The 72089-nt window shown below is 46.6% G+C and overlaps 3 protein-coding genes and 1 pseudogene across 4 annotated transcripts; 2 read left to right on the forward strand and 2 right to left on the reverse strand.

The window, feature by feature from the left end:
• Positions 1–11992: 11992 nt before the first annotated feature.
• LOC124677709 (stem-specific protein TSJT1-like) lies at positions 11993–13156 on the forward strand. The gene is made up of 2 exons (XM_047213668.1): positions 11993–12328; positions 12431–13156. Exons 1-2 carry the CDS (start codon positions 12120–12122, stop codon positions 12999–13001), a joined length of 780 nt encoding a protein of 259 aa, XP_047069624.1. The 5' UTR covers positions 11993–12119; the 3' UTR covers positions 13002–13156.
• A 2053-nt stretch (positions 13157–15209) lies between these two features.
• LOC124676364 lies at positions 15210–18427 on the forward strand. The gene is made up of 7 exons (XM_047212440.1): positions 15210–15428; positions 16350–16439; positions 16580–16660; positions 16791–16922; positions 17413–17631; positions 17830–17922; positions 18007–18427. The coding sequence occupies exons 1-7, from the start codon at positions 15210–15212 to the stop codon at positions 18187–18189; spliced, it is 1017 nt and encodes a 338-aa protein (XP_047068396.1). The 3' UTR covers positions 18190–18427.
• Positions 18428–19701: 1274 nt separating this feature from the next.
• Positions 19702–23018, reverse strand: LOC124671185 (annotated as a pseudogene).
• Positions 23019–24336: 1318 nt separating this feature from the next.
• On the reverse strand, positions 24337–29528 carry LOC124678698 (ankyrin repeat, PH and SEC7 domain containing protein secG-like). Of its 2 annotated transcripts, none has more exons than XM_047214570.1 (9): positions 29408–29528; positions 28519–28569; positions 28338–28438; positions 26578–26664; positions 26338–26463; positions 25174–25278; positions 24983–25084; positions 24528–24698; positions 24337–24441 (listed from the first exon to the last, which is right to left on the reverse strand). In XM_047214570.1, exons 1-9 carry the CDS (start codon positions 29412–29414, stop codon positions 24370–24372), a joined length of 822 nt encoding a protein of 273 aa, XP_047070526.1. In that variant the 5' UTR covers positions 29415–29528; the 3' UTR covers positions 24337–24369. The 2 variants fall into 2 exon arrangements, with proteins under 2 accessions (XP_047070526.1, XP_047070525.1); XM_047214569.1 differs by having other exon boundaries at positions 28299–28438.
• Between the last annotated feature and the right edge of the window lie 42561 nt (positions 29529–72089).

A 72089-nucleotide genomic window follows, 5' to 3' on the forward strand; every position in this document is an offset into this window, starting at 1 on the left:
GTCCATGGGTTGGGCAATTTTTAACCAGAGATTTCATTCTTTCCCAAGCTTGAGCAACATGTTCATTATCTAATTGTTTAAAATTCATTATGCTACTCCTCAAAGATATAATTTTAGCAGGGGGATAATATCTACCAATAAAAGCATCCTTGCATTTAGTCCAGGAATCAATACTATTCTTAGGCAGAGATAGCAACCAATCTTTAGCTCTTCCTCTTAATGAGAAAGGGAACAATTTTAATTTTATAATGTCACCATCTACATCTTTATATTTTTGCATTTCACATAGCTCAACAAAATTATTGAGATGGGCAGCAGCATCATCAGAACTAACACCAGAAAATTGCTCTCTCATGACAAGATTAAGTAAAGCAGGTTTAATTTCAAAGAATTCTGCTGTAGTAGCAGGTGGAGCAATAGGTGTGCATAAGAAATCATTATTATTTGTGCTAGTGAAGTCACACAACTTAGTATTTTCAGGGGTGGCCATTTTAACAGTAGTAAATAAAGCAAACTAGATAAAGTAAATGCAAGTAAACTAATTTTTTTGTGTTTTCGATATAGCAAACAAGATAGCAAATAAAGTAAAGCTAGCAACTAATTTTTTTGTGTTTTGATATATTGCAGCAAACAAAGTAGTAAATAAAATAAAGCAAGACAAAAACAAAGTAAAGAGATTGAGAAGTGGAGACTCCCCTTGCAGCGTGTCTTGATCTCCCCGGCAACGGCGCCAGAAAATATGCTTGATGGCGTGTATTTCACACGTTCGTTGGGCAACCCCAAGAGGAAGGTATGATGCGCACAGCAGCAAGTTTTCCCTCGGAAAGAAACCAAGGTTTATCGAACCAGGAGGAGCCAAGAAGCACGTTGAAGGTTGATGGCGGCGGGATGTAATGCGGCGCAACACCGGAGATTCCGGCGCCAACGTGGAACCCGCACAACACAACCAAAGTACTTTGCCCCAACGAAACAGATGAGGTTGTCAATCTCACCGGCTTGCTGTAACAAAGGATTAACCGTATTGTGTGGAAGATGATTGTTTGCAGAGAAAATAGTAAAAACAAGTATTGCAAGCAGATTTGTATTTCAGTATTAAAGAATGGACCGGGGTCCACAGTTCACTAGAGGTGTCTCTCCCATAAGATAAAAGCATGTTGGGTGAACAAATTACAGTCGGGCAATTGACAAATAGAGAGGGCATAACAATGCACATACATGACATGATAAGTATAGTGAGATTTAATTGGGCATTACGACAAAGTACATAGACCGCCATCCAACCGCATCTATGCCTAAAAAGTCCACCTTCGGGTTATCATCCGAACCCCTCCAGTATTAAGTTGCTAAACAACGGACAATTGCATTAAGTATGGTGCGTAATGTAATCAACAACTACATCCTCGGACATAGCGCCAATGTTTTATCCCTAGTGGCAACAAGCACAACACAACCTTAGAACTTTCTCGTCATCGTCCCGAGTGTCAATGCAGGCATGAACCCACTATCGAGCATAAGTACTCCCTCTTGGAGTTAAAAGTAAAAACTTGGCCGAGCCTCTACTAGAAACGGAGAGCATGCAAGATCATAAACAACACATGTATAATAACTTGATAATTAACATGACATGGTATTCTCTATCCATCGGATCCCGACAAACACAACATATAGAATTACGGATAGATGATCTTGATCATGTTAGGCAGCTCACAAGATCCAACAATGAAGCACAATGAGGAGAAGACAACCATCTAGCTACTGCTATGGACCCATAGTCCAGGGGTGAACTACTCACTCATCACTCCGGAGGCGACCATGGCGGTGTAGAGTCCTCCGGGAGATGAATCCCTCTCCGGCAGGGGTGCCGGAGGAGATCTCCGTAATCACCCGAGATGGGATCGGCGGCGGCGGCGTCTCGGCAAGGTTTTCCGTATCGTGGTTTTTCGCATCGGGGTTTCGCGACGGAGGCTTTAAGTAGGCGGAAGGGCGCAGTCGGGAGGCGGACGAGGGGCCACACCATAGGGCGGCGCGGGCCCCCCTGGGCCGCGCCGCCTTGTGGTGTCGCCACCTCGTGGCCCCACTTCGTGTGTTCTTCGGTCTTAGGCACCTGGGTCTTCGTTTCGTCCAATTCCGAGAATATTTCGTTACTAGGATTTCTGAAACCAAAAACAGCCGAAAACAGGAACTGGCACTTCGGCATCTTGTTAATAGGTTAGTTCCAGAAAATGCACGAATATGACATAAAGTGTGCATAAAACATGTAGGTATCATCAATAATATGGCATAGAACATAAGAAATTATCGATACGTCGGAGACGTATCATGCCGCCACACCCTGCAGTCGTTGGTGGTGTGGGCGAACGTGTTATGCCACTTGCAGTATGGCTTTCCGTTCAGCTCTTGCACCGTGGGGATTTTGTGGCCTTCGGGTACCTTTATATGCTTCTCCGTGAGTCAGAGATCAAAAATCTGCTCGCTTTGGTCACGTCGAAGTCGAACCCTTTTGGAGGGCCTTGTGGCTTCACCCATTTGCAGGACACGGGGCCCGCCGCTCGAGTCCATTCAGCCACTCGCTACCTCTCGATCTCCCGCAAGCACCTTCATCCTCGTCTCGCCTCAACCAGGGTCACCGCACGCTTGAATTTGTCCCGGTAGACATCCGGGTGGCGCTGCTCATATGCCGACAGCCTTCGCACCATGTGCGCCAATGAAGGGTAGTCTCGCTTGGGAGGCCACGTCCTTAATCGATGATGAGAGACCCAGCACCGCCAACTCGATCGCTTCTTTTTCACTTACATGAGCCGAAAAGCATCGGTTCCTAATGGTCCCGAAGCGCTGGACGTATTCTCGACACTCGTCTCCCCGGCTTCGTCGTACTTGTGCTAGATCGGCAATACCAACCTCGGAAGCTTCCGAGTGATACTCGCTCATGGAACTGCTCTTCCAATCGCTTCCAAGTCCGGATGGAGTTCGGTGGCAGCGATGTGTACCACCCGAAAGCCGATCCTGTGAGGGATCGTGCGAAGAACCTCACACGCAACTCGTCCGATGCTGAGATCGTGCCCAGCTGTGCCAAATATCGGCTCACATGCTCGATGGAGCCGGAACCATCCGATCCACTAAACTTTGTGAAGTCCGGGAGCCGATATTTGGGTGGTAGCGGGATCAGTTCGTAGTCGTTGGGGTACGGCTTGGTATAGCCGAACGTCTTCCTTTTCGGCATCATGCCGAACTGATCTTTCAGGATTGCACAAATCTGATCCGCGGTGATGGCTGAAGGTGTCGAACCCTGAAGATTCGCCGGGGTGGCATACTTAACCAGCCATGCTTGCTTTTCCGGTTCTAAGCCAACCGCAGGAGCTGGCTTCGGAGGTTTGTCGGAGTGGCGTACTTAGCTAGCCACGTTTGCTTCTCAAGATCCGCTCCCGACGTTCCTCCTGCTCGTTCCGGAGGCCCCTCGCTGTCGCAACCTGGTTCGAGAGTGCCCGGGTATTGCGGCCTGGGTACGTATGCGCACGCGTATCCGTGCGGGATCTTCTTGGGTGCCTCAAGTAGGAATTGGTAGTCACTAGGATCACCACCAATCTTGTAGACGACGTATGCCGATGAGTTCGGCAGTTCCGGTGCTGCCCATGCGAACGGCATCGGAGGATGGGACTGGAGTGGCAACTCTCCTTTGAAAGTCCCCGCAGCTGGTCCCGACGGAGAATACCGGTGGCTCATGATTTCCTCGGACCACGCGCAGAGCGACACGCTCCAAAGTGTTCACCGAGGCTCTCGAGTGGCGGTGCAGCGAATGAGCCACCATGTAGTTGATCTCCTGACGCAGCGACCTGGTGCGTTCTTCTGACGGGGCGGACAGGTCCACTCCATCGAGTGCGCCTTCAGGTGTGAACCCCTTCCACCTGACGCCATGGGAGCGGGTTCGGTGGAACGAGCCGATGAGTTCGGCTTCGAGGGTTGCCTTGATCTCGTCATGTTTCTTCTTGAGTTCGTCAGGCAGATCCTCGTACTTGACCGGAGTGCTTTCCGCCATCTCGGATGTAGATGGCGATGTGGTGGATGTCGAAGGTCGTCCCACCGGGCGTGCCAGAATGTGTTGACGTCAGAAACCCACGCGGCGGGCAGAGACGGGCAACACAAGTAGAGCCGGGAACAACTAGGGCTGCGGCTGGCCCCGGTCCCTCGGAGCGACGGCCCGCAAAGCCTCCTGGTCACACGTCCGATGCTATCGCAAGGGCGTGCCACCCGACCTATACCTGGTCGGGAAGGTGTTGGATGATGCCTCGCTTAGTTTCCTGCATGGCATACACGTAAACATTAAATACGAGCCTCGATCGGCTCTCGAGTTATCCCGTGAATCGGCTCAAAGAGCCGATCCACCCATGATTCGAACAAGGTGTCCGAATATATGGTGGTCCCGCTTGATCAAGATAAAGCTAATGAGATCTACGACGATTTAGGGTTTTCACCGCATAATCGGATCATCCTACTCACGATTGGGCCTCGCGCTCGCGCACGGTGACCGTAAGCCGATCCTAGACAGGGCCTAAAAACCAACACGAGGTTGATCCCCGGAACATCCTTTCTAGGGCTAGCAAACGTCACCCTACACGCCGCTGGATCCTCCAACCCTTTGTAGGGCCTAACTAATGCGGATGTTAAACTAATCCTTGCAGAACAAGGAGCAACCGTAACGGATCAGATCTACTGAACTATGATCAAGCGGGGTGCCGCCCCTACTCCTAAGATAGGTGTAAGGGCGGCTAGATGCATGAGGGTTGCACTACGACAGCATATGATACGAAGAACAATACAAACCCTAACACATCTAAGATAACTACGTTGCTCGCCATCAAAAAGGCTTCAGCACGAGCAACGCATGAACAACGTGGGCAGGCTTGTGCTGCCTAGATCGCAAGATGCGATCTAGGCAGCATGGTGCTTACCGGAGAAACCCTCGAGACGAAGGAGTTGGCGATGCGCCGAGATTTGTTTGTGTTGAACGTTGGTTGTTATTTATTCCATAAACCCTAGATACATATTTATAGTCCAGGGGACTTTCTAACTCAAGCGTGCACCTAACCGTGCACGGGTAAAACTCTAACTCCTAATCGACACGTAACCTAATATGTTACAGATACAAGGGCAAACTAGCCCAAACTTTGCATGTAAGGCCGATTCACGTATTTCTTCTATATATATTCTTCAAGTCTATCTTGATCGCGGCCCACCCCTGACTCGGTCAAATTCTGGTGATAACAGAAAGAAGAAAAATATCGCATGTACTCGTAACAGACACCCTCCATACAACGCAAAAGATGCCGTTGGTAAGCAGCGATTTTGACGGGATTAGACCGTCTGTATCTTAACAGACAGACTATGCGGTTATTCGTTTTATCTCTCTTCCACGTCATGTGATTTCCTACGTGGTATGTGTTACAGACGGCTGACTGGATACCATTGTACATGCCTTTAGAGAGTTCCTCTTCCAAGTTCCAACTTCCTCGCGGTTGAGAACCAACTTAAGATTGGGTGGTTGTACCCCCAGCCCACCAGAGTTGAACCCCAGGTTTGATATTTGTGTGTCTCATAAAGGCGGAATATTTATTTAGTGGGACGTGAAGTTCCCATCGATAGCGAGGCACCTGTGGTGACTTTGTCAATTTCAATATCCAATCTGCTGGTTCGGTTTTTCGGAGGTGCTAGGTAGAGTGTGTGTATGCGTTCATAGGGATAAGTGTATACGCGTGTTTATGAGCATCTACGTCTATACTATGTTTCTCAAAAAATAAACTTCCTCGCGGGGAAAAGCCCCAGTTGAACCTGGGTGCACGTGAACCCGGGTTGAAAATGCATTTTCGAAATGTGAAAAAATTCTGAAATAAAAATATCGGGGTACGTATGCATGTTTCATGTGTGCGTAGAAAGTTTTCGCGGAGAAACCACTTTTTTATTTCAGAATCTAAAAAAGACAAAATATGTCACATATATACTGCTATATAGCCGTGTAAAAGTTCACTTTTTTGCCGCGGCAAAATAAAATATTTTTTCAGAACGAAACTTATGTCCAGGACACATGTTTGAGATCATCTTTGCAATCATTTTATGTTTCGATTTTTGAAACATGTTTTGACATCACAAACCCACTTTTAAAAAAGTTGGTTTACATACACCCGGGTTCACAAAAGCCGGTCGCCGGTCTCTTCCTCGCGGTCACAAAGAACGCGTGAACAGATCATACTCGTGACAAGATTGGAGCCGCCGACATGCATGCTGAGTCACCGTTTGGTGATCCAATCCAGTGGCACCACCTTTAAAAAAAATGCGACTTGGGGGGTAAGAAGCCCTCCAAGCAATTCAATAGATGATATTTGGTGTGTACAGCGAGAGAGCGGGCGCTAGCACTCGAACTCAGGATCTCGCGGGTCACTGCAGGTATCAGCACCCGGTAACCATCCGTGCTATTTCAGAATCTAAAAAAGACAAAATATGTCACATATATACTGCTATATAGCCGTGTAAAAGTTCACTTTTTTGCCGCGGCAAAATAAAATATTTTTTCAGAACGAAACTTATGTCCAGGACACATGTTTGAGATCATCTTTGCAATCATTTTATGTTTCGATTTTTGAAACATGTTTTGACATCACAAACCCACTTTTAAAAAAGTTGGTTTACATACACCAGAGTTCACAAAAGCCGGTCGCCGGTCTCTTCCTCGCGGTCACAAAGAACGCGTGAACGGATCATACTCGTGACAAGATTGGAGCCGCCGACATGCATGCCTGAGTCACCGTTTGGTGATCCAATCCAGTGGCACCACCTTTAAAAAATGCGACTTGGGGGGTAAGAAGCCCTCCAAGCAATTCAATAGATGATATTTGGTGTGTACAGCGAGAGAGCGGGCGCTAGCACTCGAACTCAGGATCTCGCGGGTCACTGCAGGTATCAGCACCCGGTAACCATCCGTGCTATGCCTCGGTTCACAGTGGCACCACCTTTGACTTGATGTTTACCTGTACATGTAATTAATTAACTTGCGTTGTCGTACTACTCTAACGTCGTAAGATAAAATAAGGCAAAAGCTGACTCGTTGTCGAGCCGGACACGTGACCACGTTGCGGCAACGGCCACAGATGGAAGCTCCTACGCAGCTACGCTACCTTATCCTTCGATTTCCCTTTGTCGCGTTCGATCGCGCGAGCGATCGATTCTTTGCCGCGAGAGCGCTACTCCCTCCGTCCACAAATAAGTGTACCTGCGGGGTTTTCAAGATAAATTATGAGGTAGAGTGAAAAGTACATTGGGAACATGCATCTCTCTTCTTTAATTCTTTCACCTCCAATAAGCTAATTGCATGTAAAAAGCAAGAAAAATATGTGCTCAATATTATTGGGTTTGATTTCCGTGCGATGAGAGAGAAGCAATTAAATTGCATTGGGAAGATAGGAGTACACTCTTTTGTGGACAAAGTTTAGAGGCTAGATGTCCACTTATTTGAGGACGGAGGGAGTAGCTAATAACGTGATTTTTATCGCGACATGCGCACGCTAATCATACGCGTTCCCACTTACCGCTTGGCCTGGCCCAAATTTAATTCTACCCTCCATGTGCCCACTTGGTCCAGCATTAAATGCATGCATGTGATCGGATAATTGCTCGCGAGGCTTCCCTTTCTTGTTTCTTTACTATTTTTCATTTCCCTGCTACGTAGCGTTAGTACTCCTGCTGATTTGCTTTTTTTTTTTAAGTTCCCTTTTTTGGTAGTTGTAAAAATAAAATAGGGGAGCGGGGACAACGTGATGGATTTTTTTTTTGCAATTCCCTTTTATCAATTCCCTTTATTTTTTTGTTTTTATTACTCTGTATCAAAATTTATATTAGTTGGACTATTTTTTTCAATTCCCTTTAACTTTTGTTTTTATTACTTTGTATCAAAATTTATATTAGTTGGACTATTTTTTTCAATTCCCTTTTTCGGGCCAATGATTTTTAAAGGGGATTTAACGGGTGGGAAAACCACTTGCAACTCAAATAAACTACCACTTGCAACTCACATTAATGATTATTTCACTATAATGAACCAACTCTTTTAAAATTTCTTTTATTTGAATTACCTTGTGGCCTACAAATTTATTGCTAAATTATTCTAATTGAAATTTTCATTTTTTGATTGGTAGTTTTTTGTATTTACCATTGATAAATATTGGGGCAGGGGGTTGATAAATTATGAGCCAAAAAAGTCCCCAAAATATTCTAAATAAAAACAACTTTTTTGGGTCGATAGTTTTTTAGGTTTACCGTTCATAAATAATGGGGCAGGGGGTTGATAAAGTGTGACACAAAAAAGTCCCTCAGATATTCTAAATAAAATTAGCATTTTGGGAGGATAATTTTTCATATTTACCGTTGATAAAAAACGGGATAGGGGGTTGATAAATTGTAAGCCAAAATTGTTTCCAAAATATTCTAAATAAAAATTGCATTTTTTATCGCTATTTTTTTGCATTTACCGTTGATAAATATTGGGTCAGGGGGTTGATATATTATGAGCCAAAAAGTTTCCAAAATATTTTAAATAAAATTAGCTTTTTGGGTCGATAGGTTTTCGACGTGATGGATTTTTTTTCGCAATTCCCTTTTATCAATTCCCTTTAACTTTTTCTTTTATTACTTTGTATCAAAATTTATATTAGTTGGACTATTTTTTTCAATTCCCTTTTTTCGGGCCAATGATTTTTAAAGGGGAAATAACGGGTGGGAAAACCACTCGCAACTCAAATAAACTACCACTTGCAACTCACATTAATGATTATTTCACTATAATGAACCAACACTTTTAAAATTTCTTTTATTTGAATTACCTTGTGGCCTACAAATTTATTGCTAAATTATTCAAATTGAAATTTTCATTTTTCGATCGGTAGTTTTTTGCATTTACCATTGGTAAATATTGGGGCAGGGGGTTGATAAATTGTGAGCCAAAAAAGTCCCCAAAATATTCTAAATAAAAACAGCTTTTTTGGGTCGATAGTTTTTTAGGTTTACTGTTGATAAATAATGGGGCAGGGGGTTGATAAATTGTGAGCCAAAAAAGTCCCCAAGATATTCTAAACAAAATTATATTTTTTGGGTTGATAATTTTTCATATTTACCTTCGATAAATAATAGACAGAGCGGTTGATAAATTGTGAGCCAAAAATGTTGCCAATATATTCTAAATTACATTAACTTTTCGGATCGATAATTTTTCACATTTACCATTGATAAATAACGGACGGAGGGGTTGATAAATTTGAGGGCTAAAAATGTTTTTAAAATATTATAAAATAAATTAGCTTTTCGGGTTGATAACTCTTCACATTTGCCATTGCTAAACAACGAACATAGGGGTTGATAAATTATAAGCTAAAAATATTCACAAAAGTATTCAAAATAAAATTAGCTTTTCGGATCGATAACTTTTCACATTTACCGTTGATAAATAATAGGCATAGTGGTTGATAAATTGTGAGCTAAAAATATTCCCATAATATTCTAAATTAAATTAGTTTTTCGGATAGATAATTTTTCACATTTACCGTTGATAAATAACGGATAGAGGGGTTGATAAATTTTGAACTAATAAAAAGTTTTTCAAGATATATCAACATGGATGTTAGTTTTATAGGTTCGCTTCGATAATAATTTATTGATGAAAATAAATCTTAAGTCGAAGTTACGTTTTGAGAATGAATTTTAGAATTAGAATAGATTGTCACTGACGTCTAATAGTTCGTGCATCATACTTCTTTTCTTAAGTGCATGCAAAGTTTGTCCATTATACATTTTACTATATAGATTAGATAGTATAAAACAAATTCGGCTCATCTATTAGACGTGAAGTGGTACTAGCTCAGTTGGTCAGCGTGCTGTTGCGCGGGTCGATCGTCAGATCGGCTGCATCTCACAGGATTCACCTGGTCGGAAATCGATCGCTGGCAGGCTGGCGCGCGGTCGAGCGCCAGGTAGGGTTGCCCCTTATCCTTGGACGAAGGTCCGACATACGGTGACGTGTTCTACCACAATTGGAAAACAGTTAATATCCATTTTGCTATTTTTTCTTAAAAAACTGCCAAATCTACTAATTCAGGTTTAATTGTGTTTTGACATCACCCTGATTGATATGGCCATTTACTCGAAACAGTCTTTCTTCCCGCTATATTTAATATAGCAACAAACCATACAACCAACAATAAAAGCAAAAAGAAGAAAACACTCAGGCAACAGCAAAGAAATGCCCAAAAGCAAAGAAAAGAAGAAACAAAATGAAAACTCAGGAGGATCCACTAAGCGATAGTGACCCGCAATCGTTGCGTCATTCGAAGAAGTTCCACCTCGCTCCTAACATCGAAACATCAAGTACCAAGCAGCACCTTCAAGAAGGGATGCGACGTCGACGTCGCTGATGCCCAGAGACTGGTCTTAGGGTTTCCCCCCAGCACACCGAAGGACATGGACCAAGGGTAGCCACAATGTCCTGCAGGCGACACCGCTTCGGTGTCGGATGAGCCGACAAGGATTTCTCCAAAAAAAAAAACCATGCCCACTACCCTCTGACTGTCTGCTACATAGGAGCCCTGCGAGGACGAAGCCTCACGACCACTGGACTCGCCACCCAACAACACGCGCCACCACAGTCAAGAAGTCACCATCGCCGTCTTCCTGATGCAATTGTCACGAAGCCTGAAGGCGGGGAAAATGCACAGCTTGAAGCATATAGCCAACAACACCACGGTCACGCGGGAGGAAACAACCTCCACCGCCAAAGGCGGTACCTGACTAACGCGACAACAAGCATACCAATCCCAAATGGGTCCAGCTAGGCCTAGCGGGCCCGTAAAGCCCCCGCGGAGGCACACCAATCCCAAGAGGTTCCGACGGGGACCCAAGCGGGCCTATAAAGCCCACCTCCACGCTGCAACAGGTCGACCGCCGGCACCGTCAAGCTCACCCTCGCCACGGCCAACCTCCATGGCCGGTGCACGCTCTGCTAGAGCGGTTTATGCTCCCGGCTCGCTGTTGGATGGCTTGGTGAGGCTTCGAATTAGATTGTTTGTGTCGATGTGAGGTTAGGTCACTCCATCGTCACCAAAAAAGTGATTTTGGGTTGATAGATGTATTTATTTTAACAACCTTTGTTGAATGATATACTCTCTCCATCTTAAAATGATATGGTTAAATTTTTCTAGATACAGATTAAATGATGCATACAACATTTTTATTATTCCTCCTGTTCCATAAGAACTTGGTTAACTTTATCTATATAGATACAATTTAGTTAACTCGCTTTTCAAGAAAGGAGATAAACCGGAGTGTGTCTTGTCCAAGATTAGCAAACCGAAAAGCACTACCAGCTATACCTGGCCATGGGAAGCCCAGCCCGGTCAGCCCGCCCCGACCCGACCCAAAATTCTTAGGCTTGGGCCAGCCCGAGCATGCCCATGGGCCAAGCCTGGGCCGAAGGTTTAGGCCCAATGATTGCGCTGGGCTAAACCTAGGCTTGAGAAATGTGCCAAACAAGGAAGAGGCCTGGCCCGAGACGCAAAGCCCGATGGGTATTTGTTGTGATGGGTCGGGCTTAGGTCAAAATTCTAGGCCTGACGATCGGGCTAGGCCAGGCCTGGACCTGGGTTTTTTTGCGTCGGGCTTTGTTAGGCCCGGCCCGAACTATGCCCGTGTAACCCCACCTCGGCACCTCCACCCACCGGATTGTGGAAATTAAGCAGTCTGTCACATCACGGTTAGCTGCCGGTCTGGGTAAAATAAACTACCTACGTGATGATCTTATCCCCGTCGTCTAGCTATCTTTATCCAGAGCCAAGCCATCTCTCCCTCGAAGCATCTCATCAGCAGGAGCACCGCTGACTCGAAATCCACGGGTGAAAACCGGCGAGCTCCACCCCTATAAAAGGCGTCCCCCATCTCCATCCCAAAACCTCCATTCCATTCCCCATCGCCCATTGGTCTTCGAGCTCTCATCAGTTCGCCACAGCAGCTCGAGCAAAGATTCTTGCTAGCTAGCTCTGCATCCGTCCGGTGCAAGGAAGAAGAGAAAGCTTTGTGCATTCGACTCGAGGATGTTGGCCATCTTCCAGAAGCAAGTGGCGCACGCGCCCCAGGAGCTCAACAGCCCCCGGAGCGGCGCCGCCAAGCCCAAGAACCCCGACCAGATCCTGCGCGACTTCCACGCAGCACACCCCGAAGACGCATTCTCCACATCCTTCGGCGGCGGCGCCGCCCTCGCCTGCGTCGCCGCGCAGCCACGCTCCCTCTACGGCTACCAGAGGTAAGCTCAGACCGCAGCAACGGAAAAAAAATTCTGCACTTCTGCAGACGGAATGACGGCGATCAAAGTTCAAAGATGTGATTCTTTTCACTGTCGTAGCAGGATGTTCTGCGGGCTGGACGACATCTACTGCGTCTTCATGGGCACCCTGAACAATCTGAGCAGCCTGATGCGGCAGTACGGCCTGACGGGCCGCTCCACCAACGAAGCGCTCCTGGTCATCGAGGCCTACCGCACCCTCCGCGACCGGGGCCCCTACCCGGCCGACCAGGTCGTCAAGGACCTCTCCGGCTCCTTCGCCTTCGTCGTCTTCGACAGCCGCAAGTCCAGCGGCGCCGTCTTCGCCGCGCAGAGCACCGACGGCGGCGTGCCGCTCCACTGGGGCGTGGCCGCCGACGGCTCCGTCGTGATCTGCGACGACCGCGCCGCCGTCAAGGCCGGCTGCGGGAAGTCGCATGCGCCGTTCCCGGCCGGGTGCATGTTCCACAGCGAGGGCGGGCTCAAGAGCTTCGAGCACCCCATGAACCGGATCAAGGCCATGCCCCGCGTCGACAGCGATGGCGTCATGTGCGGCGCCAACTTCAGGGTCGACGCCTTCACCAAGATCAACTCCATGCCGCGGGTCGGGAGCGCCACCAACTGGGCCGCCACATGGGACGACGCCGCAATCTAGTTCATCATGGGCTTCTCGATCGAGCTTCTGAATTTGGTCTTACACTTCTTTTCCTTGTTTTTTTTTCTTTTAGCTTGGCAATGTACATTCCGATCTTGGACGGTTGGGCCTGCGGACTGACTCGCCCGTGTGTTTGATACGGTGAAGGAATAAAAGACATCATCTGGCTTTGCGGGAGTGATGTTTTGGCAGGGAGTAATGCTACACCTACAAAAATATTTTATAAAAAAATCTTACGGACTCACATAGTAGGGCCAGAAATCCAAAGTCAGCCCCGGTTATTTAGGAGGGGGTCAAATTTGAACCAACCAAGGTAGTCCACGTTAGCCCGTATGGTTTCCGTAAGCCACTTTGTCCGTACGTCCAGGATTACCGTTTGGCACGTGAGGCGTATGCTCCCTTTATTTTGAAATGTATGTTGGATATATTTTAAAATATTAAAAAAAATTGAAACAAAAATTTCGCACGTACATCTTTATGTGCTACGCTCACAAAATCGTTTGATGAAAAATCGACTTGTTATGTGACGTGTGTAAAAAAGACAAAATTCGGTATTAAAACAAAGACTTGTAGGAACCCTTTTCACGTTAACTACAAAAAATATAATTTTTTCGTGAAACTTGACGAACATACATATATTATGGAGATGTACATGTAAATTTTTTTCTCAAAACTTTTTAACACTTAAAAACATGTTATTATGGTAATGTATCATAATTGAGTTTCAGGTTGCGCCCTACCTACAAAGCCACGAAGTCCTTGGCTCACTACTATTTTTTCGAGGCTGTGCAAAGGAACACTATGAATCATGCAGTGTCAGTGTCAGAGAAGGGACGGGAGGGAGTGTGTCTGATGAATCTGAAGAGATTTCTGGCCAGTGGAGAGTGCATCTCACCCAATGGAGTTATGGAGCTGAATTTCCTTCAGCAAAGACAATGTGTCAAACCAATTCAGTAGTTCGCGTGATGCAGATTGCCTTCTTCTGTAACTATAAAAGCATCTCTAACAATTACTGTAAATTTGGGCCATTGAACTCGTGTTTATAGGTCGAAAATTTGGTGACGCAGAACAGAGCCCCCAAAATGAACCTGTAAAAGCTATGTTCTGCGCCAGCAACATCCGAACCCGTAAACCAGAGTTTTTCACAGATTTCATATGCAAAATGATAAAACACAAACATAAAATACATACAACAACCCAGCATAAATAATCATATTATAGTTTTGAACACACAATAGTCATCCAAATTATTAGTACAATAATGTCTCAACCAAATTGCAATAATAGTTTCCGAATAATTTCAAAAATAAACAAATATTTTCTAAATGGTTCATCTCACACATACATGAATAGGATTGAGCATAAAAAGAAGTGAAGATCATGAGCGACGACCATGCAGCTATATGTATCGGTGTAATCCGCAGGGACACCATATGCAATCACCGTCATAGCAGCAGAGATTTTTTGATAGGCGCTAAAACCCATCTTGTCGGCACCGTTTCTACGTTGCTACAAGTACGTTGAGTTTGCTTCCCAAGCCTCGACAACTTCAGGTTAGGCATCCCAGTTCGTCTCACCCATCCCCGCCGGGCCGGCTGAACCACGCGGCCATGGCGAGCACCAGGAGAGGGCCGATTGCAGAACAGCGGTGAGGTACCCACGAAGGCCGTCCGTTCCAGAGCAGGGCTCAAGGGGGGAGATGAGAAACGGCGGCACGCGCCTTGCATCCCTGCAGGAGGTGAAGGCGGAGTCAACAGTTGTGGGCTTGTGGCGCCCTCGCGTCCGTGCGGGTGGTCTCCGCCCGGCTGCCAGCGAATAAAAGAGATAAATTAGGGTAGGAAGATGAATATGACACCTCAACCCCACTGTCAGTGAGGGTCATCTAAAATCCTGGTCGGGATCTTTCCTTTCCCGGTGCATCAAACGATCTCTAGGGTTTGATTTAGACCGGGACTGATTAATTTAGGGTATAAACGACAGGAATTTCGAGTTTAGGGTTTGATTCGCTGAACCTTTACCAATTCAAGGTTTAGAATAAACTTTCTTTTTTTTTGGGACAGGCCGGCGTAGAGCTAAGCTAGCCACCCACAATGACGCGGATTCATCTCTGCCGTCCACCAGTGGAACTCGGCGTGGATCTTGATGCCGATGGTTTGAGTAGTGTAGCGTTATCCACCATCGGCCATCGCCCTCTTCACTTGGCCGGAGATGTCGCCGTCGCCGTCCCTCCTGCTTGCCTCCACTACCAGGTCCTCCCGCTCGCCGGCGCCTCCTCCCCAGCCGCGCCGGTTCGCGCCCCCGCTCGTCTCCTTCCCCGCGGCCCGCACCCGCCTCGTCGGCCTCCGTCTCGCGCGCGCGGCCGGCCCCAACGGCGCCAACGGCGCCGCCTCTGCCTCTCCTGGGGATGGCGGCGCCGGCAACGGTCTGGTAAGCAACCTAACTCGCTCCTCCTCCGACCGTACTGATCTATCCCCTTCCCTTCAACTCACTTCGTTTCACCATATGTAATTTCGAATCCGGTAGAGGAAAACGAAGGGATTATCGATGTTTTGCTCTTTTGTGGGAATCATTCAGCAAGACTAGCTACGTGCCACGCTCCCTGGATGCATCATCATCATGATCGTAGAATAATTTTCACTCTGTTTTGCTCTTATGTGGGAATCATTCAGCACCCTGTTTGCTGCACCAGATCCACCAATCTTGTACAGTATTATTTATATATTCTTCCCCTAAGAAAGCGTTGCCTAATGGGGTTTACTAGGCTACCTAGTGTGAATAATGAACTATCGATTACCACTTCACGGAGACTAGGAGTGGTTCTAAGGTGACTCAAGTCTGCAGTCCAGATTTACTGTAAACTGTCCCCGAGACTAGTCTCTGCGCTACGCAGAACCAAATCCTACAAAAGGCTTCTATAATCGTTTGCCCTTATCCGGCGACAAATAACTTACTGCAGGCGTTTTTATTTGTCAGAATTTAGCAAAGAATTGGATGGCTGCGCTTCATTAGACCTGGGCACTTCTACTTCTTTATCTTCCCTATACTGCTGTCTACTGGTGGTGTTAACTAGTATGTCTAGTCACCGTGTAGGGGCTCATTAGAACCAAGGATATCCGCGTTAGCTTAGCTGCATTGGACTCTGTTAATTCTGTCAAATGAATTGTGTTAACCAACTGAATAATAACTTCGCCCTCTCTACCCCGTGTCTCTTGTAACATGTTCTGTTATGAAAGAACAGAAATCGTGCTTGTCGCTAACGCCTTCCTCTCAAACCATATAGATACAGTTATGTTTTAGCATCTAGCCGTGTTTCAAACCTATCCTTATGTGTTATTTTGATTCTTACAGCCGAAGAACCGGAGGGATATTCTCCTGGAATACGTACGAAGTGTCCAACCAGAGTTTATGGAGCTCTTTGTGAAAAGAGCCCCAACACAGGTTATTTCATTTATCCTTTCTTTTACTTGCCCTTGCACCCAGGTATTCGCAACCTATCTGCTTTCAGTCCATGAATCACTGGCTCTTGCTAAAAAGCATATTTATACACTGCCATCACCTCTCTATCTTTCTCCTCAAAGGTTGTCGATGCCATGCGCCATACGGTGACTAATATGGTTGGGACTCTTCCGCCTCAGTTTTTTGCTGTAACTGTCACAACGGTAATGGAACGTCAACTGTAAAATTCCCGATGTTAGTTTTTCTTTTATATCATACTATTTTTTGCACTGAACATGTGTACATTTCTACCATGAACTCGTGACATGTTTCTTTATGTTTTCATCAACACAGGTTGCTGAAAATCTGGCTCAGCTTATGTACAGTGTTTTGATGACTGGATACATGTTCAGGAATGCGCAGTACCGTCTGGAGTTGCAACAGAGTTTGGAGCAGATTGCTCTTCCTGAACCGAAAGAAGAAAAGGTTCTTGTTGACCAGTGTTTAGCATACTTCTCACATGGATATTAATTAAGTAGTTGTGCTTACATTTCAGTCTCTAAATGATTTGGTTTGCTTCTGGGAGATGAGGTTATTAAGAAAATCTAGACATACTCTTAGATGCTGAGATGGACCTGTCTAGGCACCTCACTACATATGGTTGCCTAACCTGTATCTCTGTTTACAGAGCAAACTGCATCCAAGTTCTTCTGTACTAGCTTGGTTATTGCCTTTTAACATTGCAAACATTTGGTTGATTGACTGGTGTATTTGCACTTATTACTCGACTGTTGTCGTTTCCAGAACCACATTCATTAACTCGGCAACAATGTACCTGTGGCACTTGACCATCCTGAAAGAGTGTTGCTGTTTTGGTTCTCACTAATAGTAAATCTCATGAAAAATACATGGTGAAATTAGTTGTTTGGTTTCACAGCACAGCTGTGTAATTAATATTCATGCCTGGCATTTGTAGGGTTCAGAAGATTACGCTCCTGGAACCCAGAAAAAGGTAAGCGGGGAAGTGATCCGATGGAACAAGGCGACAGGACCAGAAAAAATCGATGCTGTGAAATATATTGAGTTGCTCGAAGCGGAAATCGATGAACTGAGCCGTCAAGTCGCTAGGAAATCGTCTCAAGGGAGCAATGAAATCTTGGAATATCTAAAAACTCTAGAACCACAGAATTTGAAGGTATATCATATATATTTCTCTGTCTACTTCTAGGAATCCATTGCTATTTATGTTATCTTTGAATACCCATCTTAAAATGCCGGGAGTATATGTAATTTTTGAGCCTCACTTTTGATTGGCTTATCGTAGACAGTTTGATCAATGTAATACTGCTTGGCGGTGTTGGTTTTGCTAATTAATGGTGATCTGATTTGTTAGGAACTTGCGAGCAGTGCAGGCGAGGACGTCGTATTTGCCATGAACGCGTTCATAAAGCGCCTTTTGGCTGTCTCAGACCCCAAGCAGATGAAGGTAAACCGATTCTAGCAGTACTAGCAGTACCAGAAACATATGTGCTTTGGTTGCTGACTTGTTTGTGTGGGGTGGTGCATGCAGACAGCGGTCACGGAGACGAGCGGCAGCCAGCTGGCGAACCTGCTGTTCTGGCTGATGATTGTCGGGTACAGCATGCGCAACATCGAGGTCCGGTTCGACATGGAGAGGGTGCTAGGCGCTGCCCCGAAGATCGGCGGTGAGCTGCCACCTCCACCCAGTGGAGACGGCACACCAACGCAATAGCAAGCTAGAGCCCGCAGAGTCTGGGTGGAGATATGAGTAGGTTGAGAGCTTTTTTTGGTGTATTGATGGAGATTCCTTGCTTTGTTTTAGAGATTGACACTGGCCCGAGGACAGAAAGTTTACTACTCCACATATTTTTGGGGTATGCACACATTAGTGGAAACAACAAATGTTGTCCAATTGTATTTTACAACTAGAATATTTGTCTTTAATAAAGTTGAAATTTGGAACCAACAAACTTTCTGGAGTTTGCACTTAGCTCTTATTGGATTTATTTGAATTTATTGCTTCTATTAAATATTGTTAAGTTTATTTGAAAACAAAATGGGGTTCAAACAAAGTGGTGATCCAACTCACCTAAAATGCTCCATGTAAGACATCCGTTCAAAGATATTAAGATACACATAGACTACATGAGATCGTACTCAACGAGGTGGATTATATTGCACATGTATTAGCTAGTCACGGAAGATCGTATCGCGCCTGAATCAATATCAACCTGCCCTACAGCATCTCGCACCATCGAAGTACAATTGCTGGCGTACATCGTACATGTGACTACACATGCTTTGTATTCTTCACTTGAAATGTTACGTCTGTGCCTCATAGATATGCGGTCGATCTGAAACATATACTGCAGGACAGATCGCCTGATGTAGTGATGCTAATACTGATCCTATCTGAATGAAAATTTCTCCAGTTGATCTGCAAGACTGAAACCCTGTAAGGTCTAAACACATCGTTTTCACAATTGATCTGCAAGACTGAACCCTGTAAGGTCTTCACACATCTTTTTCACAATTCAATTCCGAGCAACATGGAGAAACTGGCTACAACGCAAGTCCATTCTGACAATCCAAAGCTCAGCCAACCACCAGAGGGGAGTGGCACTAATAGCAGTGGCAAATATTATGGGATGCCCAATTCAATTTGAATGTCACTGGGTGAATCTGAAGTATCCGTAAATGTTTTGAATAAATGCAAAACGAAACTCCAGGTTTGGATTCCAGTGAGAAGGTACCATGTAGTATGAATTCCACATGTGTCTGTGTGCTGCACGCGTCTCCGCATGAAAGGAGGTGTATGCCCCTGTCATCACCATTGGTTTATTCTTCCTGAAACAATCATATATTCAGTACAGGAAATAGACTATTGTTAAGGCCTTAAGGGGATTAGCCCTGTCGGTGAAAAAACAGGCAATTGGAAGAAAAATAATGGAACACACTGTTTTAACGCTTAGGCGTACAGTTCTATCCTCGGCAGTTAGAGAAGTTAGTACACGGGACATAAGGATTGGTAGTACAAGGCATATCACCGAACCAATGAAAATTCTTAAGTAACTTAAGAAGTTACACATTTCAGCAAAGACAAAGTATCCACTCTACTTGCATCTTTTCAAGCTTTTGCACAAGAATCAACCATGCATCAATTTGAAAGTCCTTAATTAGCGCAATACAAAGTTACAAACCGTGTTCAGTGAACAAATAGAAAACTAGACAATTAACTAGGTTGCTACTCTTCTGGAAGCGCTTGTATCCCACAGTGAAACATGTAACTGCAGTGAGGCGGCAGGTGAGATGTCCATGCATGGACCTTGAAATTTCCTCGAGGTCTAACCCTTCCAAAGTAAAGGTCCTGCACGCTCACCATCTCTGGACCTTCAGGTTCAGTTTCAGGAGAATATGTTTGGTAATCAGCGTGAGTTACATAACATTCAGAAGAAGTTTTATTTGCTCTCCTAAGATATACCGGCTCCTCAAACTCCCAAGTATCAGAAAATCAGTGGTGGGGCGTGGAAGATGGTAAAAAGAAACTACACTGGCGATCTTGGGAGTGGCTCTCTTCTCCTAAATACCTCGGTGGCATGGGCTTCCGTGATTTGGAACTGTTTAACCAAGCTATGCTTGGCCGACAGGGATGGAGATTGCTAACGGAGCCAACTTCGTTGTGTGCCAGAGTGCTTAAAGGTAGATACTTCCCCTTCACGGATTTCTGGCATGCCCCAAAACCCAGATCATCCTCCTATACTTGGAGAAGTATTATGTTCGGCCGCGAGCTTCTTCTTAGCGGTATCCAGTGGGGTATCGGCGATGGAAGGGCGGTGAAAATCAAGTCTGATCATTGGATACCTGATCGACCGCCATACATGCTGAAGCCGACTAAACCTATTCCCGATGTTGCTACAGTCAGCTGTTTAATCGATGAACTAACAGGGACTTGGATTCCTGAGACCGTTTATGCGTTCTTTGATAAAGAAACTGCTGATTTGATTATGCAAGTTCAGATTGGTAGGCATGGGGGAGCTGATTTTGTGCGTTGGCCACACACAAGGAATGGCACCTATTCCGTAAGGTCAGCTTACAACCTTTCCAGATCTTCAAAGTTCTTTGCTGCTCGAAGTAAAAGGGGCAGAGGTATGTCGTCTGCCATGGTTAATGAGGAGAAGGAGTGGAAGTCCCTCTGGAAGATCAAGGCGCCTGGTAAAATGAAGATTAACCTATGGCGTTTCGCACATGACTGCTTGCCGAGCGGGGCTCAGCTTCGCCGCCGCCAAATTCCTGCCAATGATGCTTGTGTGTTTTGCGGCAAAGATGAAGATGTCGAGCATGTTTTCTTGCAGTGTACCTTTGCGAGAGAAGTTTGGCACAAAGTTAAAGAAACCTTCAGTTTTCGACTTGCTAGACGTGATTTCATGTCACCCAAGACGTGGCTGTTTGCATATCTATCAAGAGCAACCGATCTGGAGGCAACTGTCTTAGCTGTGGGATGCTGGCATATCTGGAATGCAAGGAATGATGCAAGAAACAACCAGGAAAACCCAGATCCAACACGCACAAGTTTGAGGATTACTGCCTATGTTGACATGATCGTGCAGAATTGTTACACTTCTAAAACCGGTACTAGGCGTGAGACCAATAAGCCCCAAAAATGGTCTCCGCCGCCACCGGGGGAGGTGTTGGTGAATGTGGATGCAGCGTTGTTTCCTGATCGAGGTCGCATGGCAATGGGGGCAGTATTCCGTGATCATGGTGGTCACTGTCTTGCGGCAGCCAGCGAACCCTTGTTGGGCTTCACTACTCCTGAATTGGCGGAGGCACTAGCGCTTCAGCGAGCTGTGTCCCTTGCACATGATAGGGGCTACGACAAGGTGATCTTTGCTTCTGATTGTCTATCGTTGGTTCAGTGTCTTAAGTCTTCGACCCCGGACCGTTCTCAGGTGGGTTCGGTAGTGATGGACATCAAACACTGGGTACCAAGGTTCAGTTCAGGTTCAGCTACCTTTCGTCATGTCAATCGTTCTCTTAATGGAGCGGCACACATTCTAGCTAGAACCTGTGATGTAACTAGCACAGGCTTTATTTCAGATTTTGCTCCGGATTGCATCCGGGAGACTCTTTGTATTGATGTTATGTGATCAATAAAGTGCCGTTACCTCAAAAAAAAAAGTATCAGAAAAACGTTCTCCATACAACAAGATGTTCTTCCGCTTGATATTCCTGAGGGTTGCAAGGGCCATGCTCCAGAAACGGGGGCTAAAGTTTGCTTTCAGTAATCCACTGAAGATGGCTGCACCCATGAAGCACCTATCCATCAGCCTGGCCATCTCCATGGCCATGGCTGTGAGCTTCGGGTGGTCTTCCACCCTCGTGCTCCCAAAAGTACGCACCTTGAAGAAATACCAGTATGCTTCTTCTGTAAAGAAGTGTAATCTGATGGGCTGTGTGGTTCCAAAACTTGCGATCTTGTCGGATCGGCTCGCGACTATGATCTTACTGCCACTCACGATGCAGCTTTTCGCGGCCGAATACAACCTTTTCCATACAGACTCGTCAATATCCAGAACTAGCTCAATGATGATCAGTGTCCTTCCATTCCCCATACCACAGTTTTGATGCTTGATTCTACCTCCATCTCTTAGGGTCTCTAAACTTGCATCTTTAAGGTCATCGCCATTGAAACACAAAATCTGGGAGAAATGGCTGCGCACCCTTTCATCATTGCAAGCATGCTCGATCAGGGTGCTCTTTCCAACTCTCATGGGACCGATGATCGGCAGGACAGATAGATTTTCAGCGGCACCGGGAGCCCTTTCCGCTTGCAACAGGAAGTTCATGATATGTTCCATCTCCATCTGGCGTCCAAACATGCATTTGTCCAGCAGCAGATACATATTATATGGTTGACGGTGCAAACGTGGGCATCTGCATAGAAACATTACAAACTCACTCACATCTTCAATGGTATCCCTTACGCAGTTACGCTGCCAAGAACTTGCTCCAGCAGCTCAGCCTGCGCTGCATCTTCACTGTTGCCACTGCAGAAACGTACACGCTTGGCAGGGTTGAACACAGAGAGGGCAAAGGAGTTACTGACTGTACGAGCTTTTGTCTTGTCTTCTCCATGGACTCGGCAACTGAATACGTCGAGGATGTAGTATCCCCTGTACATCTCCTTTTTCAGTATGCTGAGCTGATGCAGCATGGACTGGTTTGTGATGAGCCGACCATCTGCCTCATCGATGATGATGTGCAGCCGCAGTAGCAGTCGTTGCAGGCTGGGGAGCCGCTCCTCCTCGGTTGGTGCTACCTTCTGCCTCAGGCATCTATCCACGAGGAAAGACATGGATCTACTGGCAAGCTCACCCATAGCAGCAGAAAATATTACCTCCGTGTAATTGTGTTTGAGAAGCCCCACCCCAGTCCTTGGGGCTTCTTGAGCAATGTGGTAGGCTGGTAGCGCAACGGGTCAATATGGAGATGGGAGAAGCTATGTATATTTGGAACTTGTCTGAGGACTCACACGTTCTGAGTCATCGTCTTACTGTCCATTGGAGCCATGCTATTCTTTTCTCTTAACTTGCGTGGCTGCAAAGATATTTGGAATGGTTCTGCATTGACTTTGGCTAGTCAAAATGAGCATAATAAGAAAACAAAAGGCCGATGTGACTGATCTGAAGCTTGCAATCCCTTCCATGTCTGTAGTTTCAACATTCAACTCAGCATGCCACTGAACAATTAATGCATATCCTTTTCCTCCATGAAAGTGACCCTGCAATTTTGAAGCTAGCTAGTGTGACCCTGCAATGACCTTGCAGCAGAGAAAATTGGGCGTTGAAAAACCGTTTCCGGTTGCCTACCTAAGACGCTATTACTTGCATCCATGAACCTCTTGCTGAAGACGCTATTACTTGCGGCGCAGACGGTGAGTCGGGGATGGGGACGGGGAGGCCGACAGGGTCCATGGCGAGGACGACCAGGATGCCGACCGCGGCGCCAGATGGAGATCCTCCGCGGCGCACGAGCGGCGGCGGCGGCGGAACGTCGCAGCAATGTCGTGGAAGAACGAGGAATCCCCACCCGCTGTGGGCCAGAGCAGTCTACTGGGCTGGGCTCGTCTAATGGAGTAATGGGTCGGGCATGTTTAATTTTCTTTTACTGAGGTGCGAAAATTTCCAGAGGTAGAGGTATGAACATACCTCTCAAGTTTTAGATTGTGGTAGTATGAAACTATTTGGACATTGGATGGACGAAAATTAATGGCTGTTATTCATTTGGGGTACCACAGAACAACCGTCCAAATTTCAATATGCACCATGTGAGGGTCCAGCCAAGATGGTTCAAGAAGAAGAAAAAAGAGCGCTACGATGACCCTCGGGTATCACCACGAGCAGGAGAAATCAATTCGAAACCAGGATACCCACATTATGTGGGGCTTCGTGAAAAGAGAGACCCAGTCTCGATTTTCCTTTCCGTCTAACTTCTTTATAAACAAAAATGTTTGGAGCATCAATAAACCAGACAAAAGTCATAATCCAGCAGTACGTCTCCAGCTACTTATCTATGTTAGGCGATAGATATACATCTTCAGCTACTTATCTATGTTAGGTATTACTACTACATCTCAGGCCGCTCTGGTTTCTTCCTTCGTGGAACATGGGCAAGCTCCAATGAAAGAAAATGCAGGTCCGAAGACGACAGCCTAGCCCCCCAAAATCTCAGTAGATGCAACAGTACCTGCAAGTTTAACCTGACCCACATAAGAGATATACACTACCCAGAAGCAACATACTAGAACAACACTTGCCATGAGCAACCCAAGTAAGCAAACACTGGGAAGATAGGAACTAAAGCGAAGAGAAGAGGTTACCAAGTTCCTACACCAGCCTACTGAAGTCCAATTTCAATCCAGATCGTCGCTTCTCAAGTCCAATTTTAATGCCGATACGAGTGCTCTACATGCTCGGGCATACTCCTAGACAAACACATCAGTGCATGGCCAGGGAATACAACAGAGATGGGAAACAAAATGCCAATGTAACTCTTCCTGCCACAGCTCACCTTCACTAGTATCAGAGCTGCTGTTTGCTCATAGCAGGAATTTGATAGATCCATCCTCATAGTTCTGTAGGTATAGGCATCATCCAAAGCCTTGTCTTCTTCACTCATATGCAGCCAGCAAAGGCTTCTCTTTGCATACAAGGTTGAATCATCAGGGTCAATCTCCATTGCCTGCAGGCATCAAATGACACCCCATTCACACCAAAAATCGAATTAGCTGTGCAAAACAAACTAGGAGCACTTGTCTTGAGAAAACATATGTAAGCATTGACTGAATAGGATAGACATTTGGTTTACAATTGGATACAAGGCATAAACAGCCTGTACATGGAGCTGTTTGTTAGGCAAGTGTTTTATAATTCGAAGCATTTTAACCCTTTAGGCCAGAAAGGGGTTCATCAGCAAGTGAAGTGCACATCAGAACTTGTGAAGAAGTATATGATGCAAGACTATACCTTGGTATAGAGAGCCAACGCATCAGCATAATCATTTTCCTCGAATGCAGCATCCCCTTGCTTTTTCAAGGCACATCCATCATTTGCATTGAGGAGAGAATCCTAAATCAAATGAACAAATGAAAGTCAAACAGGATACAAAATGCAAATTTACTCTTTGAATTCACATATTTCGCATGTCGAATTATTACATCAGTGCCTGCAGATATAGCTACAGGGTATGTGAGAGGGGAAAGAATCTCAACGCAGTCCATCCATCCTTGGACTGAAGCAATTTCTGCTGCTGTTCTGCCAAACTGTTCAGGAGGATATCAAGGGTAAATCTCACAAATAAACAAGGGAGAGCTTATGGAATGAAAAAAAGGTTATCCATTACGCAAACAGAAGAATGTGGCAAAGGCATCTATGCTCATATCACTGCAAGATTCAAAATATGGCTAATTATAGGGGATTGTGCAGGTGGACGCGAATTTTTGGCACATGGGTCATGGGTGCTATGCACCCCATAAATTCCAAAGTTCATGGTAATTTCAAATACTGAAAAGAAATTCGAATTCTCCTGGAAACAAAAGATTATTAAGTATTGTACTCGTATAAAAATGTTTGGGCTCGAAATGACACCCATATCCTAGGCAAAAAAGACAAATTTATGACGAATATAGCGTGAATAGTACATGGAAATGGGGCTTGTTCGATTTTGTCTTTTTTACCCAGGACACCATAGAAATCATTTCGAGCCCAAATATTTTTGTACGAGTACAACACTTGATAATCTTTGGTTTCCAAAAAGACTCGAATTTTTTTGCCCCTTTTTGAATTACTATTTTTTCTTTAGAATGTCATGGGTGCTTGGCACCCATGAGCATGGATGTATTTTCCATTGTGCAGGCATGTATTACCTATTAATGCACAGAAGAATATGGATGTCTAGATGAGTGTATGTGTAGCCAGATTGCCACTATATTCTGGACATGTCTAAAGAGTGAACAGGTGCATGAATGCTTAAACAAGACTCTTTCGATCATTTTGCTATTTAATTTTCTGTGGTAAGAGATCGTGTAGTGCCGTCTTCAGTATTAGCTGGATGGAACATTCAGTGAGATCAGATATATGCCTTCACTATGGGGCATTTTACCCCAAAGTTCACCGAGTTATGAAAGAACTCCACTGATTAAGACAAGAGCTTCACAATACCTTAGTTCGTCAATGCAACATCAATTTTATTTTAATATAACCACTCTCTTATAACATTCTAAAAATCTACAGATCTGCAGCTATATTAAGCCATCCGTAAGCCAGCACAGAATATCACAATAGTGACAACTAACAACGTAAGTAGCAGTGCAAAAACTCACTTCATCAGGAATATTTGTATCAGCGCCAGCTTCCAACAAACATTTGATGCAGCTAGCGAAGCCATAGGACGCAGCTACTAGTAATGGCGTTGTTACAGGCCTACCAGCATTGACATCAGCACCAGCCTGAAACATGGAATATATAATATAAAATGAAAAAAATAGTGCTTCAAAAAAGGCAACAGCTTCCCTCCCGAAAAATTTATACGGTAGGAGCTCTAAAGGGATAAGTCACTGTACCTTAATAAGTAGTTCCATGCATTTCACTGAAGAAGCGGAGATAGCATATGAAAGTGGTGTATAGACTAAATGCACAACTGTGTTAGGCTGGAGAGAAGGCAAAGAAAAGATTACTTGCAGATAAACAACAACAAGAAGGGTACTGGAGGAAATAAAATATCAAAGTTTATGATTTTTTTTAGCAAAACAAGGAAAAAGTTATCGAAATAGTTTGCATACCAAAAAGGCAAAAAGGAAACAATAATCCATATCATCTTTAATAATCTTTCATTGTATCATCCTATGTATACTCCTAACTCCTAAGTCCTAATTAGTAATTACAGGCTAGTATGCTGATTATATTTCACAGGCTCCTTTCAATCCAGCTCAGTAATCCGATGATAAATCCCCACATTAATCTCAAAAGGAAAATATTCTCACATTCTGCTAGGTCATCAAAATTATCTGGATGCTTAGATCTTAATTTTGCAATATAATCAACACATACGAAACTCTAATGGGGAAAATGCAGCTGGCATGTTGAGTCCAGCTGATTCAAGGTAATAAAATTTCCCTTTTGCCATATAGATGAAGCCAGAAGGCTGAGTGTTCAATATTAGAGTCCAACCGTCTACATAATATAAAAAAGGAAATTTCCATCTAGCAGGACACAGGAGGCTGATTGTTCTCAGTCTAAGCGAACTGGCAGCTTAAAAAAGGAAATTTCCAAGGCATAAATAACATTAAATGTTGATCAGAGAAATTTAGTAAGGACGGGATTCTATCACTAATGGATTAATGAAAGCATAGTGAGTCAGATTTATAGTTTGGATTTCATATAGAAAGGAATATGCACATAATATGATAGTGTGTGTGCCAATCCTGGCAGACTCAATTTACCTGCTAATAATAGAAACTTAAAAGGCTAGAAATGTAAATCTATTATAATATGTCAAATCAAAGGCTAGAAACTTAAAAGTCGAGTTTCACTAACAAGATGCATCATGCAACCACTTTCAGTGTTGAGAGAAGATGAGACATGCAGATCTCCAACATTTTTCAGCTCCATGTTGTACAATAGAGATCCTTGTGCAACTATCCAGCACATGGACAAAATAAACAAACAAGGCACAGCACAGCACATCACTTAAGCTCCATAGTTGCCAATGTGACAACGTCAGAGTAAACGCGAGCATAACCTACCCAGTATCAACATTATGAGTGGCCAGTAAGTACGCGGTTGTTTGGATAAGGTGGCAAGAAACAGGGAGGACAGGTGAGCACCATCACGCAGGTACAGTTGATTAAGCTCTAATTCGGTCTCACCACGACTTACCTTAATGTGAATAATCAAAAGGACCATGGTTTAACCATGTTAGTACACAGTTATCAAGAACTGAATACATGTTGAGCAAGGAAAGATCTACAGATAAATGAATAAGTAATACATGATAAAAGAAGTAAAAAACACAAAGAGTTGTAAGATTACAGCCAGCCAGTAAAACAGAAGTCCTGGCTCAGACGAGTAAAGGAAGTAAAATAGCACCCGTTCCACCTTGGTAGAACCAAATCTTTTGACTAGGCAGGGTTGGGAAAGGGGGAAAATATATAAGTTAAGAACACTGCTAGGCCCAGCCATGACAATATGACATCTCAGCTATATTGAAGAGAATATTTACCATACGCAAGACAGATAATATTGATCAGAAATAGCAAACCAAAGATGGGATTTTTTTTATTACATTTGCCTGATGCCTCAACAACAATTCCAACATTCTCACATTTCCGTTTCGAGCAGCAATGATTAATGGTGTTCCTTCTTCGCATATAGGGTCAACATAAGCTCCCCTGGACAATAATAACTCTGCTATTTCACAGGTATCTGGATGAAATAAATGAAAATGATCCCGTCACATTACCATCAAGGATACACTAAAAAGAATATAAAAGACGGCTTATCACCTCGGGTGTTAGCTGCCCATAACCTGGCTGCCTCTGAGTTTTCTTGTGGGCCTGAATGAGCAATTTATTTGCTTACTAATGCGTCAATATGTGTAGGACTGCTAACGAAACTGGAAAAACTTCAAAAGTACTGCCTTTTTTTTGTTACGTTGAATTTATGGCTAGATTCCTATTTTGCCTTGTGATCTTTTTTGATTGAAGCCACAGTGTGCTTTTTATTTTTATTATTTATATGTTTAGTAAGTAAAATATAACCATGGTGAAGCACCAAATATTTGAAATATATATCTACAGGGCTACAGGACATTTCTACAAACCTATAAGCTAAAGTATCTATGAAACATATGTAAGTGGCTGTTACAAGCAGTAAGCAGACTGGGAAAATTATCATAACATAGGTTTTTCAGCAGCTGCACAACAAACCTGATCCAGAGCAATAGTTAACCATAGCAAACTCAGAAAACGAAAAAAAAAGTACCTGACAGCACCCAATCAGCCAGACAAAAATTGTTTTTCCAAGTCAACAATTGGCATTTTAAGCCCTACTTTGAGTCTTGTTTGACTGTGCTTACGTGTTTTATCCTTGGGAAAAGTTAATGCACGTCACATACTCTTGAACTAGCTATCTGGATAATAAAACATCAAATGACAATGGTTTCTACTGCCTCTAGATTGACGACACTACTATTAGCCAAAAAAATGCATCGTTCATTAAACATTATTGTCACAACCTTTAGTTAATCGATACAAAAGTGCAATGTACAAGACAAAAATAACTGAAGAGCTGAAATTTACTGCAGGACAGACATTGCAACCAGTCTTGGGTTAAATATGAAGCAGGACAGATGATGCAAAACAGAAACGAAGATACGCGAGGGCAAAAACAAACCTGCCATTGTAGCAAAATGCAGCGCAGTAAACCCATCTGTGCTTGTTTTGTTTGGTTTAGCACCACGATCAAGAAGATACCTTACAACTGATGTAGATCCACAACCAAATATTGCATATGATAGAGGCGTCACACCTAGCAAGAGAAGCAGAATGGCAAGCATTTGATCAGAATGATCGACAATTCGTGCTTCCAACCAACAAAAGGCAATGGATAATCAAGAGCGCCTGCACATGTGAGATGTGTACTACATTACTACAACATCACACAAGTAGGCGCTCCAGATAAGTTAAAATGAAGAGTTTTTTTTTTTTTGCTTGCAATGCCACCATTGATGTCCATGCTACCACGGAAGATTGTATTCTGTAGATCCATGATTCAGCATGGATTCCACAGAAACAAACTATCCGAAAACAAAAATAGCTCCCTGTTTTACTGCAAAAAGTGTAAAATCACAAAAGGAATAAAAGATCTAGGGGCATCCCACCCATCCAGACCAAAATAAAGGAAAGTGATTATTGCTTATCGTAGGCGCCACTAAGCCACCGCCTGGAACATCAGTAGTTTGGTTTGTGTTTATAAAGCAAAATAAAATGATAGATGGTGATCAGGTCTTATGAAACAAAGGCGTACTGGAGCAGCACTTGCAGAATGTCACAACTTAGAGAAAACTAACTATCAATGCCCCCATACACAAACTGATTCACCGCAACAAGCTTTCAGAAACTGTTCTCTCAACCAAAGCAAAATAAATAAATAAAACATCAGTCCATGGCCATTGCACTCTGCATCTCTGAATCAATCCAGCACTGCGAAGTCTGTCAAAAACGGTGCTGCTAGTAAGGGACAAAATTACCATCTTCACCATGCGCGTTGACGTTGAGGCAGAGCTCCTCGACCAGGAACCTGCACGTCTCCAGCCTGCCGCCCCACGCCGCATTGTGGAGCGGGCTACGGCCGCGGAACCGCGGGTGCTTGATCCCCGCCAGCGTCTCCTCCAATCCTTTCCCCGACTTCCTCAGCTGCCTTAGGAGCTCTGCACGGACATAACCTCGTCAGATCCACGGGCACCGGAACCCGATCCGCGGCGCGGCGGCGGGGGGACTTACTCCTGATGGAGCGGATGTCGCCGATGGTCGCGTCGTTGAGGGTCTGCACGGCCGACCATTCGTCCTTGGAGAGCGTGCGGTTCCCGAACCTCACCCGCTGCCGGGGTGTGACCATGGAGACGTAGGTCTTCTGCATCCTGGGCGATGGAAGGTTCTAGAAGGCTAGGGTTTGGCGAGGAGGTCGAGGTGGAGTGGGGAATTGTGGCAGATGAGAATGGGGAACGGGGAAAAGGCGGGAAGAGTGAGGCAGTGCAGAGGGCAGTGACGAAGGCAGGCTTATTAGAACATGTTTAACAAATTCCCTATTTTTCTGCCCGTAAATCCGTAAAATGCGAGTAGAGGATCATGTATTCACTTTTTACCCGTGAAAACTCATCCGCGCTAGCAGAACCCGTATTCGCATCCCGTAAAACAGAATCCTATGGAATATTCTGTTTCCAGCGGCGGCGCGCGGGTGGCTATGATGGCGGCGCGGGGAAAAACGAGTGGGAATTCTAAAATATCCGTGCGCTCTAGCTGAAATGGGATGAGGGGTTTGCCCTGTATTTCCTCTCCCGCCCCGCACAAGTAGGGGGGCAGAAGCCACCCCTAGTTGAAACTGTAAAAACCCGACGCGCGGGGTTGTTTTACGTGGTCTGCTAGACGGCCGGGTAGAGCCCTACCCCATATTTCGGCGGTTATTTTATGGGGTTGGCCCTTTTAGAAGGTCTGTTAGACATGCTCTTAGCTTTTGTCGTGCTAGGCCTTTCTTCCGTGCAGCCACGGGCAATTCTTTTTTTTTCCCGGATTTTCTTTTTAAATTGCTTAGAAAAAGGGTTTGTTTTTGCAAGAGTTTTTTTAAGGGAAAGCCAGATGGTGCTTTATTTATCACCGGAAAACAGTAACATCTTAGATTACAAATGGTAAAATAAACTCTTGGCCAGTATCCCTCCCAGGAAAAAAACGAGATTTCTGAGATCTAAAAGCAAACTGTGCCAACTCATGTGCCACCTGATTCCTCCCCCGAATAATGTTGAAAGGAAAATTCGGACATTTGAATCGCTTTCACAAAATATTCGGCAAGGATTGGTGAGATTTTCCCTTTCTTTTGGGAATTGAGATTTTGCAAGAACTAGTTTTGCTTCTCTCTTCCTTCACCACATGTGTCGTGTGAAAACGACCTCGTAAGGAGGAGTTTGGTGATATCTTCCCTTTCTTTTACGAATTGAGATTTCAGCTTTCAAAATTCTAAACGGTATCTTTTCATCCCGGCTAGGAGCCATTTCCACCATTCGCAAACCATGTTAAACTACTTAATGCATTATTCACTTGTGGGATCTAGACTGGCGTATGTGTAGTGTGTGTAACTTGTACCTCCCGTGTGTGTGCATCGACTACTAGTTCTACAATTTAATTTATATGATATTTTGGAGATTATCTTTAGCTCACATGTTATCCACCCACGCCACGTTATTTATCAGCGCTAAACATGAAAAGTTACATATCCAAAAAGTTAATTTTTTGTAATATTTTTATGGACTTTTTAGCTCACAATTTATCAACCCCTCTGCTAATTAATTATCAATGGTAAATGTAAAAAGTTATCGACCCGAAATGCTAAATTTCATTTAGAATATTTGATGACTTTTTTACCTCACAATTTACCAACCAATCTGCCCATTATTTATCAATTATCAATGGTAAATGCAAAAAGTGATGGACCTCGAAGATCAAATTTCATTTAGAATATTTTGGCGACTTTTTTTTAGCTCACAATTTATCAACCTGTTGACGTCAGAAACCCCCTGGCGGGCAGAGACGGGCAACACAGTAGAGCCGGGAACAACTAGGGCTGCGGCTGGCCCCAGTCCCTCAGAGCGACGGCCCGTAAAGCCTCCTGGTCGCACGTCCGATGCTATCGCAAGGGCGTGCCACCTGACCTATACCTGGTCAGGAAGGTGTGGATGATGCCTCGCTTAGTTTCCTGCATGGCATACACGTAAACATTAAATACGAGCCTCGATCGGCTCTCGGGTTATCCTGTGAATCGGCTCAAAGAGCCGATCCACCCATGATTCGTACGAGGTGTCCGAATATATGGTGGTCCTGCTTGATCAAGATAAAGCTAATGAGATCTACGACGATTTAGGGTTTTCACCGCATAATCGGATCATCCTACTCACGATTGGGCCTCGCGCTCGCGCACGGTGACCGTAAGCCGATCCTAGACAGGGCCTAAAAACCAACACGAGGTTGATCCCGGAACATCCTTTCTAGGGCTAGCAAACGTCACCCTACACGCCGCTGGATCCTCCAACCCTTTGTAGGGCCTAACTATTGCGGATGTTAAACTAATCCTTGATGAACAAGGAGCAACCGTAACGGATCAGATCTACTAAACTATGATCAAGCGGGGTGCTGCCCCTACACCTAAGATAGGTGTAAGGGCGGCTAGATGTGCAAGGGTTGCATAACGAAAGCATGTAATTCGAAGAACAATGCTAACCCTAACACATCTAAGATAACTACGTTGCTCGCCATCAAAAAGGCTTCAGCACGAGCAACGCATGAACAACGTGGGCAGGCTTGTGCTGCCTAGATCGCAAGATGCGATCTAGGCAGCATGGTGCTTACCGGAGAAACCCTCGAGACGAAGGAGTTGGCGATGCGCCGAGATTTGTTTGTGTTGAACGTTGGTTGTTGTTTATTCCATAAACCCTAGATACATATTTATAGTCCAAGGGACTTTCTAACGTGGGTGTGCACCTAACCGTGCACGGGTAAAACTCTAACTCTTAACCGACACGTAATCTAATATTTTACAGATACAAGGGCAAACTAGCCCAAACTTTGCATGTAAGGCCGATTCACGTATTTCTTCCTTATATGTATTCTTCGAGTCCATCTTGATCGCGGCCCACCTCTGACTCGGTCAAATTCTGGTGATAACACATGCCCCCCTGGTTTTGGAAATGACATTTCCAAAATCATTATGCTCTTCTTTCGTCGGGTCATGTCGTGGCGGAAGCGGAACTGCCGCAGAATCTTCCATCATTACGCCTCGCCTCCTGGGCTTCTCTCGTATGAATTGGCAATTTCGGCATCACGTCCTCGAGAACCGTCATGGCATTAAATCTCCACTACACTCTCTTTATTTATCTGTGCCAAACGGTTCACCACTCCATCCCCTTGCTCTGCTCTGTTCACCAAACCAAAAAACCCTCTTACCCTGCAGCCATGTCTTCCTCTTCCTCCTCCGCTTCAGGCCTCTCTCTCCAATCGTCGCCGAAGAACAAGGAAAAGGACGATCCCCGCTCCGGGGCGAACCCCATCTCCTCTGACAAGGAGAAGAAAGAAGGAGAAGCGGAGAGGACCAAGGCCTCCCCCTCCGCCAGGCTTCCGCCGAAGAAGCGCTCCCGCATGTGGGCGGACAGCGAGAACGACGATGACGACGAGGCAGAAGAAGATGAGAAGGAGGAAGATGATTCCTCCTCCTCCGCTGGGTATCCTCCAACGAAGCGCTTCCGCAGCTGGGCGGACAGCGAGGATGATGATGATGACGAGGAGGAGGAGGAAGCTCCAGCCGACGGGCCGGGGCAGCAGCGGCGAGGAGCTTCCTGGGAGCAGCGCCGACGACCTCGACGACGGCGATGATGAGGACAGCGACGACTAGTAGAGTAGGACTAGCGGTAGCGGTGCACTAGGCACCGAGATCCCTCTTTTGAGAGCCATCGGCTCTTCTTGTAAAGCCGCTCCTTTGAATTAATGAGAATTGTTCTTTCAATTTCTCCTTCCATTAATCCAATTTCCATCCTTCCGCTTGCCACACCAAGACCGATAGCAACGAATCGGATTATTATTGTTTTTCTTGACCGTGGTATTTTGCAGTCCCGCAGCCGATGACTGTTCATCGGCTAATTTGAGAAACCAGTCTCCTTCCTTTTCTTGCAGCACCAGCGCGGTCCAAACCTCGTACAAGACGACGGCTTTTCCTTCCCAGTTCCTCCCTGAGAAGATCATGATGCAGTGTCAGCCAATGCAACTCCAATTGGCTCTCAAAAATAGCACCTCCCAAGTTAGTGGCCCTCCGAGCCTTAGTCAAGGCGAGAAAGGTAGCGAAATAGCCAATCATGTCGCCATTGACCTCACGTCACAATGCAGAGCCAGCCGATTCCAACAAAATCGGCTCCCCAGAGCAGAGAACCTTTAGGGTGAGGTGCCCCCCGAGCTTCTTCAGTGTACCCCTTGCGCCTCGTTGATTAGATCGGCTCCTTTCCTTCGGTGGATCTGGGGCAACCCACCCTTGGCCTGATCTACGCATCCACGCTGCTCTCGGCATTGTCCTTGAAGAGAAGATTCGAGCCATTGAACCATTGAACCACTCCATTGAGGAGTTCTCCCATCATAGTCTCTCTTCGTGGTCCACTTCCTGCTCCCTTGATCCCCTGACAATTATACCTCTTGAGTCGATGGCCATGCATCGGCTTTTATATCCTTAAGTCGATGACTGCTGCATCGGCTGTGCTCAAAATTTTTCGATTTTTTGGATTTTTTACGGCCGACTTATGCATCGGCCCCCATACTTCAATACCCACCACCAAAGGATGAGACGCTTCCACTGCATATCCTCGTGTCTTATCCACACAGGTGCCCCCGAGCCGATTCTGTCAAGAGAATTGATGGTATCGGCTCGTTGGATTACATGTTGAACCCGAGGCGGAATGAATGGTGAGGATAATTTTGGCCGATTGCTGGAATCGGCCTCCACGTTGCTTGCTCGGTGAAGGTTTTGTGAGGTCCCTTCATAAATTTTTTGGGGCCGATCACAAGGATCAGCCTCGCCACGTTTGCTCATTGACGTGCTCTTGCTACTCACTCAGGCCGGTAGATAAAACCAGCCCAATCTCTGACTTTATCATGTTGGTGCGCTTGCTGTCGTCCACCTTGAGTGCATCATATAATCGTGGAGCACTAAGCTTCGTCGGAAGAACGAGCACCATGTTTGTGCCAGCCGATGTTTCATCATCGGCTTTCCTTTGCTTGGGGCGCCACTCCATTTTCCGTGGACGACCCTCTTCATCTAGGGTTCGCTGAACCTTCGCGGCCAGATCAGGCCTTGCCTTCCTTAATGTATGCAAGTATAATCTCTCGGCTTCCTCCAGGCCGCGCAATCGTTGAATCCTGCGTTTCTGGGAACGGCTGAGTCCGTCAGGGCACCACCTTGGCCAGTGGTACCTGTCTTCTTCTTCTCCCTCGTCTTCTGAATCTTCGAGATCTTTCAACCGAGGGGACTCAGCTTGTTTGCTTTGTGGCGGGAGAGGCCCTAGGCGCTTGAATACGGACACGTTGGCTGCCTCCTTTTTCTTCTGGTTGCATTCTGGGCAATTGCCGATTGTGGGCAATCGGCTCATTCCTGAATCCCAGCAGTGTCTGAAGAAGGGACAGTCCCAGTGCCTATCCTCGTCGACTCGCTCCCCCAACTTGTCCTTGGCACGGCGCTCGTGCTCCTCCTCATCACGATCATGCCGACGACGTCTCCTGTCGTCCCTAGCCAGACGATCTTCTTCATCATCGCCGTTGTATCGCCGGCGTTGGTCATACTGACTCACGTACTTGTTGAGGAGGTGATCAGAGAGAGGTCGTTGATACCTTATGTTTTTCACCTCTCCCTGCGTGACGTAGCGCTTGCCGTCTTGGCGGAGCCGATCGCGTGGAGCGGCTTCCTCCGTATCTTTGCTTTGTGAGAGCAGCTGCCCTCATCTCCGTCCTTACCGAGTGGTGTCCAGGTCCTACCATGTTGATATTGCACGAGAAATCCGGCTGGCACCCTCCATGGTAAGTATACTCCACCATGTTTACGGTGGGGAAGGGGTGTGTGTCGACCTTCATGGCGTCTTGGTTGAAAATTAACCGTCCATTTTCTATCGCCATTTGGATCTGCTGCCGCCACACCCTGCAGTCGTTGGTGGTGTGGGTGAACGTGTTATGCCACTTGCAGTATGGCTTTCCGTTCAGCTCTTGCACCGTGGGGATCTTGTGGCCTTCGGGTACCTTTATATGCTTCTCCGTGAGTAAGAGATCAAAAATCTGCTCCATCTTGGTCACATCGAAGTCGAACCCTTTTGGAGGGCCTTGTGGCTTCACCCATTTGCAGGTCACGGGGCCTGTCGCTCGAGTCCATTCAGCCACTGCTACCTCTCGATCTCCCGCAGCACCTTCATCCTCGTCCGCCTCAACCAGGGTCACCGCACGCTTGAATTTGTCCTGGTAAACATCTGGGTGGCGCTGCTCATATGCTGACAGCTTCTGCACCATGTGCGCTAATGAAGGGTAGTCTGCTTGGGAGGCCACGTCCTTAATCGATGATGAGAGACCCACCACCGCCAACTCGACTGCTTCTTTTTCACTTACATGAGCCGAAAAACATCGGTTCCTAATGGTCCTGAAGCGCCGGACGTATTCGACACTTGTCTCCCCACGCTTACGTCGTACTTGCGCTAGATCGGCAATACCAACATCGGAAGCCTCCGAGTGATACTGCTCATGGAACTGCTCTTCCAAGCTGCTTCCAAGTCCGGATGGAGTTCGGTGGCAGCGATGTGTACCACCCGAAAGCCGATCCTGTGAGGGACTGTGCGAAGAACCTCACGCGCAACTCGTCTGATGCTGAGATCGTGCCCAGCTGTGCCAAATATCGGCTCACATGCTCGATGGGGCTGGAACCATCTGATCCACTAAACTTTGTGAAGTCCGGGAGCCGATATTTGGGTGGTAGCGGGATCAGTTCGTAGTCGTTGGGGTACGGCTTGGTGTAGCCGAACGTCTTCCTTTTCGGCATCATGCCGAACCGATCTTTCGAGATTGCACAAATCTGATCCGTCGTAATGGCTGAAGGTGTCGAACCACGAAGATTCGCCGGGGTGGCATACTTAACCAGCCATGCTTGCTTTTCGGTTCTAAGCCAAGCTGCAGGAGCTGGGCTGCGGAGGTTTGTCGGAGTGGCGTACTTAGCTAGCCACGTTTGTTTCTCAGGATCGGCTCCTGACGTTCCTCCAGCCGTTCCAGAGGCCCCTGATGTCGCAGCCTGGTTCGAGAGTGCCCAGGTGTTGCAGTCCGGTACGTATGCGCACGCGTATCCGTGCGGGATCTCCTTGGGTGCCGCAGGTAGGAATTGGTAGTCACTAGGATCACCACCAATCTTGTAGACGACGTATGCCGATGAGTTCGGCAGTTCCGGTGCTGCCCATGCGAGCGGCTGGGGCTGGAGTGGCATCTCTCCTTTGAAAGTCCCCAGAGCTGGTCCCGATGGAGAATACCGGTGGCTCATGATTTCCTGGACGACGCGCGAGCGACACGCTCCAAAGTGTTCACCGAGGCTCTCGAGTGGCGGTGCAGCGAATGAGCCACCATATAGTTGATCTCCTGCCGCAGGCGACCCGGTGCGTTCTTCGACGGGCGGACAGGTCCACTCCGTCGAGCGCGCCTTCGGGTGTGAAACCCTTCCACCTGACGCCATGGGAGCGGGTTCGGTGGAAAGAGCCGATGAGTTCGGCTTCGAGGGTTGCCTTGATCTCGTCATGTTTCTTCTTGAGCTCATCAGGTAGATCCTCATACTTGACCGGAGTGCCTTCCGCCATCTCGGATGTAGATGGCGATGTTGTGGATGTCGAAGGTTGTCCCACCGGGCGTGCCGAAATGTGTTGACGTCGAAACCCCCGGCGGGCGGAGACGGGAAACACGGTAGAGCCGGGAACAACTAGGGCTGCGGCTGGCCCCGATCCCTCAAAGCGACGGCCCGCAAAGCCTCCTCGGTCGCACGTCCGATGCTATCGCAAGGGCGTGCCACCTGACCTATACCGGTCGGGAAGGTGTGGATGATGCCTCGCTTAGTTTCCTGCATGACATACACGTAAACATTAAATACGAGCCTCGATCGGCTCTCAGGTTATCCTGTGAATCGGCTCAAAGAGCCGATCCACCCATGATTCATACGAGGTGTCCGAATATATGGTGGTCCTGTTTGATCAAGATAAAGCTAATGAGATCTACGACGATTTAGGGTTTTCACCGCATAATCGGATCATCCTACTCACGATTGGGCCTCGCGCTCGCGCACGGTGACCGTAAGCCGATCCTAGACAGGGCCTAAAAACCAACACGAGGTTGATCCCCGGAACATCCTTTCTAGGGCTAGCAAACGTCACCCTACACGCCGCTGGATCCTCCAACCCTTTGTAGGGCCTAACTATTGCGGATGTTAAACTAATCCTTGATGAACAAGGAGCAACCGTAACGGATCAGATCTACTAAACTATGATCAAGCGGGGTGCCGCCCCTACACCTAAGATAGGTGTAAGGGCGGCTAGATATGCAAGGGTTGCATAACGAAAGCATGTAATTCGAAGAACAATGCTAACCCTAACACATCTAAGATAACTACGTTGCTCGCCATCAAAAAGGCTTCGAGCACGAGCAACGCATGAACAACGTGGGCAGGCTTGTGCTGCCTAGATCGCAAGATGCGATCTAGGCAGCATGGTGCTTACCGGAGAAACCCTCGAGACGAAGGAGTTGGCGATGCGCCGAGATTTGTTTGTGTTGAACGTTGGTTGTTGTTTATTCCATAAACCCTAGATACATATTTATAGTCCAAGGGACTTTCTAACGTGGGTGTGCACCTAACCGTGCACGGGTAAAACTCTAACTCTTAACCGACACGTAATCTAATATTTTACAGATACAAGGGCAAACTAGCCCAAACTTTGCATGTAAGGCCGATTCACGTATTTCTTCCGTATATGTATTCTTCGAGTCCATCTTGATCGCGGCCCACCTCTGACTCGGTCAAATTCTGGTGATAACACAACCCCTTTGCCCATTATTTATCAACGGTAAATGTAAAAAATTATCGACCCGAAATGCTAAATTTCACTTAGAACATTTTGATGACTTTTTTAGCTCACAATTTATCAACCCCTCTGCCCGTCATTTATCAGCGATAAATGCAAAAAGTTATCAATCCGAAAAGCCAGATTTCATTTAGAATATTTTGGTGACTTTTTTAGCTCACAATTTATCAACGCATTTGCCCATTATTTATCAATGGCAAATGCAAAAAGTTATTGATCCAAATTGTCAATTTTCATTTAGAATATTTTGTCAATTATTTTAGCTCACAATTTACCAACCCTCTATCCGTTATTTATCAACGCTAAATGCAAAATGTTATTGACCCAAAAAGTCAAATTTTATTTAGAATATTTATGTGACCTTTTCAATCTCACAATTCATCATCCCTTTGCCCATTATTTAAACGGTAAATGTACAAATTTATCGACCTGAAATGCTAAATTTCATTTAGAATATTTTGAAAACTTTTTAGCTTATGTGAGCTAAAAATAACGGGCATCCCTAAAAAGTTAATTTTAATTAGAATATTTTAGCGATTTTTTAGCTCGCATGTTACTAACGCTCTTCTCGGGTAAATTTCCCCCACCTGTTATTGAGGTGTTTTTGGTGCAATATTAAATTTATAGCTCACAAGTTATGAATTTTAAATTCTAAAGTGTTGATTAATTTTTGATAAAGAATGGTTGTTAATTTGAGTTAAAAGTGGTACTCCTAGTTTATTTAAGTTACAAGTGATAGTTTATTTGAGTTGCAAGTGGTTTTTCCCACCCTTTATTTCTCTTTAATAACCACTGACCCGAAAACGAGAATTATAAAAATTTGTTCAAAATAACATAATTTTTATACAAATTGCCACAAGAAAAAAATAAAAATAAAAAGTGGAATTGATAAAAGAGAACTGATAAAAAATAGTAAAGTGACTAGGACGTGATGCATGCGTGTGTACCTTTCACTCGATAAAAAACCAACTAAAAAATTCGGCATGCACACAAGGCCAACAAATTGGATGCCTCACGTGGGAAATAAAATAATTAGGCAGCACATGGACATGCAGGAGCCGGCACATCGCGATTACCATAGAACGTAAAACGACAAAAATTAAAAGGGAAATAACTTCACGCTAGCGCTCTACGCCGGGGAAGATCGACCGCACACGCGGTCGAGTGCCAGAGAGGGGTATCCGGCTACATAGTGCTACCATATCACATGCCGCTCTGGTTTCTTGGCGAAACATGGGCAAGCTCCAACGAAAAAGCATATACCACTAAAAAGACAGCCACGCCCCCAAAAATCTCAGCAGATGAAACAGAACTTCCAAGTTTTAACTTTCAAAGTTAATAGCAACAATGTACGGTTAAAATCGGACCCACACAAAGGACACTACTCTGAAGACATGTTACCATTAAACAACATACTATAACAACAGCCCTGCCATGAGGCAATCAAACAGTCGGAGGCAAGAAACTAAAGCAAAGAGCGGAGGTTCTCAAGTTCCTTCACCAGCCGCATCACCGCGTGATTTCGCTACTGAAGTCCAATTTCAATCCAGATCGTCGCTTCTCAAGTCCAATTTTAATGCCGATACGAGTGCTCTACATGCTCGGGCATAATCCTAGACAAACACGTCAGTGCATGGCCAATGAATACAACAAAGTATGGGAAACAAAATGCCAATGTAAGTATGTAACTCTGCCACAGCTCACCTTCACCAGTATCAGAGCCGCTGTTTGCTCATAGCAGGAATTGGATAGATCCATCTTCATAGTTCTGTAGGTATAAGCATCATCCAAAGCCTTGTCTTGTTCACTCATATGCACCCAGCAAAGGCTCCTCTTCGCATACAAGGTAGAATCATCAGGCTCAATCTGCATTGCCTGCAGACATCAAATGATGCCGCATTAGCACCAAAGATAAAATTAGCTGTATTCAAATCAAACCAAAGCATTTCTTGTCTAGAGACTACATACATAAGCATTGACCAAATAGGACACAAGAATCGGATATAAGGCGTAACAGTTTGTACACGGAGATAATCTAGCAACAATATATAAATTAAGCAACTGTTCCATAGTTCTGAGAATTTTGGCCTCATAGGCCAGAAAGGGGTTCATCAGCAAGTAAAGTGCACAGCAGAACTTGTGAAGAAGTATATGATGCAAGACTATACCTTGGTATAGAGAGCCAACGCATCAGCATAACTATTTTCCTCAAATGCAGCATCCCCTTGTATTTTCAAAGCAAAACCATCATTTTCCTCGAATTTAGCATCCCCTTGCTCTTTCAAAGCACATCCATCATTTGAATTGAGGAGAGGAACCTAAATAAAATGAACAACTTAAATTCAAACAGAATATAAAATGCAAATTTACTCTTGAATTTACAAGCATGTTGAATTATTACATCATTGCCTCCAGGGGCTGTAAGAGGGGAAAGAATCTTAACGCAGTCCTTAAATCCTTTCGTTGCAGCAATTTTCGCTGCTGTTCTACCGAACTGTTCAAAAGGATATCAAGGGTAAATCTCACAAATAAACAAGGGCAAGCTTATGCAATGAAAAGTTATGTTAATAACAGAAAAATGTGGCGAAGGCATTTATACTCATGTCACTATGAGACTCAAAATATGACGAATTATAGGGGATTGTGCAGTGCATGTATTACTGTAGCAAAGTAAAGTACAGACGAATTTTTTTTCGATAAAGGAAATATATTAATATCAGAAGATACCAATTAAACCCAGTCTCTGCAACAACGCACCACCCTAATAGCAGTACGGATGCACACAGTCAAAACAGAGAAAAGAAAACTAAGAAATAAAAGTCCCGCCACTGTATCCCAGGCCTAGCAAGACAACACCTGAAATACAGACTCTCCAAAAGTAACTCCTCCAATAATGGAACACTGCATCAGCACCGTCGTCGCCCGATCAAAGATCTTATGTTTTCACCCTGAAAATAGTCCCCGCTCTCAAAACATTGCCTCCAACAAGGTCATTGCAAGGCACAACTAGTTAAGACGAGACCTTGGGTTTTCACCCTGAAAGGTAGAACTCTGAACTTCACATGTGTTGTCGCCCCCACTTTCATACCACTGCTGCGAATCCCGAAACACCAAGCAAGCTCCTCAACATCGCGAAGAGTTGATTCTTTAGCTAATCTCCCAATCCCGCCTGATGATATTCTCTGCTTCCGACTTCACCATGGACCAAAAGTCTCTTGATGTCAACACAGAACAGAGCTTCACGCCACTCCCTCCGGAACCAAACGGTCGGAACAAAAGCATGGGTGCGCGCGACCGAATACCACCAGATCATGTGAACTCTAGGCAAAAGATGCACTGTTACTTTCACCGTCGGAGCCTTCCGGAACTCATCACTCCGGCTAGATGAAGAAAGATCGGCATCCGGAACGTCTTCATCTTCGCGAAAGAAGAACCCTAGGACCACCACCATGAAAACCGGAACGGCCAGCCCCCACGCCGCCACCATGGCTGGGAACCACGTCTATCTTCCTCCTCCAACCCAGCCGGTGGAGGCCGGCAGCCGTCGGGATAGCGGCTACGCACGCCCACGACACGGACATGGCCGCCGCCTCGCGACCATGTACCTTGCCACACAGATGAATATATATGTCTAGACTAAATGGGTGTATGTGTAGTCAGGTGCATGAATGCTTTTTTTTCGAGAACCCGCAAGAGATCTGCGCGTCATTTCATTAAGATTAAGGGGAAAACGATTACACCCGAACCATGGGCTCAGAACATCCACCATGCCGCATAAAAGCGGCGGACAACACATACACTACTCCTCTCGCCAACCCACGCCTACAAGAAAGCCACAAGCCCCAATCCTGGCAAACTACATCGATAACATGGTGGACCGTAGAGGCAGTATCCTCGAAGACTCTGGCGTTCCGCTCGAGCCACAGGGATCTCAGGATGAGCATGATAGCGGAGTTGGTGACTCTAGCATCCGCCGTAGGCAGCCCCTCCACCGCACTCGACCACCATGCCGGCAACCTGCTGCCGGCCGTAGGCGCCGGAATCTGCACTCCAGCGCGCCTCGAGAAGCCATCCCAAACCAATCGAGCGAAGGGACAGTGCAGAGAAAGATGGTCCGTCGTCTCCGCGGCGACGGAGCAGAGGGGACACAATACGTGAGAGGGAAGGCCTCGCCGAAGCCGACGGTCCGCCGTCCAACACCTCCCACGAAGAGAAAGCCACGCATGGAAGCGGAATTTGTACGGCGCGAAGGAATTCCAGACATGCACCGCACCGGGGAGGGCGGTCGTGCCGTGAAAGAACATACGATACGCGGGCCGCACCGTGAAAGTACCGTCTTCCGTCCACTTCCACCGGAAAGTGCCAGCCCCGCCGTTGATGGGGACGGCAGCAACGGCGGCCCAGAGCCGTAGATACTGCACAACTGCATCGACCGACAACTCTCCCCCAATATCAGCCGCCCATGCATGGTTGAGGAGCCCATCCCGCACAGATCTTCGCTTGACGACACCCGGCCTAACTAGCTTGAGCACCTCCGGAGCCACAGCTGCGACAGAGAGGCCTTGGATCCAGGGGTCCTCCCAAAACAAGAGGCTAGCGCCGGAGCCAACGAGAGATGACCACCGAAGCATTGAACATGGCAGCAGCATTCGCCCGAACGGCGAACCTAAACCCTGTCCAAGACTTGGTGAGATCTGTGCGTTGCAACCACATCCAGCGAGCGCGCAGCGCCGCATGCATCCACCGTAAATTCGGAAGGCCAAGTCCTCCCAGATGCTTAGGTGCACACACGGCATCCCAAGCGACCAAGCAATTGCCGCCATGCGCCTCATTCTTACCGGCCCACAAGAAGCCGCGCCGAAGCTTGTCCACCGCCTGGAGGAACCAGGGATCGACGTCAAGGGCCAGCAGTTGGTACACCACCGATGCAGCCATAACCGCACGCACATACGCCACCCAAGGTGCATGAATGCTTAAACCAGCCTCTTTGAATCATTTTGTTATTTTTCTTTTGTGGCAAGGAGAGATCCTGTCAACTCCAGTATTAGATAGAACATTTGTGAGAGATCAGATATAGGCCTTCATTGTGGGCCATTTTACCCCAAAGTTCACTGAGTTATGAAAGAACTCCACTAATTATGACAGAGTTTCACACTTTCACAGTACCATATTTCGTAAGTGCCACTTCCCATCTTCTATCCTACTCCGTATTATCTAACCCAATCAGAACTGCCCAAAACTCTCAGTTAAACAGTACAGCACATTTCTTGTGGACTCAAAAATCAATATTGGTCCTTAGCAGGCTAGTGAATTTCATTCCTTCGAAGTAACAGCCTTCGGCCCTTTTCATGGACCAAAATTCATTTAAACATGAATACTATACATAAAACAGGCTAGTAAAGCAATGTTTTACGAAACCTAATTAACCCCAAATAGCAACATGTGGCAATATTTAAGGTCTTACTCAAATGGCCTGAATTTACATGTGTTCTTAGCCACTCTCTTATAACATTCTAAAAATCTAAGCAGCTAAATTAGCAATCCATAGCCAGTTCAGAGGATAAACAAGAGTGACAAGTAACAATTCAAGTAGCAGTACGGAAACTCACTTCATCAGGAATATTTGCATCAGCGCCAGCATCCAACAAACACTTCATGCAGTCAGTGAAGCCATAGGATGCAGCTATTATTAATGGTGTTACAGGCCTACCAGCATTGACATCAGCACCAGCCTGAAACATGGAATGTGTATAATGTAGAATGCTGAAGATAGTGTTTCTAAACAATGCAACAGTTTCCCTTCGCAAAAAACTTTCTATGGTAGGAGCTCCGAAGCGACAAGGGCACTGCACCTTAACAAGTAGCTCCGCGCAATTCAGTGAAGAAGAGAAGATAGCCATCGATAGTGGTGTATAGAATAACTGCGTAACACTGTTAGGCTGGAGAGAAAGAAAAGATTACTTGCTGATAAACAATGACGAGAAGAGTACTAGAGATAAATAAATTATCAAAGTTTGATATGCAACATTTAGCAAAACATGGAAATTTTAAACGAAAATAGTTTGCACACCATAAAAATGATTTTTTTCGATAATATAAAAATAAAAATGGGAACAACAATACTATCATCTTTGATTTTATTAACTGTATCATCTTATATATATTTAATAAGTAATAAGAGACTCCTTTCAGTCCAGCACAATTTTGATTTTCGGTATAATCAGCACATACAAAACTCTAACCGGGGGAAAACATAGCTGGAATGTGGAGTCCAGCTGATTAACAGTAACATAATTTCCCGTTTGCCATCTAGAAGATGCCAGAAGGCTGATTATTCAATACTACAGTCCAACCGACTTACATAAGAAAGACTAAATTTCCATTTAGCAGGACACAGGAGGCAGATTGTTATCAATCCAAACAAACTGATAGCTTAAGAACCGTAATTGGAGACGGAAGAGTATGTACAGGAAAGGTTGATTAGTTGATGTCAGCTAGCTCCTTAACCGGATAAAGTTCAGATCTACGATTTAGATTTCATATGACAGGGAATATGCAAATAGTATTATAGGGTGTGTGCCGATTCTGAACCACTAAATTTACCTGCTGATAAAAGAATATAAAAGGCTGGAAATGTAAATTCTATTATAGTGTACCAAATCAATTAGAAGGGGATATCAAGTCGAGTTGCACTAGCGAGAAATGCGTCACACAACCACTTTCAGTTTTGAGACAAAATAAACTATGCAAATCTAAATAAAAAGGTGTGCATAGTTCTCAATTCGCTCCGCCTATACATCAAATGTCTACGTTCACTTTATGATAGCAATGATAAAATACTACTCCCTTCATTTCAAATTTACTGACTCAGCCTTGTCTAGATACATATATATTTATACACTAAAATGCGTTTATCTAGATAAAGTTGAGTCAATTAATTTGGAACAGAGGAAGTAGTGGCTAAGATATATATGTAGCTCATGCAGATACACAGGGATAACTAGTTGGTATACCGAAAACTGGATCAAATAAACAATCAAACAGCACAACACAAGACAACACAACACCTAAGCTTCGTAGACGCTAACGTCAGAGTAAACCCGCACATAACATACCCAGTACCAATACATGAATGCCAGTAACTAAGCAGTTCTATGGATAAGGTGGGAAGAAGTGAGGAGGACAGGTGAGCACCATCACACGGGTACAGTTGATTAAACTATAGTTCGTCTCACCGTGCAACAACAACAACATTAAAATCTTTTTCCTAAGTAAGTTTGGGTAGACTAGATATAAAACTCAGCAGAATAGTCCGGTCTCACCATGACTTACCTTAATGTGAATACACAGAGAATCATGGTTTAACCATGCTATCATCTAGCGCAGTCATCAAGATTCTAATAAATTTTAATCAAGGAAAGATCTAATGGTAAATGAGCAAATGATACGTGATAAAAGAAGTAGAACACAAAGAAACATAAGAGATAAGAGCCAGACAGTAAAACAGAAGTCCTGGCTCAGCTGAGTCAAGGAAGTATAACAGCACCATTCCACCTTAGCAGGACCAAATTGTTGGACTAGGCAGGGTTGGGAAAGGGGAGACATATAAGAACACTGCTAAGTCCAGCCGTATAAATCCAGTCATGAAATCTGAGCTATATTGAAGGGAATATTACACTGTACACAGAAAACATATAATATTAAACAGAAATAGCAAACCAAAGATGGGAAAAAAGAATTATTACATCTGCCTGATGCCTTAACAACAATTCCAACATTCTCACATTTCCTTTATCAGCAGCAATGTGTAGTGGTGTTCCATTTTCACATATAGGGTCAACATATGCTCCCCTGGACAATAATAACTCTGCTATTTCACAGGTATCTGGATGGAATAAATGAAAATGCTCAGTCACATTACCATCAAGGATACACCGAAAATAATATGAAAAGATAGCTTATTACCTCGGGTGTTAGCTGCCCATAACTTGGCTGACTTTGGGTCGGTATGTGTGCCTGGATGAATAACTTGGTAGCTTATTATGTGCCAATATGGGTAGGATAGCTAAGGAAACTAGAAAAACATACTGTCGTTTTTTGCAGGTAGAATTTATGACTAGATTCATATTAGCCTTGCGGTCTTTGTCCATTGCAATTAGAAAGCCGACATGCCTTTTTTAATAAACAAAATGTTTAATGGTAAAATACAACCACCCATGGCCAAGTGCCTAAATATTTCAAAAGCAAATGTCAATGGGACATTTCTACAAACCTAAGCTAAACTAAATATGAAAACAATACAATACGTAAGCAAACCGAAGAGCACAAGCTAGAGTGCTCGCGAGGTGCGAAACCCTACTCGCCATCCGCTGCTCCGGAGACGGCCTCCACACCGGCCAGCCATGGCCTCCACCCCCTCCCCACAATCGATCGACGATGAGCTCTCCCCGTGTGGCCGCGAGGACCGGTGGCGTGGCTGGGCTCAGATTTAGAAGACTCCCCAGTTCCTACCGCGATGTGCGCGCGGGGAAGCAACCAGCGGCACAAGCAGATGTGTCGGGGAGCTCTTGAGCCCGCCTGGAGCCACGTTCAGAGGTCCACCGAAACAAGCCAGGGGCCATCGACAAGCTGGACGCCTCTTGGGAGGATCCCAAGCATGAGCAGTGGAAACACGCGAGCGGCTGTCACGGAGGAAAGAAGGTTGTTGCGGCGAAGGCAGTGCGCAAGTGGCGCGATGGCAGCACCATCAAAGTTTGACGACCTCTACCTCCTATGCACCTAGCCGGGGCATCGAGCAGCAGACTGCCTCACTGGCCCTGTGTGCTTGTGGTGCGACGAAGTTGGGCACATGTCGGAGGGACTGCCTCCAGCACCTCCTGCCCAAGCCACACACTCCCTCAGAGAAGAGTAATGAACCAACGACAAAGAAACATCTCGGCGAGGACTTCCCTAGAACACCAATCATGGGTGGTCGGCGGCTCTCTTGAGCGCCAGGAAGTGCAAGCAACAGTGGCCTACGCGCACCGTGCACTCATCGAATGGGTGGTCATGACATGGCAGGTGCGTAGAGTGCCCATGGCCGCATGAACACGCAGGTGTAGTCGCAGCCAAAAACGCGTGCGACGGCAGGAGTGCGCACATGATAGGTGGGGAACACGCTACGACAGTGACACAACAATGGTAATCACTGCGCCCCACCGGCTCAACACTGCGATGCTGGTGGACGACACACCCAGGATCCACCCTTCTGTGAGGCCCTGCCTTCGCGGACGGTGCGTGTCGTCAGCACAGTGTCGTGCGGCGCTAGCAGTGGTGACAGGTACATGGCTCCGATTCTGTCGGCGGTGAATGCTGCTGCTGATGTCGCGAGGCCGCATCGGGACCGTAACACACATGTGGCCAGGTGTCTTTCATTGGCCCTACGAAACTAGTCGCCGCGGCTATTGAGCTCACCAGGAGCCCAACACATGTGATGTGCATCTTCCCAGACATGAAGAAAGTGGAAGCGGAAGAAGATGCGCTCAACTTGACCTTGCTCGCTACAATCGATGGCTTATGCAGGACCGTGAGCATGGAGGTTGTGGCGCCCGCACTCACGGATTCCTACAGCCTGGTGCCTGAAGAGGAATTCTCGGTACATCGCCACAGGAGGGAGGAGCTTGTAATCTTCTTCCCCGCACCGGAGTATAGGAGTTGGTGTATGCCGATGAGGTTCTTCATATTCCCTACTTCCGCCTACGGCTCAGGCCACGGTTGTGGCGATCAGGGGCATATGCATACGGCCTTTGCGTGCATACGGTGATATAGGGAGTGTCGGCCACAACCTGGAGCCTTGCGGCGACCGAGGCAATCTTGGAGTGGGGCGGCATAGGTGGAACATCTTCATCCTCTCACCCGGAATCGCGCAGACATCAGCATCTTCCGCCTCACGATATGGTGCCTCAATTGGGCGTCGATTGTGAAGGAGGTGGACTTTCACATGGTGGAACCTGACTATCCCCCGTTGGCGACCACCATGCGTCTCTTCTAGGGATCGCGAAGGCGATGGACCGAGCATACCTGGCAGTAGTACCCTTCCTCGCCGGGGGGGGGTTCACTCGCGGACGGCGGTTGAGGAGGCACCGATGCTGGGGAAGATCGCGCACCGACAAGCCAGGGTGGAAGGAGTCAAGGTCGAATCCATAGTAGACAAGTTTCTGGAACGGTGGATACGATGAACAAGAATCATGGCTGCCAAAAAATATGGAACGACGAGGGTATACATCTATAGAACGTACCGTCCGATAGGTTGGATGCAACTCGAATGATTTGAGGACGATGAAACTAGGATGATACAATGGATCAAGGCAGATAGATGATAACATTGGAGGGAAACCACATTTTCTTCCATAGATTCCTCAAAACTGACAGGCGGCGCATCCAAGCGTGATTCAGTCGACAACGGGCGGACAACGAACACGCCTATGCTGGCAGTTGCTGCTAATGTCGTTGTGGTCCAGATTGGAGACCAGTCTTGAAGCGGCTCTCTAGAAGGTGCAGAGCACGTTTGTCTGGACGACATGGAGCAGGAGGTTAGCGCAGAGCTCGTCTTGCGGATCAGGAAAAACATGGGCTAGGAAGGACTAGTACGCGAGGCAGTGGTCCAACTTTTCTCTCATATGTCCAACACGAAAATGCAACTCCAAGGGACGAGGAGAAGCAACAAGTACTGGAGCCTACCTCCACTAGATCGGAGAGCCACCTTCTTGCGCCGCTAGTGCCACCATGGCCCACGAACGAATGCCCCCACGAGTTGGACGTTTTTAGGCCTGCGACAAGGGATAAGGATCATCATGACCTGGGCCAGCAGGAGTCTCCCGCTCGCATGGAAGGTGATGGCCTGCCACAGTGGGGCGAGCTACAACTCGAGACAAACAACACTTTGGAGGTTGGCAATAATGGAACCATGAAGGTTGGCACCGATGTCGCCACCTCTTGGGATGTCTTGCTAACACCTGTCCTATCTCTCGTAACTCGCCCGCCAGAGAACTCCCCTACGATTCCTACGGGAGACAAAATAGATGAGGAGATCAAGGCGGATGCTCCACCGATCAGCATTTCCTCCCCACAATCGGCGAGGCAAGCAACGACGATGATAACAGCTAGCCCAAGCCCCTCGGATGATGTGACACTCGGTGAGTTTTTCTTAGCTGCAAACTTGCGATCGGACATGCTAATGCAAACCCTGGCAATCTAACGCATGCTCCTGGGGCTGAATTTCCGCCCTCGACGCAGTCCAAGGATCTCAGGGCAACGAGGCAGGCTCAGTGCGAAGATGAAGGTTGTTCGCAATCTGATGAGGAGGCTAGGGTTGATCTTCGGGTACGAGATGCCTTCCAAGGCTTCCTTGGAGGCGTACTACAAATACTACGAGTTGTAGATGATTGTTGACATGATCCAGGCTATCTCGAAGCTCTAGGAATGGTCGCTTTCCACGATCAAGGAATGTTAACCACCACTTGTGGGCCATTCTGGTGGCCACATGGTGGTGGCGTGATCATCACGTAAGCCAACCTACCTCGTGTGTAAATATGACCCAATGTCTTACGAACATACATGGTCTGTAACATGCAATGCCTTAATGGTCTCGCACGTCGTACGGTCATGAAGAGTGCCATGGACACAACATGTGCATCGATTGTTTGAGACTAAACTTGTTGTAACCCAGTCAATTGTAATGGAAACCCTAAGCATGGATTTCGATGCGTACTTCTGTTTATCAGCTATCGATACGAGGGGTGGGATCATCGTAGCATGGATTAATAGTCTAGTGCAGCTCGATAGCGCCCACGTTGACGTTTACAGTGTCACGGCCGGCTAGAGTGAGCCTAGTTGGGGGGAGCACTAGGGTGGTGGATGACTTGTGTCTATGGCCCCCAGGAAGATGATGATAAGATCACCTTCATTGACATGCTTCGGGTCATCCGGTCATCCCGCCCAGGATCGCGGGTCCTTTGGGAGGCGGTACACTTAGTCGAATGAGAGGGAGGGCCTGACCCTTGTGAGGCTTCCCATGGTGTTTTTAACGATGGATTGGGAGGAACTCTTCAACATTTGTTCCCTATGCCGCCTCGCGAAGGTCATGGCTAACCGTCTCATGCTTGACTTCACTATGCAAGCCGGGGGGGGGGAGCGCTTCCAATTCGCACGCTAGTGGTTGAAATGGGATAGCTTTAGAGAGGTGGTGAATGTCGATTAAGGAGAGATAGATGGATACCCAGACTCAAGAGCTGGCGCCACAAAAAGGTTTGGAGTGTAAAACAACAGTTGATGATAGCACGTGAGGTGATCCTACAGCTCGATATCACAATGGAATCCATGGGGCTTACGTCTGGAGAGTGCAACATTCGGGCGCATCTCAAACAGACCTACCTAGGGTTGTCTTTGCTAGAGCGTACTATGGCCCATATGCATGCCAAGATCACATGGTTGAGCGGCAACATTCGGACGCATCTCAAACGAACGTACGTAGGGTGGTGTGAAGACAACTTTCCTTCACCAGCATGCCTCACATAGATGGTAGAAGAAACATCATTTATAGCTTAGAGGTTGACGGCGCGGTCATTTTACCATGCGGCCATGGCTGAGGCATCCTACAACCACTGACAGAGCCTCATAGGTACATCACAATACAGAGAGAACTCACTAGACCTAGATTTCCTAGGTACTCACTGAGAGGACCCGTCGGGAACTTGAGGCAACATTCATCGAGGAGGAGATCTTGGAAGTGATGAGGTGCCTACTTCCAGGGAAGGCGTCGACACCGGATGTGTTCACGACTAAGTTCCTCCAAGGGTGTTGGGGGGCCATGAAGAGTGACTTCATGGATGCTTTGAACAAACTCTTCGGGATGTGCGGGAACTAGTTCCACAACTTGATCCAAGCTTTATTGATCTTGCTGTCGAAGTGACTAGATGTGGTCATGCTGGGCGACTACCGCCATATCAGCTTGATCCACATATTCACGAAACTGGTAGCCAAGACCCTAACTCTAAGGTTGGCATCAAGGATGGAGTCGTTGTTGGATAGGGAAAAATGTGCTTTCATTCAAAAGTGATGCATCCTTGACAACTTCATGTTGGTACAACAGAAGACAAGGCTCTCCATAGACTGAAAGAGCCGAGGGTGTTGCTTAAGCTAGAAATTTCACAAGCCTTCGACTACATCACATGGGGGTTCCTCTTCTAGATACTGTACAGATCGGGTTCGAAACAAGGTTTAGGGAGCTGGTTGCCATCCTCCTATACACGTCTAGCATCAGGGTGGTGCTACATGGCGAGTCCCCCCCCCCCCCCCCAATCTAGCACCAGAGGGGCTTGAGAAAAAGTGATCCCTTGTCAGCGACATTGTTCGTGCTGGTAATGAACATGCTAACCAGGGTGTTGACTAAGGCCATCGAGTTGGGTGTCCTGAGACACTTAGCATGCCATGAGCTACGAACCACGATATCAGTCTATGTTGACGATGTAGAGATGTTTTGTCACTCCGGATGAGGCGGAATTATGCGCAGTGCACGACTCGAGCTCTTCGTACATGCATTCGGGCTGCACATGAACTTCATGAAGTGCTCGATCTCCCCGATTGCATGCTCCAAGTGGATTATCTGGAGCGACAACAATCATGGAGTGCCAGTTGACACCCTACCCCGTCAAATACCTACTCATTCCACTCACCATTAGATGTCTAACTAGTGAGGCATATCAACCGGTGGTTGACCACATCATGGATAAACTACCCACCTAGAAAGCATTCATGATGCCAAGGGAAGGGCGGCTGGCCATGATGAGATAGGTGCTTGTTGCGATCCCACTTGACCAACTCATAGTGTTATCCCTAAACAAGAAAGCACTCAAGGAGGTGAATAAGATCTTGTGCGGATTCCTTTTGGTGGGAAGGAATGACACTAAGGGCGAACACTGCCATGTCAACTTGGACAAGGTTGCCGGGCTGTTTTGGTATGGTGGTTTGGGTATCCCTGACCTCACATGCATGACCATCATCCTTACGGTCCCTTGGTTTTACACGATGCCCGCATATCCATTGCGACCTTGGCGCGAGTTGGATATGTAGTTCTCCGAGGAATGAACATTGGGTTTTCCATGTCTCCACCGCCATGGTGCTAGGGGTTGGTTCTTCCTCCCTATTCCGGCATGGTAGATGTATTGACGACAAATCGATTGAGGAGCTAGTGCTAGATCTTTTGCACTCGGTCAGGAGTTGACCATGTAAGTGCCGCACGTGTAGCAGACACTAGTCAACCGCAGCTGGATTACCGACTTTTCGAGGGCATTAAACATGCTTTGCCTACGGCAATACGTTCAACTCTGGGTCCTACATGGCGTGCGACACTCAGATGCACCGCAATACGTCTAACTCTGGGTCCTACATGGGGTGCAGCTCTCAGATGCGCCAGACAACCTTGTTTGGTGATGCACGTCGGACGGTTACACCTCTCGATCCTGTTACGCTGCCCTCTTCCAGGGGTCGATGTCTCAACATCGTGGAAGCTAAACTAGATGACATGGGCGCCACTGAGGGTGAGGTTCTTCGTCTGCCTCGCTTGTCAGGACAGATGTTGGACAGGTGGTCGGCTTGCACGACGGGGTCTCCGACACCCACCGAGATGCCCGTTGTGTGACCAAACTGAGGAGACCGTGGAGCATATCCCGACGGGATGCCCTTTCTCCAGGACGATGTGAAAATGAGGTTCTATCCTAGATAATATCCATGACCCAACTCTCGGTTGTTGAGGGCGACTTCACTGAGTGGTGGGTGTTGGTGATGCGGTCCACACCCTGATACATGCGCAAATGATCTCCGGCACTGATTATGCTCACGACGTGGTGGATTTGAATGCATTTGAACAAGGTCATCTTCAACAATGCTAAACCCTCTATATCCTCACTAGTGGACACGTTTAAGGCTGAAGCATGATCGTGGGCAAGCATGTGGGCAAGGGGTCTTCGCCAGCTTATCCCCTAAATAGCTTTTGGGTTGAGTTGTATGGTGTGGTGTTATTCCTCTCTTGGACTTGTAAAATTACCCTTTATTCTATCAATGCATCCTTTTGCGCTTTCGCAAAAAAAAAAAGCAAACTGGAAAATTATTGCAACATAGGTTGGACCTAAAAAAAGGCTTTTGAGCAGCTGACCAACAAAACTTGGTCCAGACCAATTTGTAAGCATAGGAAATACAACAAACAAAAAATAAAAATACCCGAGCATACCCAACCAGCAAGACCAAAATTGTTTTTCCAAGCCAACTGGCATTTTAAGGTCTACTTTGAGTCTTGTTCAACTGTAGTTATGTGCTTTGTTCGAGGGAAAATTTTATGCACATCATATACTCGTTGAACTAGCTATCTAAATAAATAAAACATCAAGAAACTATATGCTGTCTATTGTCTCTAGATTGAAAATACTACCTAGTATTAGCCAAAAAATGCGTCGCTGATTAAATGTTGGTGTCCACACCTTTAGTTAATCGCTACAAAAGTACAATGTGCAATACAACAACATAATAACTGAAATTTACTGCAAGACAGACATCGCAACAAGTTTTGGGTACTATGAAGCGAAACGGAAAAGCTGCGGAGTAACAAACCGAGTACTTGCTGCATAATGCGGCGGAGTAAACCCTTTCATATTTGTTTTGTCTGGCTTAGCACCATGATCAAGAAGAAACCTGACAACTGATGTAGATCCACAGCCATATGTTGCATATGATAGAGGCATTGTACCTAGCGAGATAGCAAGATAAGCAACATTTGTCATAATCATCAAATACCCCTCCGCTTTACTGCAAAAACTATAAAATCACGAAAGGATTTAGGGGCATCCGACCCATCAAGACCAAAGTAAACGAAAATACACATATCGCTTATCATAGGCCACACTAAGCTAGACCCTGCAACATCAATAGTTTCGTATGTGTTTAAAAGCTAAATTGATAGGTGGTGATTAGGTGATTGCCTCTAGCTTCTTAAGAAACAAAGCTGTCCTTGAGCAGCATCATCAACATTTTCCGAAATTTGCAGCTTAGGAAGAACTAACTACTAATTCCACTCCAAAGCAACCAGTTTTATGTGTTCATGTTCAGGGCTGGACCAAGGTACAAGTGTACAACCTTATGGGGAATTTCTGAACTCCCTTACTATTTCAGCATATTTAGAAAGAAAAATATTCAAATTGTGAAATTTCATAGAAGGCTCCGAGCCGCCCTGCATGTGTTCCCATACAAAGACCAAGTCACCACAATAAGTATTTCAAAACTGTTCCCTCAAGCAAAATAAATAAAGCATCACTTCATGGGCCATGGACATGCCACTCTAAATCAATCCAACACTTCAAAGCCAAAACATTGCTACCAATAACGAAAAAATTACCATCATCACCGGGAGCGTTGACGTTGAGGCGGAGATCCTTGACTAGGAACCTGCACATCTCCAGCCTACCAGCCCACGCCGCCATGTGGAGAGGCCCACGGCCGCGGAACTGCGGGAGATTGATCGCCGCCAACGTCTCTTCGACGCCTTTCCCCGACTTCATTAACTGCCTCATGAGTTCTGCATGTATAAAATCGTCAGATCCAGGATTGCCAGGACCCGGTCAGCGGAGGCGCGGGGGTCCTTACTCCTCACGGCGGGGATGTTGCCGGCGGTCGCATATGTGAGCGTCTGCACGGCCGACGATTCATCCCTGGAGAGCGTGCGGTTCCCGATCCTCACCTGCTTCTGGGATCCGATCATAAAAACATGTACCGACGGTAACTTGGGATCCGGACATGATGGGGTCATGGAAGCTTCTAGAAGGCTAGGGTTTGGCGGGGAGGTCGAGGCGGAGAGGGTGGGGAATGGAAAAATGGTGAAGCGTGATTTAGGGGGCGGTGTAGGTGCTTCTCTAGGGTGCTGACTATTTTTTTGGCAACTTGTATTAATTAAGGACAAGAGTAATTGGCGATGCCGCATTAGGATACGGTCAATAAGGAAAGTAGAAAAAGTTGTGTCGTCAAGTGCGTGATAGTGTGGAAGCACGGGTTGTGACATATACCGTGATGTGCAGCTATGTATACCATGATGTGCAACTAAGTATATGATGACGTGCAGGTACGTATGCCATGACGTGCCACTACGTATACTGTGACGACACCGTCTACCCATAGCCCCACCAGCTGAAAAATTGTAGCACTGGTTACCCTTCCAAATTTGGTCACGACAGGCAACCACACGTGTGTGAGAAGCTTTCTACGGTGGTTTCTTCCTCCTGAAGACAAAACCAAGGGGAAAATCTAGATCTCACCACACGGCGTAGAAAAGAGCAGAGAGAAAAGGAGCACTTCTAAGAATTCATTGTTAATGTGTGCATGAGCTCACATTTGTAGCAACAACAATTCACAGTAGTTGAAGAAACAGGTGAATGTATGCACACGAGGGAAAAAGCCCTTCTCTCTCTTAGATCTAATAAGAACTTTTCCTCGCCCCCTCTCTTCATCCCTCATCGGCCCATGTTCCATTACCAAGATGATTCATTAGAAACGTGTGGATCATGATCAACTAGAACATGAACCTATGTTCTGTTGGAGAAAATAAGATGTGGCAAGTGTATCCGCACCAAAATATAGTAAGTTGGTTCTAGTAACCATAGTACCAAAAAATAACTAGCATATTTAGTTCTAGTATGAGAGGTAGCACATAACTATCAGGATTAGCACATAAAAAACTAGAAAGAATTTTGATAACTTGTAAACCTACAAACATGTTGTCTTACATATAAAGTTTGCTATCTTCTCTACACATCTGAAGATAATATGTGTTGCATGCTCCAAATATATCTTGCATAAATTTGTTGCCCCTTCATTAATTGATGAGGTTTCAAGTCATCACCTAATTCCTGCATGAAAAAAGAAAGTCATAAAATTAGCGGCTAACATATGAATCCGTTGATTTATAGGTTGCAGAAGATGAATATCAATGAACTTTAAGTCATGGATGTGTCTATAGTTTCCATGAATATTCTGCTCTAGCAATGACCAAATTATAGATTAAAAAAAGTGTGTCAAATAATTGTCATGTTAACTATAAACAATTGTCAGATTACTTCCTACTAGTTGCCACATTATCTACAAAGTAGTTGCCTTATTTTGAAAATAAGAATAAGGTTTACAAGAATAAAGATAAGTTGCCCACAAAAAAATCATATTGGTTGATATGTAACTATATATGGAAGTATTAGTAAAAAAGCTCTTAGAACAATATATGTTACCATGATTTTGTACAAGACTGAAAACGAAGATCAAGTGTGCCCAAAAAATGAAGATGACATGATATCAGAAGTAAAACAATCCGCATTATTTCCTAATGGTTTCCAAATTCTACTATGCTAAATTGCCATAATATTTTCTACTAGTTGCCATGTTTTCACAAAAAAGGTAGAAAAGGAAATTGCCAGGTTATTCCCTATATTTCCTTAATATTTACTACTAAATTGTCTTTTTTAAAATTTTCATTATTTTTACTACCAGAACCTAATAATTATGTTGACATATGAATGACTAGATGTCACTTCGGGAAAACAAAATTGAGGAGCACATCTTGGATCTGATACGTTGCAAATGTATCTATAATTTTTGATGCTCCATGTTTATTTTACACCAATTTCTATATGTTTTGTTTACACTTCGTGGTTTTTTTATGTATTTTTTGGAACTAACCTATTAACAAGGTGCCACAGTGCCAGTTCCTGTTTTCTGCTATTTTGTATTTCAGAAAAGTTGTTCTGGAAATATTCTCGGAATTGGACGAAACAAAAGCCGAAGTTCCTATTTTCAGTCACGAAGACGGAGTCCAAAGGGGAGACGGAGAAGAGCTGGGAGGCGGCCACACCACCCCTAGGCACGACCCCCGTGGCCGCACCTAGGCATGGTGTGGGCCCCCCGGGCGCCCACCGACATCGCCCTTTCGCCTATATATTGCTCCCGACGTGAAAGCCCTAAATCAATCAGCCTCCATCCACGAAAAGTTCCATAGCTCCTCCACCATCGAAGACAAGTTTTGGGGGGCAGAAATCTCTGTTCCGGCACCCTTCCGGGACGGGGAATTGCCCCCGGAGCCATCTCCATCGACTCCACCGCCATCTTCATCGTTGTTGCTGACTCCCATGATGATGAGGGAGTAGTTGGATTGGGATTCGGTGACTTTGCCGAGGCTGACTTTGTCGTGCCTTTGGATGACTGACATGTGGACCCTTCATTATGTGAACCCCACTCAACCCCACTTGTAAGTGACTCAAAGTCACTGACTTTGGGGGCTGGCAAAGTCACCGAAGCAGTGTCCGGAGTAGTTCTCCCCCGAGGCTGAGGGCTTTACCGGTAGGTATGTGAGTTATCTCTCTCTCCCATGGTGTGATCTTTATATGATCATGAGCTTTGTAATCTAGTTGAATAAGTAGATGTTACTCCTCATCTATTATTCTACTCAAGTGGTTTTATTATTGTGATCTCCGGAGACACCTTGTCTCACTGTGTGAAGGTGACAATGTGTGCACCGTCCGTGTCTCTTAGGCTAAAGATTACAGAAATACTTATCGTGAGTTATAATTTGTGTTGGATGTTGATACATCCCAAACGTATCTATAATTTCTTATGTTCCATGCTACTTTTATGATGATACTCACATGTTTTATACACATTATATGTCATATTTATGCATTTTCCAGAGACTAACCTATTGACGAGATGCCGAAGAGCCGGTTCGTCGTTTTCGCTGTTTTTGGTTTCAGAAATCCTAGTAAGGAAATATTCTCGGAATCGGACGAAATAAATGCCCAGCATCCTATTTTTCCACGAAGCTTCCAGAACACCCGAGAGCCGCCAGAGGAGGGCCCTGTGGGCCCCAGATGATAGGCTGGCGTGGCCAGGGTGTGGGCCGCGCCCCCTAGTGTGTCACTGCCTCGTCGACCTTCCGACTCCGCCTCTTCGCCTATTTAAAGGTCCCTGACGTAAATCTTCGATACGGAAAAGCCACGGTACGAGAAACCTTCCGAGCCGCCGCCATCGCGAAGCCAAGATCCGGGGGATAGGAGTCTCGTTCCGGCACGCCGCCGGACGGGGAAGTGCCCGGAAGGCTCCTCCATCGACATCACCGCCATCTTCATCAACGCTGCTGTCTCCCATGAGGAGGGAGTAGTTCTCCATCGAGGCTCGGGGCTGTACCGGTAGCTATGTGGTTAATCTCTCTCCCTATGTACTTCAATACAATAATCTCATGAGCTGCCTTACATGATTGAGATTCATATGATGATGCTTGTAATCTAGATGTCATTATGCTAGTCAAGTGGATTTTACTTATGTGATCTCCGGAGACTCCTTGTCCCACGTGTGTAAAGGTGACAGTGTGTGCACCGTGTGGGTCTCTTAGGCTATATTTCACAGAATACTTATTCACTGTTATGAATAGCATAGTGAAGTGCTTATTTATATCCCTTTATGATTGCAATGTGTTTTGTATCACTATTCATCTATGTGCTACTCTAGTGATGTTATGATTGTGATCTCTTGTAGATTATGAAGTTAACTATTTCTATGATAGTATTGATGTGATTTATTCCTCCTTCATAGTGTGATGGTGACAGTGTGCATGCTATGTTAGTACTTGGTTTAGTTGTGTTGATCTATCGTGCACTCTAAGGTTATTTAAACATGAATATCGAATATTGTGGAGCTTGTTAACTCCGGCATTGAGGGTTCGTGTAATCCTACACAATTAGTGGTTTTCATCATCCAACAAGAGAGTGTAGAGTATAGCATTTATCTATTTATTCTGTTATGTGATCAATGTTGAGAGTGTCCACTAGTGAAAGTATAATCCCTAGGCCTTGTTCCCAAATACTGCAATCATCGCTTGTTTACTGTTTCTACTGCATCCGTACTGCCTGCAATATTACCACCATCAACCACACGCCAGCTTGTAGCATCAAGCTATTTTCTCGGTGCCGTTACTACTCGCTCATATACATTCATACCACTCGTATTTCACTATCTCTTCGTCGAACTAGTGCACCTATACATCCGACAAGTGTATTAGGTGTGTTGGGGACACAAGAGACTTCTTGTATCGTGATTGCGGTGGTTGCTTGAGAGGGATATCTTTGACCTCTTCCTCCCTGAGTTCGATAAACCTTGGGTGATCCACTTAAGGGAAACTTGCTGCTGTTCTACAAACCTCTACTCTTGGAGGCCCAACACTGTCTACAAGAATAGAAGCACCCGTAGACATCAGATGTCTCTATAAAATTGTGGTGTTTGTTAGTACTATCTTTGGATGCTCAAAGTGACAAAGTGGGGTGTCCCTAGGTTTGGAACACAAACTTTAAGGTGTGCTTTCGCAGCCCTACACGGTGAATTGGTGTTTGTTATCCAACCGGAATGGTTCAGAGTAGCATAGTGAAGAGATGATATTTGTCTATTCAATTATGATATCATTGTTGAGAGTGTCCACTAGTGAAAGTAAGATCCCTAGGCCTTGTTTCTAAGCATTGAAACACCATTTTACAACCAGTTCTGCTACATATTTGCTTGCTGCCATTTTATTTCAGATTGCAATTACCACTTATAATCATCCATATTACTTGTATTTCACTATCTCTTTGCCGAACTAGTGCACCTATACACATGACAAGTGTATTGGGTGTGTTGGGGACACAAGAGACTTCTTGTATCTTAATTGCAGGGTTGTTTGAGAGGGATATCTTTGACCTCTACCTCCCTGAGTTCGATAAACCTTAGGTGATTCAGTTAAGGGAAACTTTCTGCTGTTCTACAAACCTCTGCATTTGGAGGCCCAACACTATCTACAAGAATATAAGTGTGCGTAGACATCAAGCTCTTTTCTGGCGCTGGTGTCAGGGAGGTAAGGTAAAAGGTACTGACATCCTCTAGCTACTAAGCAATCTACTGTTGCTGTTGTGTGAGTGCTCGAAGTTATTTCCTTTAGATTCTGCAATTATATCTTTTTGTTGCTTGTTTTTATTTTCACTAGTTAGGCTTAATGGAAAACAAAAAAATTAGAGAGCTTTATAGTATTTATGTTGAGTTTAGGACATGAGGTGTTTGAAGAGAAAATTAAAAAACCCATGGAACTTTATTTGCATGCTAATTGCAATGTTATTAGTATGAATTTTTTGAACACCATTATTGCTAACGCTATGGAAAAGTCTAAGCTTGGGGAAGATAGTTTTTTTATGAAAATGATCTTTTTAGTTCTCCAGCTTTAGAGGAGAAAATTTTCTCTGATGATATTTTATCTCCCATATGTGATAATTCTAATGATGCTTGTGATATTTCAAATCAACCTATTGAAAGTATTTCTTTTAAAATACCTATGAAAATTGTTGAAAAGATCATGGATGAACGTTATGCAGGGGATGGAACAGTCCATCCAAGTGATCACTTGTTGAAACTGAAAGAACTTTGTGAGTTGTTTACGGTTGCGAGTGTTTATCAAGAGAAAATGTCATGAAGAAATTATTTCCATTGTCACTTAAGGACAAACCAAGGGAGTGGTATTAGCTACTAGATGACCCTCATCGTTCGGAGTGGAAGGAGCTTGAATCTCTCTTTTACTCTAAATTTTATCCTCCTCATGAAATGCATTTAGATAGGAATTATATTTATAATTTTCATCCTCATGATGGAGAAAGTATTGCCCAAGCGTGGGGGAGATTGAAGTCACTAATTCTCAAATGTCCCATTCATGAGCTCCATAGTAATATTGTTATTAATAATTTTTATGCAAGGCTTTTGATGGCGTGTATTTCACATGTTCGTTGGGCAACCCCAAGAGGAAGGTATGATGCGCACAGCAGCAAGTTTTCCCTCAGAAAGAAACCAAGGTTTATCGAACCAGGAGGAGCCAAGAAGCACGTTGAAGGTTGATGGCGGCGGGATGTAGTGCGGCGCAACACCGTGGATTCCGGCGCCAACGTGGAACCCGCAAAACACAACCAAAGTACTTTGCCCCAACGAAACAGATGAGGTTGTCAATCTCACCGGCTTGCCGTAACAAAGGATTAACCGTATTGTGTGGAAGATGATTGTTTGCGAGAAAACAAGAAAAACAAGTATTGCAAGCAGATTTGTATTTCAAGTATTAAAGAATGGACCGGGGTCCACAGCTCACTAGAGGTGTCTCTCCCATAAGATAAAAGCATGTTGGGTGAACAAATTACAATCGGGCAATTGACAAATAGAGAGGGCATAACAATGCACATACATGGCATGATAAGTATAGTGAGATTTAATTGGGCATTACGACAAAGTACATAGACCGCCATCCAACCGCATCTATGCCTAAAAAGTCCACCTTCAGAGTTATTGTCCGAACCCCTTCCAAGTATTAAGTTGCAAAGCAACAGTACAATTTGCATTAAGTATGGTGCGTAATGTAATCAACAACTACATCCTCGGACATAGCGCCAATGTTTTATCCCTAGTGGCAACAAAGCACAACACAACCTTAGAACTTTCGTCACATCGTCCCGGTGTCAATGCGGCATGAACCCACTATCGAGCATAAATACTCCCTCTTGGAGTTAAAAGCAAAAACTTGGCCGAGCCTCTACTAGTAACGGAGAGCATGCAAGATCATAAACAACACATATGTAATAACTTGATAATTAACATAACATGGTATTCTCTATCCATCGGATCCCGACAAACACAACATAGAGTATTACGTATAGATGATCTTGATCATGTTAGGCAGCTCACAAGATCCAACAATGAAGCACAATGAGGAGAAGACAACCATCTAGCTACTCGCTATGGACCCATAGTCCAGGGGTGAACTACTCACTCATCACTCCGGAGGCGACCATGGCGGTGTAGAGTCCTCCGGGAGATGAATCCCCTCTCCGGCAGGGTGCCGGAGGAGATCTCCGTAATCCCCCGAGATGGGATCGGCGGCGGCGGCGTCTCGCAAGGTTTTCCGTATCGTGGTTTTTCGCATCGTGGGTTTCGCGACGGAGGCTTTAAGTAGGCGGAAGGGCAGAGTCGGGGGCTAACGAGGGGCCCACACCACAGGGCGGCGCGGGCCCCCTTGGCCGCGCCACCATGTGGTCCGGCCACCTCGTGGCCCCACTTCGTATGCTCTTCGGTCTTCCGGAAGGTTCGTGGCGAAATAGGCCCCCGGGTCTTTGTTTCGTCCAATTCCGAGAATATTTCGTTACTAGGATTTCTGAAACCAAAAACAGCGTAAAACGAGCAACTAGCACTTCGGCATCTTGTTAATAGGTTAGTTCCGTAAAATGCACGAATATGACATAAAGTGTGCATAAAACATGTAGGTATCATCAATAATATGGCATAGAACATAAGAAATTATCGATACGTCGGAGACGTATCAAGCATCCCCAAGCTTAGTTCTGCTCGTCCCGAGCAGGTAAAACGATAACAAAGATAATTTCTGAAGTGACATACCATCATAACCTTGATCATACTATTTGTAAACATATGTAGTGGATGCAGCGATCAAAACAATGGTAATGACATGAGTAAACAAGTGAATCATAAAGCAAAGACTTTTCATGAATAGTACTTCAAGACAAGCATTAATAAGTCTTGCATAAGAGTTAACTCATAAAGCAATAAATCAAAGTAAAGGTATTGAAGCAACACAAAGGAAGATTAAGTTTCAGCGGTTGCTTTCAACTTGTAACATGTATATCTCATGGATAATTGTCAACATAGAGTAATATAACAAGTACAATATGCAAGTATGTAGGAATCAATGCACAGTTCACACAAGTGTTTGCTTCTTGAGGTGGAGAGAGATAGGTGAACTGACTCAACATAAAAGTAAAGGAATGGTCCTACAAAGAGGAAAGCATCGATTGCTATATTTGTGCTAGAGCTTTTATTTTGAAAACATGAAACAATTTTGTCAACGGTAGTAATAAAGCATATGAGTTATGAAAGTTATATCCTACAAGTTGCAAGTCTCATGCATAGTATACTAATAGTGCCCGCACCTTGTCCTAATTAGCTTGGACTACCGGATCTTTGCAATGCACATGTTTTAACCAAGTGTCACAATGGGGTACCTCCATGCCGCCTGTACAAAGGTCTAAGGAGAAAGCTCGCATTTTGGATTCTCGCTTTTGATTATTCTCAACTTAGACATCCATACCGGGACAACATGGACAACAGATAATGGACTCCTCTTTAATGCATAAGCATGTGGCAACAATTATTATTCTCATATGAGATTGAGGATATGTGTCCAAAACTGAAACTTCCACCATGATTCATGGCTTTAGTTAGCGGCCCAATGTTCTTCTCTAACAATATGCATGCTCCAACCATAAAGGTGGTAGATCTCTCTTACTTCGGACAAGACGGACATGCATAGCAACTCACATGATATTCAACAAAGAATAGTTGATGGCGTCCCCAGAAACATGGTTATCGCACAACAAGCAACTTAATAAGAGATAAAGTGCATAAGTACATATTCAATACCACAATAGTTTTTAAGCTATTTGTCCCATGAGCTATATATTGCAAAGGTGAATGATGGAATTTTAAAGGTAGCACTCAAGCAATTTACTTTGGAATGGCGGATAAATACCATGTAGTAGGTAGGTATGGTGGACACAATTGGCATAGTGGTTGGCTCAAGTATTTTGGATGCATGAGAAGTGTTCCCTCTCGATACAAGGTTTAGGCTAGCAAGGTTATTTGAAACAAACACAAGGATGAACGGTGCAGCAAAACTCACATAAAAGACATATTGTAAACATTATAAGACTCTACACCGTCTTCCTTGTTGTTCAAAACTCAATACTAGATATTATCTAGACTCTAGAGAAACCAAATATGCAAACCAAATTAGCAAGCTCTAAGTGTTTCTTCATTAATGGGTGCAAAGTATATGATGCAAGAGCTTAGACATGAGCACAACAATTGCCAAGTATCAAATTATCCAAGACATTTTAGAATTACTACATGTATCATTTTCCAATTCCAATCATATAACAATTTAACGAAGATGAAACTTCGCCATGAATACTATGAGTAGAGCCTAAGGACATATTTGTCCATATGCTACAGCGGAGCGTGTCTCTCTCCCATAAAGTGAATGCTAGGATCCATTTTATTCAAGCAAAACAAAAACAAAAACAAACCGACGCTCCAAGCAAAGTGCATAAGATGTGACGGAATAAAAATATAGTTTCAGGGGAGGAACCCGATAATGTTGTCGATGAAGAAGGGGATGCCTTGGGCATCCCCAAGCTTAGACGCTTGAGTCTTCTTAGAATATGCAGGGGTGAACCACCGGGGCATCCCCAAGCTTAGAGCTTTCACTCTCCTTGATCATATTGCATCATACTCCTCTCTTGATCCTTCAAAACTTCCTCCACACCAAACTCGAAACAACTCATTAGAGGGTTAGTGCATAATAAAAATTAACATGTTCAGAGGTGACACAATCATTCTTAACACTTCTGGACATTGCATAAAGCTACTGGACATTAATGGATCAAAGAAATTCATCCAACATAGCAAAAGAGGCAATGCGAAATAAAAGACAGAATCTGTCAAAACAGAACAGTCCGTAAAGATGGATTTTATTAGGCCACCAGACTTGCTCAAATGAAAATGCCCAAATTGAATGAAAGTTGCGTACATATCTGAGGATCATGCACGTAAATTGACTTAATTTTCTGAGCTACCTACAGGGAGGTAGACCCAGATTCGTGGCAGCAAAGAAATCTGGAACTGCGCAGTAATCCAAATCTAGTACTTACTTTTCTATCAAAGACTTTACTTGGCACAACAAAACATAAAACTACGATAAGGAGAGGTTGCTACAGTAGTAAACAACTTCCAATACACAAATATAAAACAAAAATACTGGAGTAAAAACATGGGTTGTCTCCCATAAGCGCTTTTCTTTAACGCCTTTCAGCTAGGCGCAGAAAGTGTAACTCAAGTAACATCAAGAGACGAAGCATCAACATCATAATTTGTTCTAATAATAGAATCATAAGGTAACTTCATTCTCTTTCTAGGGAAGTGTTCCATACCTTTCTTAAGAGGAAATTGATATTTAATATTACCTTCCTTCATATCAATAGTAGCACCAACGGTTCGAAGAAAAGGTCTTCCCAATATAATGGGGCAAGATGCATTGCATTCAATATCCAAGACAAAAAAATCAACGGGGACAAGGTTATTGTTAACCATAATATGAACATTATCAACTCTCCCCAAAGGTTTCTTTTTAGCATTATCAGCGAGATTAACATCCAAATAACAATTCTTCAATGGTGGCAAGTCAAGCATATCATAGACTTTTTAGGCATAACGAAATACTTGCACCAAGATCACATAAAGCATTACAATCAAAATCTTTGACTCTCATTTTAATGATGGGCTCCCAACCATCTTCTAGCTTTCTAGGAATAGAAGTTTCAAGTTTTAGTTTTTCTTCTCTAGCTTTTATGAGAGCATTTGTAATATGTTTTGTGAAAGCCAAGTTTATAGCGCTAGCATTGGGACTCTTAGCAAGTTTTTGAAAGAACTTTATAACTTCAGAGATGTGGAAATCATCAAAATCTAAATCGTTACAATCTAAAGCAATAGGATTATCATCCCCAAGGTTGGAAAAAATTTCAGCAGTTTTATCACAGGCAGTTTCAGCAGTTTTAGCAGTTTCAGGTAATTTTGCGCGCTTTGTGTCGGGGGGAAGACCCCGGGTAGGGCAATGGACGCGGAGCAGCCGGCTGGCCACTGGCCGGCTCGCGGCAAAGGCCGGCTGAGGAGCAGCCGGCTGGCGCCGTGGCCGGCTGGTCCGGAAGCCGGCTGGCTCTAGGTCCTAGTCGGCCCGGCTACGGCCACCAATGCTGTAGGCCGGGCCGGCTTCTACAAGCCATATCCGGCGGGGTTCGTACCTCGGACCGACTCGAGGGCTGGCGAGTCTTGCACTCGGAAGGAACCGGGTTGGTGATCCGGGTTCCCAAAGTCCACGCCGACTTCATCTTCCGTAAAGCGCGGGGCACCGTGGAGCAATAGTGCCACGCGCCGGACAGGCCATCATGGCTCACGACGCGCCGTACGGGCTACGGTGGCTGACGGCGACGGGGACACCTCCTCTCCATACCGGCTGACCCGGGCAGCCGGATGGGACAGGCCACGACGCCTCAACGGCTCCCGACGTCACCGCCTCGGGAAGGAGCGGAAGCCGAAGCCGGCCAAGCCGGCCGGTAGACTATAGGGTCTTATATGTAAAGTGCCGGTGCCTATATAAGCCGCACTACCCCTCTCGTGCGAGGGACGATCGATCACTTATTGCTTTCACCTACCTACGGCGCTGCCCCGTGAGAGAGACCTTCGTCTCCCTTAGCCTCCCGGGGCAAGCCGGACACAGCTCTAGGAGCACCATTGTACTTGTGTGATCACCATATACACTCATAGCAGGAGTAGAGGTTTTACCTCCATCGGAGGGCCTCGAACACGGGTACGTCGCCGTGTCGCTCGTGCCCATACCCGCTTCCGGATACCGCCGTGAGATCTCTCAGGAGCCCCTTCGATTAGCCACCCTATGGCATATGCCGTGACGATACCACGACATTTGGCGCCCACCGCGGGGCTCTCAGCATCCTCGGCCGGTGTCTTCATCCGGACGGGCCTCACCATCACCACCGGCGAGCGAGTCGCTTCGAGCTTGATGCGGAGATTCGGCTCCCTCGGCTGCGTCGGCGACAACGCTCGGCTGCTTCGCCGACCGGCCCTTCCCGGCCCGGCGGCAGCGTCATCTCCTTCGGCGGCCACGACGTCTACGTCGCCACCGTCGCACCGCCGCGCTACCCGCGGCAGGTGCTGCGCTGCGCCAGCCCTCCTCCGCGAGCCGGCTGCAGCGTTCCCGCCAGCCCCGCCGTCGTGCAAGTCATGATGGCTGGCGAGGAGCTCCCCTCCAAGAACCCGCGCACCCGCGGCCCCAACCTGGAGCGCCACGTTGACCCCAATGCCTCCGGCTCGGGCCCAAAGGCGCCACCACCACCGTCCCGGCTGGAGCAAGTCCGGGCAAAGCTGAGCACCCCGCTCACCACCGGCGCCGGCACGCGACGCCGCCGCCGTCGAGGCAGACACGGAGGCGCACCGCGTGCTCCTCCTCAAGCGGACCGAGGAGCTGGCTGCTGCTAAGCGCCGGTGGGACATCACCCGGCGCGAGTACAACCGCGCCCACGGCCTCACCCCGGGCGGCGACAACCCCGGCCCGAGCCGGCGAGATCCGCCGCGAGGCCGCGACCTAGGCGCCGAGATCGACCGCGACGGCGCGGACGAGCCGGCTCCATCCATGGAGCTGCCCATCTACAACACCCCCGACAAGAACATGCTCGCGGCCGAAGCCGCCGCGGAAGAGCTGCACCGCCTCGAAGGCGAAGAGCTACGCCGCCGGACCGCGCGGGTGGCTGATTTGGTGAAGGCTGCCACACGAGCGGTCGAAAGACCCCGAGTACGCCCGAGACCCTAGGGCTCCTCACGCTCGTGGTGCCGCGAGCAATGCCGGGGACACGGCCGAGTCCGCCTCCCCGGCACCAAGCCGGCGCAGCGACTCCCGCGCCATGCGCGCAACCCCGAGCCGGCCGAGCCACCAACCGGGCGGCGGCGGCAGCCGCGGCCGGGCCCCACCAAGCAGGAACCGGGAGCAAGACTCCGAGCCTCGACGCCCACACCGGCCGGCTCCGAAGCCGGCGGCGCTCGCCGGCCGGCCCACTCCCGGCTGGGCCCGCGCATCGAGCCTGCCGACGCCAGAGATCGCCTCGACCGGCTGATCGAATCCCGCATTGCGGAAGAGGAGGCGCCGGCTTGCCCCAAGTGCTTCGGGCCCCGCATCGCCAACGAGCCCGTGCTTGACGGCTTCCAGCTCCCCCGCGACACGCCCAAGTACGACGGCACCGCCAAGCCGGAGGACTGGCTGCTCGGACTACTCCACCGCGGTCGGCATCTCTCGGGGCAACAAGCGCCGGGCCGTGCGCTACTCCCCCTCATGCTGCTCGGCTCCGCCCGCACATGGCTCAACAACCTGCCAGCCGGCAGCATAAACGGCTGGCTGGACTTCGAGGCCGCCTTCATCAGCAACTTCACCGGCACCTATCGCCGGCCGGGTCGCCCCCAACAGCTTGAGATGTGCAAGCAGGGCCCGGACGAGACGGATCGCGCGTACCTAACGCGGTGGTGCGAGATGCGCAACTCTTGCGAGGGTGTGCACGAGATGCAAGCCATCAGCTTCTTCATGGGAGGCTGCCGGCCCAACACCATGCTGTGGCACAAGCTACGCCGCAGCGAGCCCAAGACGATGGCCGCCTTGATGGCCATCGCAGACAAGTACGCGCTGGCTGAGGAAGCCGGCAAGGCGCCGGCTGACGTTTCGCCGGCCCCAACAAGACGAGACAACAACAAGTCGGCTGAGCACAAGCCGGCCGAGGGCGGCTCGCATGGCAGCCGGCGGGACAACTACCGCGGCAAGCGTCACAGCGACCAGCCGGACCGCCGGTACGGTTCCGCCCATGTGGCAGCCGTGTCGGACAACGCGGCGGGCGGCAGCCGCCGCCGGAAGCAAACGAGACCGGCAATGGAAGCCGAAGTACACCTTCGAGCAGATGCTCGACTCGCCGTGCAAGTACCACAGCGGCAAGAACCCCTCCAACCACACCACCCGCGACCGCCACTTCATGAAGCGGCCGACAAGCGGCGAACCCCTCCCCCTCCACCCCCGCCTCCTCCGGCCGGCGGGCCGGGTGGTCAAGGCGGCGCAGAGAACGCCAACCTCGAGCACCACGAGGCTAACCAAGTGCACCATGGCCGATATCTGGCCGAAGATGCTACCTACATCATCTTCACCTCCGAGCCCGAGGACAAGACGAGCCGGCGAGCCGTTCCCTCGAGGTCAACGCGGTCATACCGCCGGTCCCCCGAGTACCTAAACCGGTCGAGAGCAGGCCATCACATTTGATCGCCGCGACACACCGGCTGTCCTGCCGAAGCCGGGCAGCTACGCCATGGTCCTCGACCCCACCATCGGCACGACTCGGCGCGGCGTGCGATTTTCGCGCGTCCTCATCGACGGCGGCAGCGAGCATCAACATCCTCTACCGCGACACCGCCCGCAAGCTGGGCATCCAGGAGGCCGAGTTGCGCCCCACCCCCACCGTCTTCCACGGCATCGTGCCGGGCCACTGCTGCCGGCCGATCGGCCGGATTACGGCTGGAAGTGATGTTCGGGAAGCCGGACCACTTCCGCACCGAGAGAATCGAGTTCGAGGTGGTGGACCTCGTGAGTCCCTACCACGCGCTCCCGGGCAGGCCGGCCACGACCAAGTTCATGGCGGTGCCCCACTATGGGTACCGAAGATGAAGCTGCCCGGCCCAAAGGGGGTCATCACCATAGCCGGCGACTATCGCCGCTCCATGCACTGCGCCACGCGAGCTCCAAGATGGCCCGGACGCCGGTCATCGCCACCGAGAAGCAGCTCATCCACGATGCCGTTGCCCTCGCCAAGGCCGCGCGGACGGACATGCCGGCTGGCGGCAACCCGGCTGGGACGACTCACTTCCGGCCGGCCGACAGCACCAAGAAGATCTCGCTGGACCCGGCGCAGCCGGACAAGTACGTCACCATCGGTGCCGGCTTGAACAAGAAATAGGAAAGCGAGCTCACCGGCTTCCTCCGTGAGAATCGGGACATCTTCGCATGGACTCCAAGAGACATGCCGGGTGTGCCGAGGGAGTTGGCTGAGCACCACCTCCACGTCCGGCCTGACGCCAAGCCGGTGAAGCAGCCTCTCAGGCGCTTCGCCGAAGAACGAAGGAAGGCCATCGGTGAAGAAATCACCCGGCTCCTAGCTGCCGGCTTCATCATGGAAGTACTGCACCCGGACTGGTTGGCAAACCCGGTCCTGGTTTTGAAGAAGAACGGCTCCTGGCGCATGTGTATCGACTACACCAGCCTGAACAAGGCGTGCCCGAAGGACCCCTTCCCCCTGCCGCGCATAGATCAAGTCATAGACTCGACTGCCGGCTGTGAACTGTTGTCTTTTCTAGATGCCTATTCGAGGCTACCACCAGATTCCTTTGAATCCGGATGATCAAATAAAGACTTCGTTCATTACCCCGTACGGGGCTTACTTGCTACACGACTATGCCATTCGGCTTGAAAAATGCGGGCGCCACCTACCAAAGGTGCATGCAAAAGTGTTTGCGGGGATCAAATCGGCAGAAATGTTCACGCATATGTGGATGATGTCGTTGTAAAAACCAAGGAGATGCCTACCCTCCTTGATGACTCGAGAGAAACCTTCACCAATCTGCGAAGATTCCGGATGAAGCTCAACCCGGCCAAGTGCACTTTCGGCGTGCCGGCCGGCCAACTCTGGGCTACCTCGTCTCTCGGCGAGGAATTGAAGCCAACCCAGAGAAGATCGGTGCCATTGAGAAGGTGGAGCTGCCGCAGGTGCCTCAAGGACGTCCGGAAGTTCGGCCGGCTCGTCCGGCTTCCTTGAGCCGCTTCGTCGGCCGGCTGGGGAGAAGGCACTGCCCCTATATCAGTTGATGAGAAAGGCGGACAAGTTCGTCTGGTCACCGCAGGCG

This window comes from Lolium rigidum, chromosome 7, assembly GCF_022539505.1.
Source record: "Lolium rigidum isolate FL_2022 chromosome 7, APGP_CSIRO_Lrig_0.1, whole genome shotgun sequence".
Lineage (NCBI taxonomy): Eukaryota > Viridiplantae > Streptophyta > Magnoliopsida > Poales > Poaceae > Lolium > Lolium rigidum.

Coding starts and splice junctions, on each gene's coding strand:
- LOC124677709 (XM_047213668.1), top strand. CDS start 12,120: ATGTTGGCCATCTTCCAGAAGCAAGTGGCGCACGCGCCCCAGGAGCTC. Junction 12,329..12,430: donor TCCCTCTACGGCTACCAGAG/GTAAGCTCAGAC, acceptor CTGTCGTAGCAG/GATGTTCTGCGGGCTGGACG.
- LOC124676364 (XM_047212440.1), top strand. CDS start 15,210: ATGTCGCCGTCGCCGTCCCTCCTGCTTGCCTCCACTACCAGGTCCTCC. Junction 15,429..16,349: donor GCGGCGCCGGCAACGGTCTG/GTAAGCAACCTA, acceptor TGATTCTTACAG/CCGAAGAACCGGAGGGATAT. Junction 17,632..17,829: donor TAGAACCACAGAATTTGAAG/GTATATCATATA, acceptor CTGATTTGTTAG/GAACTTGCGAGCAGTGCAGG.
- LOC124678698 (XM_047214569.1), bottom strand. Junction 24,699..24,982: donor CGTTGGCTCTCTATACCAAG/GTATAGTCTTGC, acceptor TGATGCCTGCAG/GCAATGGAGATTGACCCTGA. Junction 24,442..24,527: donor CAGCTCTGATACTAGTGAAG/GTGAGCTGTGGC, acceptor GTGTTTGTCTAG/GAGTATGCCCGAGCATGTAG.